The sequence below is a fragment of the Vulpes lagopus genome, chromosome 4 (genome assembly GCF_018345385.1).
Source record: "Vulpes lagopus strain Blue_001 chromosome 4, ASM1834538v1, whole genome shotgun sequence".
NCBI lineage: Eukaryota > Metazoa > Chordata > Mammalia > Carnivora > Canidae > Vulpes > Vulpes lagopus.
The window spans coordinates 151,422,064-151,483,011 of record NC_054827.1 but is presented as its reverse complement, the minus strand read 5'-3'; the positions used below and the strand labels follow the sequence as shown (position 1 = coordinate 151,483,011).

At 45.7% G+C, this 60,948-nt stretch overlaps 1 protein-coding gene across 3 annotated transcripts; it reads left to right on the top strand.

Annotated features, from left to right (window-relative positions):
* The first annotated feature begins 1,293 nt into the window (after window positions 1-1,293).
* LOC121488670 lies at window positions 1,294-31,364 on the top strand. 3 transcript variants are annotated; one of them, XM_041751018.1, is made up of 4 exons: window positions 1,294-2,307; window positions 8,728-8,920; window positions 13,054-13,182; window positions 17,501-17,610. In XM_041751018.1, exons 1-3 carry the CDS (start codon window positions 1,780-1,782, stop codon window positions 13,158-13,160), a joined length of 828 nt encoding a protein of 275 aa, XP_041606952.1. In that variant the 5' UTR covers window positions 1,294-1,779; the 3' UTR covers window positions 13,161-13,182; window positions 17,501-17,610. The 3 variants fall into 3 exon arrangements, with proteins under 3 accessions (XP_041606952.1, XP_041606955.1, XP_041606956.1); XM_041751021.1 differs by lacking the exons at window positions 13,054-13,182; window positions 17,501-17,610 and adding an exon at window positions 29,810-31,364; XM_041751022.1 differs by lacking the exons at window positions 1,294-2,307; window positions 8,728-8,920; window positions 17,501-17,610 and adding an exon at window positions 29,810-31,364 and having other exon boundaries at window positions 12,337-13,182.
* Window positions 31,365-60,948: the final 29,584 nt, after the last annotated feature.

The following is a 60,948-nucleotide window of genomic DNA, read 5'->3' as shown; positions in this document are numbered from 1 at the left end:
CCTTGCTCATCATTACCTCTCAATAGTGAAGATACATTTTCACAAAGAAAGGATGACATTTGAATTTCACAGTCACCTCTTCCAGAATGGTCACAATCGGAGAAGCAAGTGAAATCGCTAGCGAAGGTGCTTTCTGGAATCGTGAGTGGATGGTTTCCGTGACAGGTTCCGCTCATAGTTGCCAGGATGACCAGCCTTTGGCGTTCTCCTGATGGCTTTTACAGCGGCCTACGTTAGTTAGGATGGGCTGGGTTATAGCGCAGTAACAAAAAAAATCTAAAAATTGTAGGGGCTTAAAAGAACAACAACAAAAAAAGGTATTTCCTGCTTCCCTGCCTGGACATGGGGAGCTGTGGGGGAGTGGCAGGGGAGTTTCACTACAGATGGTTCTCACCAAGCAACCAGAAGGCTCCAATCTCTAGAACTTCCCCGCTTGCGTGACCCGTGGATGGCAAACTGGTTCTTCCTGAAAGTTAGACGAGTCAATTCCACTCGCATTTCTTTGACGAAAGCAAATCACATGGGCATGCCACCTTCAAAGGGGCAGGGAAGCGTCATTCTATTTGCCCAGGAGGAACCTAACCCAAATTTACCGGTGAGCTGCACCAGAGAGCATTGCAATCCATTCTTCTAGTCACCAATTTACAGTTCACTCAACTAACACTATAAAATCCCTTCATCCCTTTCACAAATGAGGCAATCTAAACATTTTATTCAGTAATTATGGCATTAATTGCAAAGTTCAGCATCTCTGGGCGATGCTTGGTAGTCCCTGTATTAGACCAGGATAAAACTTCTCTTACTGAAGAGAAAGTACCTCTCCTCCCTGTTTAAACCCACACGCACACTCCACATAGGGCGCTGCCGCAGGGACAGAGCAACCGTGGTGAACATTCCTATTTAGAAAGGGGAAGAATGGGAGATACACATGAATAGTTTTAGCAAATATTTTACCACAGCCAGCATGGATTGCCAACTTTCCAGCCTCTAACAATAGTTTCCTTGCTACCACCCACGGAGTTTCTAAGTCACAGCTACATATTTTAGGTTTTCTGTCATAACTGTACTCCTGGGTACCAGCTTCTACATTAGTCAGAATGGACTGGGTTATGCTTGAGTAATAGTAACCCCAAGTCTCGGAGGCTTATTTTTTTTATTTTTTTTTTAAGATTTTATCCTGAGAGACACAGAGAGAGGCAGAGACCCAGGCAGAGGGAGAAGCAGGCTCCATGCAGGGAGCCCGATGTGGGACTCGATCCCAGGTCTGTAGGATCACACACCCGGGCTGAAGGCGGCGCTAAACCGCTGAGCCCCCCGGGCTGCGCGTCTCAGAGGTTTAATACAAAGATTTCTTTTTTTTTTTTTAATTTCAAGTTTTTATTTAAGTTCAAGTTAGGTAACATACATGGTAAATTTGGTTTCAGGTGTAGAACTTAGTGACTCATCACTTACATACAACACCCAGGGCTCATCTTAACAAAGAGTATTTCTTACTTACACTACATGTTCTCCAAAAGTCAGTATCGGGGAGATGGAGAGAACATCTGTTTATGAGGCCCCACCATCTGGAAGCACCCGATCACTATGACAAGAAAAATAAGATGCTGAATCACAGTCCAGCTCTGAAGGCTTCCGTCAGGAGTGACAAGGTGCAGTGGGTGAAGCGCATCACGCGGCCATGCCTACCTTCAAGGGCGGGAAGGAGCAGCTTTCGGGGCGTCACAAACCACTCGAAACTTCCTAGCTTAGACACCAGCTATTCCTTCAGCTCATAATTCTATGGGATGGCGGTTTGCATCAGGCTCAGCCAGACACTTCTGCTGGCCTGGGCAGGCTCACCCAGGTGCCTGTGATCAGCCGGAGCCACGGAGCCATCAGGCCAGGTGTCCCTCGTCGTCACAGGCTAGCCCGGGCTTGTCCCATGGTCGCATCCGCAGAGTGCGAAGAGCAGCGACAGCCCCACTGTGTACAGGAGCACTTTTTAAGTTTCAGCGAGAGTCACATTTGCTACAGTTCCAATGGCTGAGGCATTGTTGGGCTTGGCCATTGGATGGTAGACACACTGCCAGGGGGAAAGAAATAGTTTGTGGCCACTTTGGCGCATGGGAAAGTGCAATGCCACCCCGTTCCCCCAAGGAACGAGAAATAGAGATATCAATGAACAGAACTAATGAATATAACTGGGGAAGAATTTCTGGGAGAGGGGAAAGAGCATGGCCATATGGGATGAAATACATAAATGGAGCCAACTTCGGAACTCAGCTTGACTTAGAAGAACAAAGAATTTTCCATGGCAAGAACCCCAAGGTATGTTATAATAATCCAATAACTTGATCTTAGCGTAAGCTCAATAAACATAGAGATGGAGTCTAGCTGATTCACTCGTGTATTCTCAGCACCTAGTGCTGTTCGAGGCACTTAATTGGCACTTAATGTTTTTTTTATTGATTTGACAAATATATAGGATATCTATAAAGCCAAGGGTAGGAAAAGGATCATATCCAAGACGTTCCTCTACACCGAAAATCTAGTTAGCCACAAAGGAATTTTCCTCTAACAACAGATCCATGACAAGGAAATGTTAATGTTTTTTGGAAAGATGTTTTTGTTCTGTCATTTCCTACATGTATTATATCATTTATTTATTGCTATGAAACAACCAGTCCATAACTCAGTGGCATAAAAGAGCTGTCACGTGTTACTGTTCAAAAGTCTATGAGTCAGACGGCCGGTTCTGCTGATCTGGATCGGATCTGCTGATCTTGGCTGGGATTGCTGATCCTGGAAGCTGCATGATCTGGGTGGCCTCACTCTGGTCTAGAATTTGGCTCCTTATTTGTTGGGGTGATGGGAATGCGGAGCCAAGTGTCCCATCATTCAGAGGCCAGCTAGAGCTTATTTACATAGTGGCAGCCAGTGAAGCAGCAGACGGTGAGGACTAATGTGCAGCTGCTTTTCAAGACTCTGCGTTGCTTGCTTGCCATTGTTCCATTGGCCAAGGCACATCTCATGCCCAAGGACCAAATCTGAATAAGTGGACACTAACAGATAGCATGGGTATAGAAAGGTGTGAGTAAATTGGGGTCATTACTAATAATTAAACCACCATGAATATCCAAGTTCACTTTTTATCTACCTAAAACTGATAGTTTGTTTGTTGTTGTTTTTACAGAGAGAAGCGCATAGAGGGAAGGGGCAGAGGGCGAGAGAGGATCTTTTTTTTTTTTTTCAAAGCATCTTTCTTTTGCTTTTTAATTTAAATTCAACTTGCCAACCTGTGGTATAACACCCAGTGCTCATCACATCACGTGCCCTCCTTAATGTCGGTCACCCAGTTACTCCATCCCCCAACCCACCTCCCCTCCAGCAATTCTGTTTGTTTTCCAGAGTTAATTGTCTCTCATAGTTTGTCTTCCTCTCTAATTTTTCCCCATTTGAGAGAGAGAGAATCTTTGTTTTTTAAAGATTTATTTATTTATTCATGTTAGACACACACACACACACACACACACACACAGAGGGAGAGAGAGAGAGAGAGAGAGAGAGAGGGGCAGAGACACAGGCAGACTCCAGGCCAGGAGCCCAACATGGGACTCGATCCCGGGTCTCCAGATCACGCCCTGGGCCAAAGGCAAGTGCCAAACTGCTGAGCCACCCAGGGATCCTGAGAGAGAGAGAGAGAGAGAATCTTAAGCAGTCTTCACATTCAGCAGTGCTGAGCCAGATGTGGACCTCAATCTCCTGACCCCATGATCATGACCTGAACCGAAATCAAGAGTTGGTGGCCTACCTAACTGAGCCACCCAGGCCTCCCAGCACGTCAACAGTTTTTATATAGTACCAAGTATTGATATAAACTGCCGGAGGGGCACCTGGGTGCCTCAGTGGTTGAGCGTCTACCTTCGGCTCAGGCCATGACCCCGGGGTCCTGGGATCAAGTCCCACATTGGGCTCCCTGCATGGAGCCTGCTTCTCCCTCTGCCTGTGTCTCTTATGAATAGATAAATAAAATCTGAAAAAAAAAGTATAATCTGCTGGCAAAATTAATAGTTTCTTGACTTATGTGACCATTGGGCAGGCAATTCTTAATCAGGGTACATTTTCATAGAATATGATGTAAACATACAAATAAATTGGAGTAGTTAGAAATATTTATGTTTCCATAGCAGAGAAATATAAGATTTACAGAGGGGTATGACTAGAGTCATGTTGAGATACTAACCAAAAATGAAAGCTGTTCTTTTACTTAGCAGCAAAAAACCCCCAATATACTAGTAGGATTGTAAAATACCTACTCAATTATGGATTATCAACCTGTAAATACAAACATAATATGCATTTTCTAATTTGATAAACTCTAAACACTTTTGTATGAATTCGATATCTATAATTATAAAGCATGAATATTCAATGCCTTAATTATAAAATGTTTCATAATTCTGAAAAGTCTTTTTTTTAGTGAACTTTATTAGCTGCTTTAAAAATATCACAATTTACTATATTTCCTTTAGTTCTGAACTATAATGCAGTGCACTGATCAGAGATCTAAAAATCAAAGACAAATTTGATCAACCAGTTATTTAAGGCATGGAACATAGCCCCTTTCCAGAAAATTTCTAATCAGCCACATAATCATATTATGCTAAATTTTATGCAAGCATCTTAGACTCATCTGAGTTTATGAGCCAAACATTTCTCAGCATTCTTTTTCATATGAGAGTATGGACTCCAAGGACACCATCATCTCAGATATACATGTTGTGCATTTAATTTCAATATTTCAAGTAAATAATTAGAGATATCTAAAAATAGATGAATGATTTTGTCTTCTTGATGCATTTCCAGATGTGATCAACATCTCTTTTGCACATTTATAACTGTCAGGATAACCAATATGAAATTAGAATAAGCACATTTTCTAATTTTTTCAAACAAAGTCATACACCTTTGAGCTTGGCATCTGAATTTAATAGTATTTACCATCTACTTTCTCCTGTATCCAGGCAGATGATAATAGGAGCTATTTATCACTACTCTTTTTGTGTCTACTTGAAACCACTCCCCTAGCCTAACTCATTATTATCACTTTCATTTTCAGCCTTTTAATAATTTCAACGTATTATATGCTTAATATAATGGCAATTTGATCCAATTTAATCCAATTGCATAGTTTAGTATCAAAATCAAATGAAAAATGTCATCCATATCACCTAGACTATTATAGTTTCGAAAGAGTACAGGTCATATAGGTCAATTCCCTATTTTTGCAGATAGGGAAATTGAGGACCAGAAGCAATTTGTGTAGGTCACGCAGTGTATAAGTAGCAATACTCTACCTAAAGATCAGATTTCCTGTGTCCTAATCTTGACTCTTTTTACTATAAGGATAGCCACCATTTTTTGAGCACTTATCTGCATTATTAATTCATTTAACCTTTACAATAACCCTGTGAAATAAGTACTGTTATTATTATTCCCATATCTCAGAGAAGGAATTATAAACAGGCTCAGTGAAGTTAACTTGTCCAATGTCACTTAGCTGGTTAGTGGTGGAACTGCAATTTCCAGCTCTGTCTTTCCAAATTTGACCACTACTTTACATTGGCAAAGCAGAAAAGAAGGTCAATAAAGCTGCCTTGTAAGGAATCAGAAATTGAGAAACATAGGCTTTATCTGATTTTCATGAGGGACTACTATTGATTTGGAGGAAGGTAGTAACAAACACAAAAGTATGGTCCCTCAGTATTTAATATATCATTCAGGCAAACTAGGCTTTCTACGGGCCCCCATCTCACACTTCCATGCTGATCTGCTCTCATGAAGCTTGTTCGATACCTCCAAGCAAAATCATGATAACTCCTTTTTATGTTCTTGAAATATTTTATTTATACTTTTTCCCGTTGGTGTTAGCTCTTTCTTCCATGTATTATAATTACTTGTGGATGCATCTTATTGTTCTACTCTATCACCTTGTAGATTATGATGTCAAGGCCTAGTATTCATCATTTCTGTAAACCTGTTTTCTACATTTAGTTGGTACCAAAGAGACTTCTGTTGACTTGAAATGAAATGGTAACAAATTGGGATTTTTAGAAGAAAAAATGAAAGATACAAGACTTTTTTCACCCCCACACTACCACCATTCTCAAGCTCTACTCATAAATCCAAATTTATTTTTCATCCTTAATGTCAAGGCAGTAACAAAAGGAGATGGCATGATTGCATTTTACAGGGGTTATATTTGGAACCAAGAAGTTAACATTGTTTGGCATTTCTGCATGTTGAAACTCCTGGTACAGAATAAACCATAATGTCTTATATGAATAAATCTCATTACTTTACTTACTGGAATGACATAATGAACAGAAATATGAACAATTTATGAATTTGGAATTGTTTTTCCATGCTGTTGACAATAGATGAGATTTAGTTCTCAGTTTCAACATATAGAATATATTTATTTTGATATGAAAATAGTATAGAATACCAATATTTCATGAAGAGGCTAGGGCAGCCCGGGTGGCTCAGCAGTTTAGTGCCGCCTTCAGCCCAGGGCCTGATCCTGGAGACCCGGGATCGAGTCCCATGTTGGGCTCCCTGCATGGAGCCTGCTTCTCCCTCTGCCTGTGTCTCTGCGTCTCTCTCTCTCTCTCTCATGAATAAGTAAAAATATTAAAAAAAAAAAAAAAGAGGCCATCAGTACACCTCCAAAGTGATTCTAGTAGATTGAGGAAGTTTATTTTTAAATATTATCAGAAAAATATATATTTAAACAGTGAATATGATAGTGGCCCATATTAATATCCACTTAGAGAATAGATGTGAAATAAAGGTAGAAAAGAAAGAAGCAGTTAAATTATACTATGATTTACCTTCATAAAGTAGAGATGGAATTAAAAATGTGTAGTTGGTATAGCTTTAGCACCTTTTAGCTTAGTAAGTATGTCAAAATTATATCATATTTGAAAATTTAAATTATAATATAAAATTTAAATTATAATTAATGATTACTTATGCAACTATGGAAGGTAAAGAATAGTCTAATATTATCCTGTTATAAGCTTTCAAATTGAATAGGCCAAATTGCCTGATCTTATTCTTATACACTAAAGTCATTAAGCTCTACATCAGAAACTTGAAAGAAAAAGAAATCTAAATACAAAACTCAGCAACTATTTTGAGTATCATTAGTTTCCATGATTTCCTTCTCCATTGTTCCCAGGAAATAGATTAACAAGGCAGAAGGTTGAGGTGGGAAATAGGGCTGAAAGCCCGGGATTAGTTGAAAGGTTGTGTGAAGAGCTGTGAGAACTACCTCCTCTAGATTCCCTCGCCTCCAGGTGCAGTCAGGCTTTATTCCAATGCCTGCAAGAAATAGGAAATTTGTTCTTTGGAGAAATTGGACTGGAGAGATTATGGATTTGAGGAGACCAAGTATAGTAGAAGAGGGGTTAAAGTTGCAAACTGAGCACAGATTACTAAGTAAAAGTTTGCTAAATTGCCCCCAACTTGCTCCTACAATACCCATAACCAGACTTGTACTTTTTAACAGGAAACTAAAGATCCTTCTCAAGAGAAATTCAAAAGTATAGGAAAGACTTACAGATGGAACATTTGAAAAATCTCCCCAATGAAAAACTGGCTTCCTGCCTTATCACATTTCAGTAAAGTCCACCAGTCATACGGCCCACCCATGTACACAGAGCATCCAATGAATGATTAAGGGTTTCGTTCATAAATATGCATTGGCTGCCAAGAGCCCTTAGACATTTGAGGAAAATATCCAACTTGAAAGAGACCAAAACAAGCAGATAAGAGTAATTCAGGAAAAACAGAAAATTCAGGGAGTAGAAAAAAACTTTTTTTAAAAAAGATTTACTTATTTATTCATTCAGAGAGAGCTTTTTTTAAAGAGTTATTTATTAGAAAAAAACTTCTAATTAATTAACATCCTCAAAGAGATAAAAGAAGATATTGCATCAGTAAAACAAGAATTACTTTGAAACAAGATGCTATGGAAACAGAGAAATCAAGAAAAATCTCTTGGAAATTAAAAATATGTCAGAGGAAATTAGATGAAATTCAATAGAAGTGTTGAGATAGAATATTTCTTCAATGTCGCATTAAAACAGACAATAAGGAATGCCTGGGTGGCTCGGCTGGTTAGCGTCTGCCTTCGGCCCAGGGCATGATCCTGGGGTCCCTGTGTGGAGCCTGCTTCTCCCTCTGCCTGTGTCTCTGCCTCTCTCTGTGTCTCTCATGAATAAATAAGTAAAATCTTAAAAAAAAAAAATAAAACAGACAATAAGAGATAAGGAAATTTCAAGATCAATCCAGGAAGTTCAAGATCTGACCAACATGAGTTCCAGGAAGAGAGAACAGAGCAAATTGAGGGAAGGGTGTTATCAGAGAAATAATAAAAGAGAAGTTGAGCCTGTATATTGAGAGGTTTTACTCCAAGGCATATAATCATGAAATTTTAGGATCCCAGGAATAATGAGGAAATTAAGAAAACTTCTAGAGAGCAAAAGTAGACCATATACAATGGATAAGAAACAGAATACTGTTGGACTTCTCAATAGATGACAATGAAACCATATCTTTAAAAATGACCTCCAACTTAGAATCCTAAAATCATCAGACTATCAGTCAATTATGGGAATAGATTGGAGATTTTTCAGGTTTGCAAGGTCTCATAGCATTTTCCTCTCATATGCTTCTGTTCAGGATGCTACTTGCATATGCTTCTTCATGACACGGAAACAGGGACTCCAACAGAAGAGACCAGTCAAGGGAATTCCTAAGATGAAGAAGGGCAGTCACAGAGGACAGCTGGCAGCAGAGCCTGAAAGCAAGTCCAGATGGAGGAATCCAAGGAAGAATTTCCTGGGAAAAAAATGGAGCAGAAATCATATAACAGGTTTGATTTATGAAAAATTGGAAACTGGAGCGCTGTTGGAGAGAGCAAAAAGAACTAGTAGTAGGCCCATAGATGACTTAGAAAATAGAAAAGATACTCAATGTCTGTCACTTTGCATTTTTATTTCTGTTTCTCCAATGTCTAAAATAGTGGCTGGCATGGAAGAGGATCTCAGTGAGTGCTTCCTCGGTAGACGGATAGGTGGATGGATGGGTGCTAAGAGTAAACAACTTTGTGCCCTCCTCCATCAGCACCCAACACAGTTGCTTGGACATAGACAAACCTCTATGAGTGTTCACTGAATTTATGAATGCAGTTTGTTTACTCATTTGATAATCCCTTCACAATAGATTACTTTGTTTTGAATTCAGAAATTAAATAGGTTCGATCAAGGAAGGGAATTTATTAAAATTCTAGAAAAATTCAAGATGGTAGCTTTAGTCAGAGAGTGGATCCAGGTACTCAAAAATAATCTGGGGCTGCCCGGGTGGCTCAGCGGATTAGCGCCGCCTTCAGCCCAGAGCCTGATTCTAGAGACCCAGGATCGAGTCCCGCGTCGGGCTCCCTGCATGGAGCCTGCTTCTCCCTCTGCCTGTGTCTCTGCCCCACTCTCTCTCTCTCATCTTTCACGAATAATTAAATAAAATCTTAAAAAATTAAAAAAATAAAAAATAATCTGCTTCTGCCCCTTCCCACTGCTTTCCTCTTGGTTGTCTTCATACTTAGATCAGCTCTCCCCAGATGCTGGCTAAGATGGCCATGAGTAGTTGGAGACTTAATCCACCAGATTACCAGACACCTCTTTTTTAGTAGTTCCCCCAAAATCTAGAGGTGTTTCACAGTTGACCAACTTTTATCAATTTCCTGAGCCAATTATTATGGCCAAAGTAGTAAGATGTTCTGATTGGTTAGGCCTGGGTTACATGATGAATTCCAGCATTATGAGTCAACTTCACCCAAACCACATCCACTCAAAATCAGGGAGAGATGGTTCCTCAAAGGGATACCAGGGCCCTATTACCAGAAAAAGGGAATATAGATATCCAGACTGGCAAAAACAAGTAGCTCCTTTACTGAAAAGAGATTTACCCGCTTTTACCCTGACCTCTATTAGAGAGACAAATATTCCTCAAATAAGCCTTTTGGAACAGAAATAACATTTGAGAATGCTTGTTAAATGTGACTTTATTTTTCCTTCTATCTCATCTGACCATTCTCATTTCTTGGCATGTAAATTGGGGACCAGCTCCGTTCAATAGAGATAGGATGTGAGACACAGTGCAAGCCACACGCACACTTTTAAATTTTCTGGTAGCCACATTTAAAAAGTACAAGTGAAATGAATTTTAAGAGTATATTTTATTTAGTTCATTACATCTAAACAACATCATTTCGACAGATAATTAACATACAAGGCATTAATGAGGTGTTTTATGTTCTTTTTCTGTCCTAAATTTTTGAAAAATCTATATGTATTTCACACTTGCAGGACATTGCCATTCAGATTAGCCACAGTTCATAGTTACATGTGGATAGATGCTACCATACTGGGCAGGACATTTCTGGCCTGTGAAAGCTTTTATATTCTATTAAGTAGAGTCTTTATTCTCTCCCTCCCCCAGCGAATTTCCTCCCTCCTCTTTCCATTCTAGACATTTTTAAATCTAATCAAATAGTACAATGCCTCAAATAGGACAATGTTAATTTATTCACAGTCTTATGATTTGGAAAAGGGAATACAAAGAAGTGTTCACATATTTTCTACTTTTCAAGAAAAAGAGCTGAAATGACACGGCAAATCACACTGGTGCTTTCATTCAGCATGAGTCAAAGCAATATGAAACAGATGATCACGTCTTGATGACAATTATGGTTCTATTTGGCAGGAAGAAGTGCAGGAGGAATTTGGCCTGGTAGCTTTAAACAGCCGCCCTGATAGGTTCTACAAGGAATGGGGAGGGAGAGGAATCAAGCTGCCCACATGCAGCTAATGAAGCAGTTGCGTCACGCTGTTGGGGGAAACTCAGTTGCTAAGACAGGATGCCCCTTAGCACACCTCTGTTCCTCCAAGGGGTCTGTTTGCATTTACTCACTTTCAAGAATAAATCTTCAGATGTGCTCTTTATCCATTTAAAAAGCAGACTCTTCTATTACGAATCTCTTGATCTGTCTGAGGGGTTTCTTCAGGGGCACGTTAAAGCTTATGTAAAACTTAATGCCGAGAAAAAATAAATTTATATATATAAAAAAAAAAAAACTTAATGCCGAAGCAGCATTTTCTTCTAAAGCATTGTCGTAAAGTGCTCTAAGTTAAGATAGATTTAAAAAAATGAAATAAAATTAAAAGCCCTCCAAAATGTCAGCTACTTTAAAATCAAATTTTAATTTGATTTTGTCCAAACAAAACTGCAAGATAGTTGACTCTTGAACAAGGCAGGTGTCAGGGGCGCTGATCTCCTTGCACAGTTGAAGATCCAAGCGTAACTTCTGGCTACCCAAAAACTTAACGAATAGCCTACTATTGACCTTATAGGTAGTAAGTTAAGTTTTGATGAACACGTAGTTTGTATGTCATATATCTCATATACTGTGTTTTTACAATAAAGAAAGCTAGAGAAAAGAATATGTTAGGAAAGCCATAAGGAAGAGAACCTGGGTCTATAATACTGTAGTGTATTTTTTTTGTACTGTATTTTAAAAATTCATGTTTAGGGAGACCCATGCATTCAGACCCATGTTGTTCAAGGGTCAACTGTGTATATAAAAATGTGACAGGGGCACGTGGGAGGCTCAGTCAGTTAAGCATCTGACTCTTGATTTTGGCTCAGGTCATGACCTCAGGGTCATGAGACGGGCCCTGCTTTGGGTCGGAGCTGGGAATAGAGCCTGCTTGGGATTCTCTCCTTCTCCTTCTGTCCATCATCCCCAGCCCTCCTCTGGGGGATTCCACTTTGCTCATTCAGTAGGATTGGAACTTACATGCAGCTACAGAAATACCGCTTATTATTTACAGAAATGTCTTCAACAACTTGCATTTGGATAAACTGGGTGATTTGATTTTAAAATGTCAATATTTGAGATACGCACCTAATCATAAAATATCTTTTAGTCAGAAAGCAATAGCTCACACATAAGAATTCCATAAGCATTTTGGGCACCTAACATTTGTCAAGTGCTACTACACTAGGTGCTGGGTCTTCAGTGATAAGTCCGGGAATCTGCCCCTGTGATTAGGGCATATGCGTATAGTATGTATGTGCCGTATTTGTATACTTCCTTGTTCAAGATTTTATTTTTATTTACTTAATTTGAGAGAGAGAGAGAGGGAGCACAAGCAGAGAAGGAGGGAGGAACAGGCTCCCCACTGAGCCAGGAGCCCTATGCGGGGCTCAATCCTAGGACCTTGGGATCACGACCTGAGCTAAAGGCAGACGCTCAACTGACTGGGCCACCCAGGCGTCCCCATACACTTCCCTTGTAGAGGTTACACCTTGATTTCCCCATGAAGACCGTTCTCCCTCCTATTTTCAGTTTATGTGCTTCCTATGGCGTTGAGTTCATCTCCTATGAACAGGGACCCAGAACTGGCCACTCAGAACATGGTGTTCCCCTGGCACAGTGATTGGCTCAGATACAGGCGCACTACCTGCCCAAGGCCAATGGGACACAATGAGGTTTGGGAAGGCCCTTGCGCTCTGCACTGAATGTGCTACAAGCACCGTGCAGTTCACTATTTTGGATTCAAGAGTGAAGCCAACACCAAGAAACAGAGCTCACCAAAGGAGAGAGGGAAGCCAAGCCCTGTAGTGAGTTCCATCTAAACCAATCGCCTGGGACCATAGGATGAGAAGAAGAGAGTAAACCAAATGGAGGCAATGAGTTGGAGAAGGGTGGGGGGCGTGTTGGAATTGAGAAAAGGAAAGAGGATTTCAGCCAGATAATGTAAGACTAAAAGCAGATAGAGCATGATGAATGGGGAAAATCTCAAACAATTAGTCTGGGGAAAAAATAAAGTGACGACAAGAGAGTTTATCAGAGAAGACACTGGAGAGAGTCAGCCTAGCTCCCCTGTCAAGGAACATCGCACAGGGGTTCAAGGATCATTGACATGGTCGTATTTTTATTTGAGACAGAACACTCTAGAGGCATTGCAGGCTGCATTGGAGGGTACGAGAGGCAAGGAAAACATTTCGAAGACTTTACCACAATCTATTCAGGAGCTAATAAGATTTGGAAATAGACGATGGGGAGAAGGCAAAGAGGTAATGAAATTCTTATTTTTTTATTTTATTCAGTTGGAGTTTAATTTTTTTTTGTCCAAGTAATATATATACATGTGTGTGTGTGATTTCAGGGTAAACTAGTACTGAGTGGTTTTTGCTCTTCCTCAATCCTATTCCTATTCCCCAGAGCAAACTACTTTTAATTTTTAACTGTTAATATTAATATTTATTCTTGTGGTCAGTCAGGGCTGCCATGTTCAGTCGTACCCTGTAGAATTTGCATGACTCTACGTGGCAGCCCTCCATCACCTCTACATCTCTAAGTAATATGTATCCACCACTATTTCTTGATTTCAATTTTAGATACTATCAAACTACCCATTTCCCCCTCCTCCTACCTTTCATTACAGTTACACCACTATTTTAATTTATGTTTTTAAATACATTTGAGGGACGCCTGGGTGGCTCAGCGGTTGAGCATCTCCATTTGGCCGAGGGCATGACCCTGGGGTCCTGGGATCGAGTCCCACATCGGGCTCCCCGCAGGGAGCCTGATTCTCCCTCTGCCTGTGTCTCTGCCTCATTCTGTGTCTCTTGTGAATAAATAAATAAAATCTTTAAAAAAATTGATTATTATGGGCTGAAATATATTCTCTCCAAATTTATATGTTGAAGTCCTAACCCCCCTGTACACAATGTGACTGTATTTGGAGACAGGGTCCTTCAAGAGGTGATTAAGTCGAAATGACCAGCCCTGGTGTGCTTATAAGAGGAGGAAATTTAGGGGCGTCTGGGTGACTCAGTGGGTTAGGCATCTGCCTTTGGCTCAGGTCATGGTCACCGGGTTCTGGGATCCAGCCCGGCATCCAGCCCTGGTTCTCCCTCTCCTGCTCCCCCTGCTTGTGCTGTCTCTCTCTCTTTTTCTCTCCATCAAATAAATAAATAAAATCTTTAAAAAAAGAAGAAGAGGAAATTTGGACACAAAGAGCCGTTGGTAATATGCGCAAAGAGAAAAGACCCTGTGAGGACAGAGTGAGAAGGTGGCCGTGTGCAAGCCGCGGAGACAGGAGTCAGGGTGCCATCGGCTCGGCCCGCCTCTTGATCTGGGGCTGCCAGCTCTGGAGCTAGAAGGCATCTGTCGTTTAGACTACTCAGGCTGTGGTATTTGGCTATGGTAGCCCTAGCAGATTAATACAATGATTAAACTTTAAAATATGTAACGTATAATGTCTGTCCTTCTCCGATTGACTTACTTCACTCAGCATCATACCCTCCAGGTCCCTCCACATGGAAGCGAATGGTGGGTATTTGTCGTTTCTAACGGCTGAGGAATATCCCACTGTAGACACAGACCACAGCTTCTCTATCCATCATCTGTCGATGGACACCGAGGCTCCTTCCGCAGTGTGGTTACTGTGGACATTGCTGCTAGAAACATCGGGGTGCAGGTGTCCCGGCGTTTCACTGCATCTGTATCTTTGGGGTAAATCCCCAACAGTGCAATTGCTGGGTCGTAGGGCAGGTCTATTTTTAACTCTTTGAGGAACCTCCACACAGTTTTCCAGAGTGGCTGCCCCAGTTCACATTCCCACCAACAGTGCAGGAGGGTTCCCCTTTCTCCACATCCTCTCCAATATCTGTGGTTTCCTGCCTTGTTAATGTTCCCCATTCCCACTGGTGTGAGGTGGGATCTCGTGGTGGGTTTGATTTGTATTTCCCTGATGGCAAGTGATGCGGAGCATTTTCTCATGTGCATGTTGGCCGTGTGTATGTCTTCCTCTGTGAAATGTCTGTTCATGTCTTTTGCCCATTTCATGACTGGATTGTTTGTTTCTTTGCTGTTGAGTTTAATAAGTTCTTTATAGATCTTGGATACTAGCCCTTTATCTGATCTGTCATTTGCACGTATCTTCTCCCATCTGTAGGTTGTCTCGTAGTTTTGTTGACTGTTTCTTTGGCTGTGCAGAAGCTTCTTATCTTGATGAAGTCCCAATAATTCATTTTTGCTTTTGTTTCTCTTGCCTTCATGGATGTATCTTGCAAGAAGTTGCTGTGGATATAAAAATTAGTGAAAGGGAATAAAGGGAAAGGAGAGAAAATGAGTGAAATATCAGTAAGGGTGACAAAACATGAGAGACCCCTAACTCTGGGAAATGAACAAGGGGTAGTGGAAGGGGAGGGGGGCAGGGGGTTGGGGTGACTGGGTGACGGGCACTGAGGGGGACACTTGGCGGGATGAGCACTGGGTGTTATGCTATATGTTGGCAAATTGAACTACAATAAAAAAATTAAAAAATAAACTATATAATGTACAGCTATTGCTTGTTTCATCATCATAGACAGTGGGCTCGATTCTCTATTTCTCAATATGAAGCCTCTTCGCTCCCTTCCCTTTGTATTTGCTCTTTCTGTCCCTTTCAGTTTCTACTTTCTTTCATCTGTATTTTTACATCAAGTTTGATGACATTTATAATCTATGTTGTGACCATATTGAAATCTTCTGTGCTTTACAGGTTGATCCTAAAAATCAATAATCAAAGTAAGTTATCTACATGTTATGATGATGTTCACTTAATAGCCCAGAAGTTTATTTTTTGTTTTCCCTAAGTTTACTTACTTCTCTCTTCCTCTCCTTCCCTCCCTGCTTCCACCTGTCTGTCTCTTGAACTGGACAGGCGTGTGGGTTTTCTGGGATGGGGTAGGCTTGGCTAGAGTTGTGGGTCAGGTTCACGTGCACCCGCCTGTCTCACTTGCGGGTCTGGGCCTGCTTGGGGGCCGGCTCATCACGAAGGTAGCAGAAGGGCGTGAGAGCGAGCAGGAAAGCATGTGACTCCTCCCCTATGTCACACTGGCTAACATGCCATCAGTCAAATCAAGTCACACAGTCAAGTCCGAAGTCAACGGGATGGGACGTACAGTCTGCCCCTTATGACCCTCGGCAAAATTGAGGGAGGGAAAGAAGCCTTTGGAGCCCGTCGTACAATCTACCACAGGAGCCATGGCTGTGGCCAAGCGCCAGAGCTTCCCCTGAATCATTGGCTTAATTCCTTCGGAGAGGAACGCTACTGTTCTTGTTTTTCCATGCAAATACCTGGTTTTGTTAAAGATCATATACATTTTTAAAAAAGCTCACATATGTGGAATTATAAAACATCTAATGGTGCCTTACATAAAGCAGCCCCTCAGTGAATCTTTGAATGAATAAATGAATAAGTGAGTGAATAAGAAGGAACTAGTTGTTGTTTTATTCTTTTTTAAAAATTTTTATTTATTTATGGTAGTCACACAGAGAGAGAGAGAGAGAGGCAGAGACCCAGGCAGAGGGAGAAGCAGGCTCCATGCAGGGAGCCCGGTGCAGGACTCGACCCCGGGCCCCAGGATCAGGCCCTGGGCTGCAGGTGGTGCTCAACCGCTGGGCCCCCCGGGCTGCCCTAAAGTCCAATTTCTAAGCATAAAGACGCGGTTCCTGGAAGCTTTCGTGCGCCCCCGCCAGCTCCACGACTGCGGTGTCCGCAGGGCTCCCCGGGGTCCCTTCCCTGCGCGCCCGCCCTAGAGCCCTAGAGCGGCTTCCACCGACCGGGCGGGACACCGAGCATCGCCCACCGGCCCACCCCGCAGCGGGGCCGCTCCTGCTCCGTCGGGGTCTGGGTCTCCGCGGCGCCGCCCCCTGCAGGCCCCCCCGCGCCCCGCGAGGTGCAGACGGGCCGGGGCTCCCTGCCTGCGGCTCCGCTCGGGCTCCCGCCGCGCCCCCCCCCGCTGACCGCGTGCGCCCAGGGAGCTTCGTGGAGGTGCGGTGCGTCCCGGGGGGGGGGGGGGGCTCAGAGCCCGGTGGGCGCCAGGGCGACCGGGGCGCATGTAAACCGGGACCTGAAGGCGAGGCCTGGGCGCTGACGCTGCTTAAGGTGGAATCCGGGGGACCCCGGGGTGGCGCAGCGGTTTTGCACCTGCTCTTGGCCCAGGGCGCGATCCTGGAGACCCGGGATCGAATCCCACATCAGGCTCCTGGTGCGTGGAGCCTGCTTCTCCCTCTGCCTGGGTCTCTGCCTCTCTCTCTCTCTATCATAAATAAATAAAATAATAATAATAATAATAATGTGGAGTCCACTGCAGGGGACGCCAAAGATCCCCAACCTAAAGGTTCCTGGGCTCACTGATTTTTCTAGTTCGTTGTGTCCTTCTCAGTGTAGCCTTTTCATATTGCTTCTCATTTCCTAGGACTTCTAGAATTCATTATTCTGCTGAGGTTCTCGTAGACTTATTGGGAATAAGCTCATAACTACGGCTCAACTTAGCATTAGCGGCTGCTGAAAATTTACAGCAATTGTCACCTCATCACATAAGGACTTCATTTCCTCAGAAACCCGGTGTCCTAGGAGGCCCGATGATTCTCCCAGGACTGGAACCAGTCGCCAAAATCTCTGATGCAAACCTGGAGTTGTATACACTGCGGTATGACCCAGCCATGAAAAAAGAAGGAAGCTTCTCATGGGGGCAACCTGGATGGGCCTTGAGGGCATCATGCAAAGTGAGGTGATCAGCTGGGGAAAGACAAACGCTGCCCCGTCTCATGTGTGGAATCTAAAAACAAATAAACGTCCCATGCTCAGACATACTGAAAACAGACTGGTGGTCGCTAGAGGTGGGGGTGACGGGGGGTGAAGGGACTCTAAAGGTAGAAACTCCCAGTTATAAAATAAGTCATTGGGGTGTAAGGTACAGCATGGTGGCTACAGTTAATAATACTGGATTGCATACTTAACAGTTGCCAAGAAAGTAGATCTTAAAAGTTCTCGTCATGAGAAATAATTCTCCAGCCACGTGTGGTGATGGATGTTAACCAGACTCACCGTGGGGATCAGTCCACAGCGCATGCCCATGTGCGACCATTATGTTGTACACCTGAAACTAATACAATATGTCAGTTATTAGTTTTAAAATTTTTTAAATTAAAAAAAACTTTTTAAAAAAGTTTAAAAAACTTCAATTTTAAAAAACGAGGATTGATTTGTGCTTGATACGTTCACACAAAGTTCCCCATCCCTCAGACTCCAGGGCTGGTTCAGTCATTCCAGGCAGGATATTGGGTACCAATGGAATTTGTGTTTACTGCACCCCCTTCTAGTTTTGTATCATCACGCTCAGTCTAAGATGCAACAAGAAAAATGGACTTTAAAAAAAATAGTATAAAAAAATAGTATAAACTGCCTATAAGCTTTAAATTCAGATGTTTTTTCTGTGCTCTGATACTAGTAGGAAAAAAAATGGATTTGAAGCATTAGCAATTAAATAATAAGGATGAGGGGAGCCCAAGTGGTGCAGTTGATTAAGTGTCCAGCTTTTGGTTTTGGCTCAGGTCATGATCTCAGTGTCCTGTGATCAAGCCCCAGGTGGGCCTCTGTGGTCAGCAGGGGGTCCCTTGAGTTTTTCTCTCCTCCTTCTGCCCCTCCCACTTGTTCTCTCTCTCTCTAAGATAAATAGATCTTAAAAAAAATAAAAAGGAGGGGATCCCTGGGGGGCTCAGCAGTTTGGTGCCTGCCTTTGGTCCAGGAAGCGATCCTGGAGTCCTGGGGTCAAGTCCGACGTCGGGCTCCCTGCAGGGAGCCTGCTTCTCCCTCTGCCTGTGTCTCTGCCTCTCTCTCTCTCCCTCTCTCTCTGTGTCTATCATAAATAAATAAATAAATGAATCTTAAAAAAAAAAGGAATTAAACTTTGGTCAAGTTTATGGCCACAACAGATTTTACGGTGAGACACACATACAGGACTCGAGGCTGGTCCCTATCACCATTTAGACCTCAGTTTCACTTTCCCCAGAGACCTGGGAATCACTGAGTCATCCTGCCATCTCCATCATTCTCCTGTTGCTCTGTTTGCTTTTCTTCATAGCACTTCTCAGTGTTCGAAATTATTACATTATTTATTTGCTTATTGCTTGATGCCATACAGTAAAACTCAAGCTACATGCAGACAGGACCTTGTTTGTCTTCATAGCTGTATCTGCAGCACTTAGAACGTGGCATAGAGTAACTGCTCAATAAATGCTAGAGAATGACCAGAATTCATGAATAAAACACTTCTACTGGCAGGAGCACTAAAAGGGTATTTAACTCAAAGGGGGCCGAATGTTTTCTACATTACATGATGCTTCTGAGAAAATTATTGTATTATATAAGCCACTTACATTTAATCCATTTAAAACATTACTATGTATAATTTCACATAATTATACTGTGAAGGAGAGCATGATTTTCCATTCCTTTCAAGTCCCAGCGATCATTTGTAGATTGTGCATCCATGAAGGCAGAAATTCCTTGTGATATACAGTAGGTATTCCTCGTAGCGTATCACATTTGCACATTGCACATACTAAGAACAGTAATTGTGTTATTAGTAGTAATTGTGATAATTGTTAATATTTATTAAGCGCTTACTACATGAAAGACACTGTTTTAAGTCTTTTTATAGATTATCTTCTGTATATCTCACAAGGACTTTATAAGTTGTTCACAGTTACTCTGTTTAGAGCCAGGATTGGAACCTAGAAAATCTAACTCCTGAATTTATCTTCATAACTTCATTTATACTCTAACTCCAGGAATTTATGCTCAGGAAACAAGTCATTACTATGAAACAATTAAGCCAATTATTTGACATAAAATGAATATTCAGTGACTGTTCTTCAAATCTCAAGTGCGTAAGTTATGCATCTCTGAAAGATTTTCGTTGTTAGAATTTTTTGAGGATTATGATATGCCATTACATGTAAGATGATGACCAAGTCTTGGAAGACAATTCTAGAGTAATTTTCTCAAAAATGTCTTGAACAAGGGAAAAAATGACTAGAATGGGATATAGTTTCTTTTCTTAGGGTTTCTTTATTTGCAAGTAGCAGAAACCCACACAAAAATAGCTTAACATAAGGGGCAATTTATTTGAAATAAGCAAAAATATCTTGAAGAAATCCACATACACAAAGCAGAACCATGTTTTATATACCTAAAAGAGGGATTTGACAAATGATCAAAATTCACTCTTTCTTTTTCCTCCTCTGGAGCCACAAAGTCGATTGTAATTTGCATACCTGCATCATTAATTCTCATTCCTGCTCCCTTTTTATTTTTTCTACTCTTCTGTGCACATGGTGATGGGGAGGAGGGGAAAAGATGGCTGATCAAAACCCAGAGTTCTGCCATCAGTACAGAAGCTCAGTACCTGCAGATAACTGAGGTGTGCTTCTTACTTATCTCAGGTCGTCAGTCACAAATTCTAAACAGGGAGAGCTTAGTAGTCCCCTTGTCTCAGGGCCAAACCCTGGTCTAATTGACTGTGATTGGGTAACAGAGTTGACCCAGTGCAAAGGCCCAATACTTTAGCTGAAATTGTATGGGCTTGGAAGAGGTCCTCAGGGAACAGGAGCAGGAACTGAGCATATGTTTTAGAATTACACAACTTTCAAGGTGACAACTCTGGGGGAGATAGCCACTATGTAAAAGTATAAGGTCTTGAATGCAGACTCTTTATTTTGTAATATTAAAAACAGGAGGGTTTTTATGATGGCATTCCAAATAAGAAAGTTCAACAAGGTAAACAATTAAAAAAATGCAAATTAATCGATGCATTTTCCATATTACCAGGAATAATTATTGAGAAAAAGAAAAGAACTACAATTCACAAAGTTTATGAAAATAAACATAACAGTTATGTTAACAAGAAAGTGTAAGGGGCATCTGGGTGGCTTGGTGGTTAAGCATCTGCCTTCAGCTCAGATCATGATGTCAGGGTCCTGAGTTTGAGCCCTGCATCCATCTGTCTGCTCAGCAGCAAGCCTGTCTTCCCTCTCCCTCTGTGATATCTCTCTCTCAATCTTTTGCAAAAAAAATAATAAAAATAATAAAATCTTTTAAAAGGTATAACATCTAGAGAACTACAAAATTCTGTTGAGAGATGATAAAAGGAAGACATAGAGAGATATACCATATTCATAGATGAGATGGCTGTAGTAGACACGATTCGGTGAGGCACACAGATGAGCGATTAATTAAGCCTGGGCCAAATGTAGTATTTCATTTCCCATGTTAGGGTAGCTGATCCAACAGTTGAGTGCTCACGCCAAACTGGGATGGTCAGAAATCATCTCAGCATTAGAGAAGTTGAGCCTGGGAGAGTTACTCCACTGGTTTTCATGTCTTGAAGCTGAAAGAATAAATTTCAGACTGCTGACAGCCGTGTTTCCCACCACTTGGAGAAAACTCATGTGTAGTAGCAGAGAATGAAGTCCCGAGAGACAAGCAGTGACAACCCTTAAGGTCAGCGATGTCCTGAAGGTGTCAAGTTCCCAGTTCTAGTGGCTGAGCTCTATAGAGCTATTTTACTCCTTATTTTATTGCCATTTTTTTCATACTATGTTACTTCAGTATCCTTGCAGTAAACCCACATCTTTGTTTTTATTTTTTTGTAACATTTATTGAATATCTAGCACATACAGAACAAGTCTCTTTATGCTCATAGACTTACATTCATTCTAATGGGTGGGAACAAGACGATAAATAAATAAATAAGAAAATACTAGGTAGAAATAAGGCTGTGATTAATATTAAAGGAGGTGATGGAATTGGAAGTGTGGAATGTCAGCAGAGGCCTCTCTGATGAGAAAATATTTAAGCCAAGGCCAAAAATGTTAGTTTATATATGTATTAGACACTTTGACCATATATCAGATACTGTTTAATATGATCTACAAATATGAACAACTACTTTGCACTGGATTTCTTTCACCAGCAATGGAGAGAGTTCAGATTAATACAAATGTCAATTTTTCCCAATTCGGTTCCAACCAAATTTCCAGTTTTGTCAAGTTTAATTTTCAAGTTCTGAAAAAATATCTAACTGTAATAAAAATTCCAAAGAGCTTAGTTTTTAAAAATGTTGTGGGAACATAAAATATAAAAACAGCCAAAGTATGGAAAAAATAAAGTACAGGGACACCTGTCAATCACATACTAAATATAAATATAGTTAAAAATTATGGCATGGAGATGCTACAAGAATAGATAAGCTGATCGGTATTAAAGTATAAGTAGACTAGAAACAAAATCTAATTGTATAAAGAAATAGATGCAATATGATGAGGCATAAAGAAACTACGTATCAGTGAGAGGAATTATTAAATAAATTAAGCTTGATGATTAGGAATAGCGGGAAGTAGAATTTGAAGATGACCCTCAAGATTCGTAGCTCCTGGTATGGACACACCTTCTCCCAGGTATTCAGTCAAGTATGAATCTAGGTGCTGCTGTGAAGGGATTTGGCAGATGTAAATAAGTTCCCATATCAACTGGCTTTAAAAATAGGGAAATGATACGGGCGGGCCTGAACTAATCAGACAAGCTCTTTCTGGATAAGGCGTAAGGTCTTTCTGGAAAGAGGTTTGAAGTGTGAGAGGGATTGCACATGAGGGAGGTTCTCCTTTGCTGACTCCATATGTGGGAAGGCTTCTGGAGCTAAGAGTGGCCCCCAGCCGACAGTAATTGGGGATCTCAGTCCCCAGACCAGAATTTGGCCAACGATGTGAAAAAATTTGGAAGCAGGTTGCAGCCAACACCTTGATTTTAGGTCTTTGGGACCCCTAACGAAGAGTTTGTTAGGTTGTGATTAGACTTTGGAACTCAGACCTGTGAGCGAATAGGTGGATGTCGTTTCCGGCGGCTACGCTGTGGTAATGTGTCACGCAGCAATAGAAAACAGATATATTCTTGGAAAAATGAACATAGAGACTCAGCTCTTCGTAATCCCTGAAGATAAGCGCCACAGGTGTTCCTGCTTTCAATGCAAAGAATGTAACCATAGAACTAACCTATCTCATCTCAGAATTTGAAGACATTTTACTTAATTTTTTAAATTATGTACTATTAGGTACAAAAAAAGGATTCATGCATTATCGGTGTACGATTTGATACGTAGCCATAGAATGAACGCTACTGCGCCCACCGCTAAATTTAAGAACTAGGATGTTACCAATGCTGCTGCAACTATCCTTCTTTTAGGATGATTTCCTCCTTATTCTGGGCCTTTCCTTCTCTATCCCAACCAGGTAAATTCTACTGTCAGGCTTATGTCCATCCTCCTTTTGGTATATTAGTGATAAAGCCCATATATGTATATTTGCTTAGATGACATCCTGTTCACTTTTGCTTGTTTATGAGCTTTATAAAATATCATACTCAATGTAGCCTTCTGTGGTCTGCATTTTTCCCACCCAAGGTTGTTTTTAACATTTTATTCCTATTGTACATAGCTGTGATTCATTCTATTTTATGGGTACATAATAATCCAATGTGTCAACATGTTATAATTTATCCAACCTTCTGTTATTGGACATTTTTGTTAGGTCCACTCTTTTTGCTCTCAGAAACAACACTTCCATGAATATTTTTAAACATGTTTCCTGGTTTCTCTAGGATATATACCTCGGAGTTAAATTGTTGGATGGTGGAGATGTGAATGATCAATTTTACAAGAGAATACCAGATTGTTTTCTAAAGTAATTGCACCAAGTCGTAACCTCACTTAGCAGCATTCTTGTCAATGTTTATTATCGTTATCTTTCCTAATTTGTGTTAATCTAGCAGGCATATCATACGCTTCATCGTGGCCTCAGTTCATATTGCTCTGTTATTAGTGCAGTTGAGGGCATTTTCGTGTTTATTGGACTATTAGCTTTCCTTTGTAGGGCAATGATTGTCCCATATATTTTGGAAATTTTTATATTGAGTTGTTTTGGCCTTTTTCTTATTGATTCAGAGAAGTTCTTGATGTATCCTGGTAACTAATCCTTTTGTCAGTTATTTATGTTGCAGTTGTCCTCAATAGTTTGTGGGATTTTTTTTGTCACTTTTTTTTTATGGTGTCTTTTGAGGAAAAGAAGTTCTTCATCCTATTATGGTAGAATTTATAAGTCTTTTCCTTAATAGTTTGCATCCCATTTAAGAAATCATTTGCTATCCCAAGGTCATAAGACATTCTCCTATATTTTCCTTTAAAAGTTTTTAAAGTTTTACCATCACATACGTGTTTTTAACCCATTAGAATTTGGTTTTTATATATGGCATAAGGTATGGATTTGATTTTACATTTATTTTTTTCCATGGGGACTACCAGCTGTCCCAGCATCATTTTTTGAAGATGTATTTATTTTTGAGAAAAAGCAGGGGGAGGAGCAGGAGGGGAGGCAGAGAACCTCCAGCAGACCCCAGTGAGCAAGGAGCCAACGTGGGGCTTGACCTCCCCACCCTGAGATCCTGAGCTGAGCCCAAACCAAGAGTTGGAGGCTTAAATGACCAAACTACCCAGGTGCCCCTGTATCACAGCTTTTGAAAAGCTGTTCTTCTAGTTACCTGTAGAGTTGTCTCTGCCAGATATTGAGATTCTATGCGTGTGTGGCTCTGGTTTTGGCGCTCCAATTCTGTTCCACTGATCACTTTGTTAATCTTTGTGTTCATAAGACACTGTCTTAACTAAAATAACTTCATCATAAATCTTGATATTTGATAGGGCCATTCCCCACACTTGTTTTTCTTCTCCAGATTGCTTGGGCCTTTGGCCATACAAAATTTAGAATCCAGGTGACGGGCACTGTGGAGGGCACTTGATGGGATGAGCCCTGGGTGTTATACTGTTGGCAAATCAAACTTCAATAGAAAAAATTAAAACCCCACAAAATTTGGAATCTGCTTTTTAAGTTCCTAGATTTAAGAAATCTGTTGGGCTTGAGAAAAATTTCTTATTATAAAAATTTCAAGTGTGCATAAAGATAATGTATAATTAATCATTTCTATTGGAGAAGATTATTTTTGTAAGGGGCTGTGGAGTTTAAATCTAGGAAGGTAGTTTGCTAGGGCTACAGAAACAAAGTACCACAAACCTGAGTGGCTTAAACTAATTGTCCAGCGTGGAGTCCAGGTGTCTAAGATCAAGGTGCTGGCAAGGCTGGTTTCTCCCGAAGGCTGTTCTATGCTTCTCTCCTAGCTGCAGGTGCTTTGCCGTCGATCTTGGGCATCCCTTGCGAACGGCGTCCTCCCCAGGTCTTCACAGGGTCTTCCTTCTGGATGTGTGTCTCTTTATGTGAGGTTCTTTCATGAGGACAATAGTCAAATTAGATCGTGGGCTGACCGCGCTCTAGTATTTATCTCATCTTAACTCATTATGTCACAGTGACCCTATTGTCAAGTAAGGTCATGTTATGAGGGATTGAGACCGTAACAGATGAGTCTGGGGGGACGTTTTTCAACCCGTAACGGGTAGTTTGAGACCTTGATGTAAAAGGCCTTGGAAAACATTAGAAAAGATTTTGCGTTATTCTGTGGGAAGCTGTTGAAAGCTTTTTTTTTTAACGGAGAAGTCATATGATTAAAGAGATAATTCAGGGAAGAAAAGGATTTTATAGCAGTGTTTTATCAGAGAGTTGTGGTTGAAAGCTAACTTAAACTCAAAGGTCATTTGTTTTTTTGGTGGTGGGGGGCAGTGCACAGGTGCGAAGTCTGGAGAATCCGACTTGGAAAACACGGGGCCCCTGTACTGCAGCAGTCCAGACAGACGGAGTCCCCGCCCAGAACTGTTACAATGTCTCACCTGAAATCATTAGATATGACCCTATTAGCGCCTTACGCGGCTACTATCTACAGCCCGAGAGGACGCATGTGCCGCTCTGTGTTGGGTCTTGGCGCTGCTACTGGGTTGAAGGTCAGGTCGCCTTGACCAAGAGTCTCCTGATGAAGGAGAAGTGATTACCTGAAGAAAGCCGGGGCGCTGCTGCCAGGGGCACGGGGCCCGCAGAGATGCCGGAGTCTAGAGCCGGGCTCAGAAAGGGGCGGCGGGAATTGGGCGAGGGCAGACCCCGCGGGGAGGGTTTTCCAGCGCCCCAAACAGGTCCGTGATGGGGTGGGCGTACCCCAGGCCACGGGAGGAGCACAGAAGCGACGCGGCCAGGTAGGAAAGCTGGTTTTGTAGGAAGGTGATGGGATCTATGTGACTTGGCTGCGCGGTGCCGAACACTCCTGATGTTTTGGGAGGATCGTGAGACAGGAAGGCAGGGCCCCAGCGCACCTGGGCGCCCAAGGTGAGTGTTGGGGAGCAGGGCCGTCTGTGGGTACGCTCTGCAGGGACCGGCTGCAGGGTAATTGTCACCTGGGGTGGGCGCCTCGGCCGCTCCGGGGAGCTCCGGTTCTTGAGGCCGCAGGGACGGGCCGGTGGATCATTCTGGGGGCAGCGGCGGCCCCGTGGGGGGTGGCTGCTGGGTGGTCCCGCGGGAGGCCGGCCTCCTGGGCGCCTCGTCTCGGGGGGCCGGGCTGTCGCCGCCCCTAGTTCCGAGGCCGGTCTCCAGGCGCCCGCTCCGGAGCCTCCCGGTCCAGCCGTTCTCCACCTGTCGGGCTTTGTTCCCTTTCTGGGGAGACACGCATGATGCCACGCAGAGGCCACCGGAGCCCGCCGTGACCCACCTTTCAGTCATGACCAGAGGAAGCGAGGAGCCAGATGGTCGCACAGATGCCTCGGGTCAGCCGGGTGCTGGGGCTGGGTGCTGGGTGCTAAGTGCTGGGGCTGGGTGCTGGGGATGGGGCTGGGTGCTGGGGTTGGGTGCTGGGGATGGGGCTGGGTGCTGGGGATGGGGCTGGGTGCTGGGGCTGGGTGCTGGGGATGGGGCTGGGTGCTGGGGCAGGGTGCTGGGGATGGGGCTGGGTGCTGGGTGTGAGAGAGGGGTCAGCTGGAGGCAGAGCTGCTGCTCTAAGGGACCAGGCCAAGGCAGGAGTGAAACGGCGGCCGCGGGGCAGAGGCCCATGTCGTTGCGGAATGTGAAGAGGGCGAGGAGGTCGAGGGGTCAGGCGGGGTCGGGGAGGCGGGGGCAGGGCTGCGCGGCCTGGCAGCACCTGCACACTTCGTGCCACTCACGGCGACCTGGGGACCCGAATGCACTGGGCGGCCCCTGGGACAGGTGCCCCCGGCCTGTGCCGCCCACACGTGCTCCGTGGTCGCGGAGATGGCCCAGGCCCACATGAGGCGGCCCGACCGCCCCCGCTGCTCCAGGGTCGCGGCCCACGGGCCCCGAGGCCACACCTGGGCCACGCACTGGCCCCGCCACGGCCGCACCTGGGCCCCATGCTGCCCCCCCCCACGGCCGCACCTGGGCCCGTGCTGCCCCCCCCCCACGGCCGCACCTGGACCCCGTGCTGCCCCCCCCCCCCCACGGCCGCACCTGGACCCGTGCTGCGCCCCCCACGGCCGCACCTGGGCCCCGTGCTGCCCCCCCCACGGCCGCACCTGGGCCCGTGCTGCCCCCCCCCACGGCCGCACCTGGGCCCGTGCTGCCCCCCCCACGGCCGCACCTGGACCCCGTGCTGCCCCCCCCACGGCCGCACCTGGACCCCGTGCTGCCCCCCCCCCACGGCCGCACCTGGACCCCGTGCTGCCCCCCCCCCCCCGGCCACCTGGGCCCGTGCTGCCCCCCCCCCACTGCCGGGTGTTGGAAACCAGCCGTGATTATTTGCCATCTTCGGATTCACATGACTCCTTGTACCAGGAAGTTGATTGAGCTTTTGTAAAACGCAGAAACCTCTCGTCTCACACATGATTTGGTTGTTTTGACTAAAAAAAAAAAGATGTTATGGGCTACTTTCAACAGTTTCCCTAAAATATACCAGAAAATTGATAAAAATTGTTTATGCAATGATTTACACGGGTGTATATTTTTACATCTCTGAAAAATCTCTCTCATCTTTAATAACACATTTAAATTTTAAGCCTCCAAAGGGGGAAAGAAACCCCTCCCTGCCTTGCGGCCTAGCGGGGCCTGGGCCGCGAACCGCCACAGTCTCGGCTCCACCTCTGCTCTCTCGCCTGCGAGTGGGAATCGCACCAGTCCCTGTGTCCTCAGGGCCTGCATGTGGGGTGGCGGTGACAGCAGCCCCTGGTCGGAGTCCAGTTCCTGCCCTGCAGGTGGCCCTGGCCTCAGTGTAGACAGGGAACCACGCCTGCTGGTCCTGGAGCATCGCTGGTTCCCGGCCTTCAAAGCCTGGTGGCTTTGTCCTCCTTGCACCAGCTGCTCCATCTTTGCATGGTGCCCACTTTCATCTTGGAAGGTTTTTTATTTACTTGAGAGAGAGAGAGGGAGAGAGAGAGAGAGAGAAAAGGGAGACTGGCTGCTGGCCGCGATCCCAGGACCCCAGGTCACGACCTGGGCTGAAGGCAGGTGCTCCACCGCCGAGCCCCCCAGGCGACCCCGGGGCTAATACTCTTGATACAACGACTCCAAAACTAAAAGCACCCAGGTCTCCTTTGAGGATTTGGAGCTAACCAAACTTTGGGTAAATTAAAAAAAACCCTCTTCTGTATGCATAAGATCACTGTGGACGTTTTTGAAAGGACGCAATTCATGTCTTTTAACATTTGGTTTCAAAAAGCTTTTAAAAATAGAAAACTCAGATTTTTTAAACAGATTTTATTTATTTATTAATGAGAGAGACACACACACACAGAGAGGCAGAGACACAGGCAGAGGGAGAAGCAGGCTCCATGCAGGGAGCCCGACATGGGACTCGATCCCAGGATTCCAGGATCACGCCCTGGGCCAGAGGCAGGCGCTAAACCGCTGAGCCGCCCAGGGATCCCGAAAACTCAGATTTTTGAATTCTAAAATTCTTTGGGGATTCTTAGTTCCTCCTATGCTTGCAGAACTAGGTCACTGAGTAATGTTCAAGATTTTTGTTGTTGTTGTTCTTAAACTTCAAGAAATTATGTTGACATTGGGATGAGACTTGTATTTTTACGTAAAGAATCTGATAAAGATGGTAAGTCGGTATTCACACAGTCCGAGGCAAGCAGGCCGTTGGAGAGCTCAGAGCTGGACTGTCTCCTACAACTGAGCTGGTTAGTTTTCCCAGAATGTCAGGAACCTGAGCAAATTTTAAAAGATTTTAAGGTTTCTACTTCCTTCTTGAACATCCCTCTCTAGTGGGAATTACTCAGACCATCGAATACAAGTAGGAGAGCCTTCAGGGCTAGTCAAGATTCTAGAGAATTCAAACCAAATATTTCCTAACCTTTACAGCAAAATAGGTTTTCTTTTGTTTCATTTACTGTGCCCATCAACATTTCTCAGAATGTGATCCACAAGACATGATTTCCTCGAAAAAACGATTCTGTGTTCCGATATATTTGGGTGACTCTTGAGTGAAGCAAAACTGAAAAAATAATGTTTCAAACTGTAGCTCTTCTCTGAGTATTTAGGATCAAAAATGTATTATTTATTTATTTATTTATTATCAACAAATATTTGTTAAGAACTTTCCATGGGCCACAGGGCCTCATTCCTGCCCTTCGGGGAGTAAGGGCTGTGAAAATCTCCTGTCAATCTGCAGGCAAACTGCAAATATGCAGTTTCTCTTATTTTTTTTGACTCTAAGAATCTTTTCTTCTTTCGTTCTTTTTTCCTCCCTCCCTCTCTCTTTTCTGCTTTTCTTTCTTCTCTCCCTCCTTTCTTCTTCCTCTCCTTCCTTCAACCCCCCCCTCCCCCCCAGCATCTCTGGGGACCATTTTTCTGATGAACTTGCTCTGGGAAAACATATGACAATTTTTATTAATAGATTCTCTGGATATTACTTTTTTCTGTGTTTACCCTAAGAAGTCCAGATGCTGGAAACAAGGCCAGGATGACCCGATCGATGACCTCACGCACGCGTTCTCTGAGTGCACCTGGCCGTGGGGAGGTCAGCACCAGGACGACGGGGACGAGATGCCACACGAGTACTTTGAAGTAGTGAAGCCTTTCAATGGTTTCCTATCACCAGGGATACTGATGGAAAACATTTGTATTTCAAAGTTTTTAAAATATTGATCATCGATTTGAGTTCTAATCCGAGGGATCCTGTGGGTGCCGCGTCTCCCCCGGGAGGTGGGGAGGTACCACCGGGAGCCTACTTGGAACTCACACGATTAAAGGGCGCTGCGTACTTGTTCTTTGCGGAGAAGAAAGAACTGAGAAGGCAAAGGTTTGAGATGGTGAAGGTGAGGGGGGGGGGGGAGGCTGAGTCAGGAACACGACTGGGGCAGCAGAGCTATTTCCCACCTGAAGCCCAGGGTGCAGACTGACTTCAGTCTGACACGTGTGAGACCTGCTGCCCGGGGCCCTCAACACTGTCAAGTGGGGGACGAGTTTAGGGGGCTCCGATGCCGTCAGAAGAGGACGCAGCCTTTGGTATTGTCGATCTAGAGCTGGTTTGAAACGAAGCCGCTTCACTTGCACTGGGTGCCCATGACTTACGGCTGCTGTCCTCTCAACTCTGTACAAGGCTCTGAAAGTTATGAAGGTGAATCGAACGGGATTTTGTCCTCAAAGAGCTAATGATTTGAATGGGATACAAGCGACGTACTTCTACCCAAGATAGGAAGTGGAAGATGGGGGTGCCTGGCTGGCTTAGTGCAAAGAGCATGCGACTCTGATCACAGGGTCATGCATTCGAGTCCCACATGGGTGTGGCAATCACTTAAATGAATAGAACTTAAAGAAAAAAATAAAGTAGAAAGTGAATAAGGATCATGAGAGTGTCCTGGAGTGCTGTTTAACCCTATACTTTCAGCTTATAATTTCATTCATCTGAAATAATGATGGCTTCTCATGAGCATCTGAAGACCTAGGGCAGCGAATCTAATTTCTTAAGAAAAACTATTTTACTGCCAAACACATCAAAGGCATATACATCTCCACTCTGGATGTATTTCTAGCAAGTTTTACATTTATTTGTTAAAATTAGGCATTAAACAGTTAATGCTATTTCTACTGATAACAACTTGAATAAGTGTATAGCACTTTTTAACTTTCAATCTGATTTTACACCGATTTTCTCATTTGTTTCTTGTAACAATTAGATGCGGCAAGATAGGCAATAGCATTTCTATTTGGCATTTCTATTTGAGAAAACTAAGGCTTAAGGTCATTGGGTGATTCACCCAAGTTCAGCCAATGAGGTGGATTTGAAAATAAAGTCACGGTTTATTGGTTCCTACTTCTGTGCTCTTTTTTTATAGAGTGCGGTTTCCCAGCTCTTGGGCTTCACTGTCTTAGAAGCTACCTACCCCTTGATTGCAAGAGATTAGTGAATCCAAATAGAACACAAATATTAGCTGCATACTAAAGAAATGTATTCTCACACATATATTCGCTATTATTTCTCCAGCAGTTAAGATATTATGGTGACAAATATAATGTAATCTCATTTAAGAATGTAATTCATGGGACGCCCGGGTGGCCCAGTGGTTGAGCATCTGCCTTTGGCTCAGGGCGTGATCCCGGGGTCCTGGGATCGAGTCCCTGTGGGGAGCCTGCTTCTCCCTCTGCCCGTGGCTCTGCCTCTCTCTGGGTCTCTCATGAATGATTAATTGCAATCTTAAAAAAGAAAAAGAAAAAGAAGAAAAAGAACGTGATTCACATCTCTCTGTTTTATGAATTTTCTTCAATTATCATACGGAGTATCTTATTATTAATATTATTATTAACATGGAAAAGGAATACTTGCTGCCCTTTCCTCTAAAAGGAAAATAACCAACTATTTAAATAAAATGCAAATAGACTGAAAACAGTGCAGAGAAACCTTTTTTTTTTTTTCTTCAAACTTCCTGCTGGTCAATGCTTTGGAAGCCTGTGGTTTCTTTGTAGCCCAAAGTGCTTGTTTTTAGTTTGCACCCAAAGGCCTGGAATCCTCGTATCAACACAGATGACCAAATTTTCCTTTTGATCAAGTGGTTGATGAGATAGGATACAGAAGTCTGTTTCTACCTTTATCTTTGCAATTGTTCTCATGAGGTATTATGATACTTGTGACTGGGTGATCCAGAAAACAAAAAAAATGTATCTTATAATTTTACATCAGATTAAACCAAAAAGTGGTTCTGTTACTGTTATATGAAATGATAAAAATCCTTCCATTTAACTCCCCAGTAAAAAGAAGCAGCTTCTGAATTGGGTTTTTAAAAATCTGTGTTATCTCCAAAACAATGGTAGACCGCTGGGAAGGATACCAAATGCGAGAACGGTGAAATAGAAAAGGGGGCACATGGGGGGCTCAGCTGGTTAAGTGTCTGCCTCTTGATTTCGGGTCAGGTCATGACCTCAGGGGCGTGAGACGGGGCCTCCTGGTGGGCTCTGCACAGCAGGGAGTCTGCTTCAGATTCTCTCTTGCTCTCCTGCTGCCCCTTCTCCCCCCAGGAAAGAGAGAGAGTCACATCCACCCCGTTGGTTCCATCTTCTGCTCCACGTGTCTCTCGTTGCCTGGAAAGGAAGGGGTAGTAAGAGCCCTGGTGTACACTGGACAGGCACCCCCAGCGAACTGGCAACCGCGGCCTCTTATTCTCGCAGCCGTCAGGTACGTCTAGAGACAGGTGAAGTAGGTCAGGGGTCCTTTTCCACCGCCTCACACTTGACTTTGACTCCCTGTATCAGCAATGGCACACAGCGTGGTAGTCTGTCCAAAGACTGGAGAGACAACAATATCTTCAAAATGTGTTAGATCGTATTCTCATTAATCTCTGTGTTTAGCCCCCTTATAAATCTTAGTGCTACAGGTAAGTGGTTGAAGCGAGTCTCGTCAAATATGCAAATGAGGGAGAATAATGATAAGAAAAGGTTATTTCTTGATGAATGTGTTCTATTTCTTAAGGGAGTAAAAAACAAATTTAATTAAAATTTTTTTTTGTAAAAATTAACATGAGATAAATTTTCCCAGTTTGTGTTCATTAGATCCATTTCTTTCACTCCATTTTTTGTTCTATCAATTTTATTTGTTTGTGTGTTGCCATTTCTTACCTGTTAATTATTGGCTAATTTATTTAAAAAGATGAAAACGGTTGACTATATTAAATATTAAAAATTAGAGACGTCTCTCCTCATAAAATGGATGATGTACTGAGACTTCCACAGAAATTCTAAAAACATGCAAAACAATAGTTTATAATGATATGTATTTATTTTATTATTTTTAAATAAAGAAGAAATACAATGGGCTTTAAAAGATGATTAATGCGATCACATACATATACTGTAGCATCTTTTTAGGAATTTAAGAAGGCCAGAACTGGTTGATTTTGTTTAGAACATTTTTGATATTGAAAGAAGAGATAAAGCAGCTGGGATAGTTTCAAGAATATAGTTGGAGTTTTTTTTTCAGGCTTTTAGATGACTTAAGTTGTTTTATATTTAAGCAAAACTATGTATATTTTTAAATGTTTGGGCTGTGGTTGAGGGCAAACAACATTCAGTGTACTCTCGTAGTTCATGGTGGTTATTTCTACGAGGTCATGTGAATACTGAAGCTTTGCTCCTAAGGGAAATACAGGATCCTGTGCCTGCGAGCCTCTGGTCACAATATTTTCATCAACTGATCAATACATAACCTTGCTTTTACTGTGTGTTTCCGCTTAAATTCACTTTATTTAATGTATATTCATGGTTTATTAGCATTGAACTCCTAGCCAACAGCCCTGTCCGTCATGCCTGAAGCTCGTCTAACGCCCATATTTTCTCCATAAGGGACATCGCAGCCTTCCTGCGCTCTGGAACACTACATGGCACTGCAGCAAGCACTGCCCCCTAAGAAACGGCACAAAAATGAGAAAAATATGGTACTAAGTAAACCATGAAACAGATGCTTGTTTAGGGCATAAAAGATGAAATAAGAAGGCAGTGTCTGGGGGACGCAGGGTAGCTGAGTCGGATTAGTGTCCGACTTTGGCTCAGGTCTTGATCCCAGTGTCCTGGGATCTAGCCCCATGTCAGGCACCCTTTTTAGTGGGGAGTCTGCTTCTCGCTCTCCCTCTGACCCCCCCCCTTGTGCTCTTGCTCGTGCTCTTGCTCGTGCTCTTGCTCGTGCTGTCTCTCTCAAATGAATAAATAAAAAATTCTTAAAAAAAAAGGGCGGGAGTGTTTTCTCGTTTGCCCTCACTGGAAATATGCATATCAGATGACTCAAAATTTTCCAATCTGTGCCTGCCTGCAAATAACCATGAGCATCGATTTTAGGGTTACAAACAAATTTTAGCAGGCCATCAAATTCGCAAATACAGAACCCAAGAATGATAAGAATGACCTGTATCTAGCTCACCTTTGCTTTGCCGGTAGCTACGATGCTGCCTCTGCCATATGGTAGGAACTCAAGGTGTACGTGTCGAATAAATGGAAGAGTGGCCCTTGGGTTTCCAATGACTCCCAATTGTATTGTCTTGTACTGTGTATGCCCTAAGAAGTTTGTGTTATATTAAGTTCTTACGAGTGAACATTTTAGAATAATAAGAGTCCTTGTTCGTTTAATCTCTTCCTCTTAGAATTTTGAAGATACTGTTCTCTAGAATCTAGAATTAGTGACAATTCTGATGCCAATCTAATTCTCAGCCCTGTGTGGCGAGTCTTTTAATATGATCTGAGCCAAAGGCAGACGCTTGACTGACTGAGCCACCCGGACGCCCTCTTACGTGAATTTTAGAATTGACTTGTCAATTTCTGCAAAGATGGCTGCTGAGGTTTCTATAGGGATTGCGCCGAACGTGTGGATCAATGTGAGGAACATTACAATGGTAATAATGTCAAGACTTCCAAATCCATAGAAACGTGTCTTTCTACTTGGTTAGACTCTGTTTATTTGCTTTGAACAATGTTTCGCAGTTTTCAGTGTGTAAGTCTTGCACTTCTTTTGTTAAACATTTTTTCCCAGGTATTTTATTTGTTTAGATGCTACTATACATGGAGTTATTTCTTTAATTTCATATTTGTATTGTTCAGGGCTAGTATATAGAAATAGAAGTGATTTTCGTAAACTGAGCTTGTGTTCTGCAACCTTGTTGAATGCATTTGTTAGATCTAGTAATGTGCGTGTGTGTGTGTGTGTGAGAGAGAGAGAGAGAGAGAGTTAGGACTTTCTGTATTCATGGCCATGTCATCTGTGAGTCAGATAATTTTACTTCTTTCTTTCCAATATGATACCTTTTATTTGTTTTTCTTGCCTAATGTTCTTGGCTCAAACCTCCAGTACAATGTTGAATCTAAATGATGAGAATGCACATCTTTATCTTATTTCTGATCATAAGGGGAAAGACATTCAGTCTTTTACTATCAAGTATGATATTACTTCTCTTTGGGTTTTTTTTTTTTTTCAGAGTTCCACAGTCAGATTGCGGAGTTCCTCTCTATTCCTAGTTTGTTGAGTGTTTTATCCTAACTGGAGATCCAATTTTGTCAAATGCTTCCTCTACACCTGTCTAGATGACATGACTGACTCCCAGTAAAAACCTTGGATTCCAAAATCTGGATGAGCTTCTCTGATGGGCAATACTCAGTACACGTATTCAGTCCTTGTTGGGAAAGTTAAGCATGGTTCATGCGATCCCACTGGGGAAGACAACTGGAAGCTTGTCTCTCCTGGACTCTGCCCCATGGTTTTTTTTTTTTTTTCCATTCCAGATTTTAATCTGTGTTTCTTTCCATAATAAGATGTAATCATGAGTATATAACAGCTTTTCTGCGTTCTCCGGAGTCCCTCTAGTGAATCATGACTCGGAGAGTGGTCTTGAGGACCCTCCATGTAGCTGCTTTAAAATCTAAGTCTAATGTTCAGATTTGCTCAGAAACAGTTTCTACTAACTCGAGTGTGTGTGTGTGTGTGTGTGTGTGCGTGTGTGTGGCCATACTTTCCTGTTTCTTTTAATGTCACGATTTCTTGTTGACAATTAGACATTTGAAATCATTAATGTCGTAATTCTGGAAACCAGATTTCCCCTTCCCCATGGCTTGTGTTGTTTACGTTTGTTGCGGAAGTTTGTTGTTGTAGGGATTTTTCTGAACCAATTCTGTAAAGTCACTGTTTTGTTGCCGTGTGTGGCCACTGAAGTCTCCGCTCGGTTAGCTCACTGGCCCACTAAAGGTTACACAGGCATTTCCTCGAGCGCTTTGAACCAATAATTCTCCCTGCCTTTGCCAAGGCGTTCTGGGCGCACTTGGCACCGTTTCCACATGCGGGTGGTTGCAGCTCTGCCTCAACCTTCACTTCCTACTTCGCAGAGTCTCAAGCTTAGTCAAAGGTCGGAGGTGAGGGCGTGCTCAGGTCTCTCCCGGCCATGCACGCAGCACCGCGTGTGCACTTTGCCTCTAGGTTTCCAGGAATCTCTGGGAGCTTTCAAAGCCTTCTATGGATGGCTCATCACTTAGTTTCAAAAAATTGTTTTTTTGAAGTTTTTTAGTTAGCTCCATTTTTGCTGCAGCTGTTGGTCCTAACCCAGGAAGCTGTAATAGTAAATAATTGCCACAGATTTTTTTCCCAATAAGTTCCCCTTAGAAAAGGCTGTTTGCATTGGTTGAACTTGAATTGGGTCAAGTAAAGATAAGTCCTATGAGTGAGGGTTTCTAGGTGTTTTAAAATTATACTCGGGATTTAATTCATACAATTAACTGAACGATGATGGGTAGAGGCCGATGCCACCGAAACAAGTTTTTACTTACATTTCTTTTTTTTTTACATTTGTTTTTTTTTTTTTAATTTTTATTTATTTATGATAGTCACAGAGAGAGAGAGAGGCAGAGACACAGGCAGAGGGAGAAGCAGGCTCCATGCACCGGGAGCCCGACGTGGGATTCGATCCCGGGTCTCCAGGATCGCGCCCTGGGCCAAAGGCAGGCGCCAAACCGCTGCGCCACCCAGGGATCCCTACATTTGTTTTTATTTAAGTTCAGTTTGCCAACACGAAACACCCAGTGCTCATCCCGTCACGTGCCCTCCTCAGTGCCCGTCCCCCACTTACATTTCTTGGTAGAAGGGGACCCACCGCAGCGTGCAGAGCCACAGAGGAAACACCGGGTTTGGTCAGGTGGGAGCAGGGACTGGCCCAAGTACTGCAGTTGCAGGCCTGTTGGTTTTCAAGCCTGCTATGGGGCTCGGGAGGGCGGGCGGGCATAGGGGAAGTTAGAGCCCCATGAAGCTAGGTGTTCCCACTGAACACCACGCAACTTTCTTTATTTTTATTTTTTAAAAATATTTTATTTATTTATTCATGAGAGACAAAGAGAGGCAGAGACACAGGCAGAGGGAGAAGCAGCTCCCTGCGGGGAGCCCGACCTGGGACTCGATCCTGGGACCCTGGGGTCATGCCCTGAGCCAAAGGCAGATGCTCAACCCCTGAGTCACCCAGGCGTCCCAAATGTAGATTTTTAAACTCAGTTTTCTTTCTTTCTTTCTTTCTTTCTTTCTTTCTTTCTTTCTTTCTTTCTTTCTTTCTTTCTTCTTCTTTCTTTCTTTCTTTCTTTCTTTCTTTCTTTCTTTCTTCTTTTTTCTTTCTTTCTTTCTTCTTTCTTTCTCTCTTTTTCTTTCTTTCTTTCTTTCTTTCTTTCTTTCTTTCTTTCTTTCTTCTTTCTCTCTTTCTCTTTCTTTCTTTCTTTCTTTCTTTCTTTCTTTCTTTCTTCTTTCTTCTTTTAGAGAGAAAGGGGAAGGTCAGAAGGAAAGGGAGAGAGGGAATCTCAAGCAGACCATGCCCAGCACGGCGCCTGATGTGGGGCTGGCTCTCACAACCCTGAGATCATGACCTGAGCCAAAGTCAAGAGTCAGACACTTAACTGACTGACCACCCAGGTGCCCCTAAACTCAGTTTTCACAAAACATACTTTTTCTAAGACCTGCTAACAATGGGTGAAGCTCTATTTTATGACAGGTTTGGCTTTTTGATTTGTCGGAAAAATTGAATAAAGTAAGTGAGTATATAATCATTTGTTGAGTGCCTACTATATTATTTTTATATATAATATTAATATTTGCTACATACACATGAAACAGAGATAATAATCCCCAACTTGCAGATAAGGAACTCGAGGCCAAGAGGATAAATCATTTGACAAAAGTAGAAAAAATAAGTCAGAGAGTCTAGATTCAAACCCATGTCTTCAAGCTCTAAATCCATTGCTTTCTCCCTAGACTGATTCACTGATGTAGAAACTATCTATTAACTTCCTCTGTGCCAGGCTCGGTTTTATACAGCGGGGACACGGCAGTGAACAAAGCCGAAAAAATCCTTATGTGCTGTTACATTCTAGTGTTGGCAGCACAAGAGACAAAAAAGAACAATAAATTAATAAGAGAAAGTATATGAGATGCCCAATTACATGGTGACTAGTGCCATGGAGAAAATGAAGCAGAGGAGATGGGGGCGCCGGAAGGGGTGTTGATGGTGGTGGAGTTAGCATTTTATTTTATCTATTTATATTTTTATATTTTATCTATTTATATTTATATTTTTTAGAGAGGGGGGAGAGAGAGAATCCCAAGTAGGCTCCACGCCCAGCATGGAGTCTGATGCAAGGCTCAGTCTCACGGCCTTGAGATCATGACCTGAGCTGAAATCAAGAGTTGGATGTGTAGCTGAGGCACTCAGAGGCTCTGAGTTATTGTAAATAATGTGGTTAGGAAAGACTTCACTGAGAAAATGACACCTGATCTTCGATCATCTGGGGAGTATCTTGAGCAGAGGGGACGCAAGTGTAAAGGCTCTGAGGCTACCGTAGATTTAATGTATTTGAGAAAAAGTGAGGATGCCAGTGTCATTGGAGTGGAAGAATCAAGGTGCAGGGTCGTGGATCGAAGTCAGGCAGGTAAAGGAGAGGGAATTCAATAGTCCAGGCTTTGCAGGAGAACTTAAGGACTTGGGCATTTACGAATGAACAGAGGAGCTTTGGGACCAGTTTGAGCAGAAGAATGAGGCACTAAGATTTATATGTTAAGAGGATTCATGTGATTTACGTTTACTGAACCGATGTAGCTTGGAAGACCAAAAATTTAGTTTTTATCCGCCTTACGTTTGAGACGCCTGACATCTCCAGCAGAAATATTGAGCTGGCCCTTAAACAATCCAAGGGAGAGGTCGGAGCTGGAGATATAAATTTGGAAATTGTCAGCATATTGACGGTTTTTAAAGTAATATGTTTGCAGGAGAGCACCTCGGGGTGAGTGAAGATGGGAAAGAGGTCCAAGGATGGAAACCCGGGGCACCAAGAACCAGCAACGGAGACTGAGAAGGAGCATCCCATGAGGCAGGAAGACAACCAGGAGAATGAGGTGTCCTGGAAGCCGAGAGAAGCCAGTGCTGAGCAGAGGAGCAAAATGGTCCAGAACTGGTGTATGTGGAAGGGAGAGGAGAGACAGAAATATCTGCACATGTGTCCCTGTGTTTCAGCTAAAGAGAGTTTTCTTCCTCCCCAAACCTCTGTAAGTCCAGCCGTGTGGTGACGTAAGGTGGTGGGCTGGGTTGGGTGCCATGGTTGACTTGTTTTTGGAATGTGCAATCCCCCTGTCCCTGCTCTGCCCCGATGACTGAAGATCCTGGCGAGGAATATGTCCGTGGGGATCTGTGCGTTTGCTATGTCTGGCTTGTAGACGAGTAAACACAAATGCTGCTTTATCAGTTTACAGTACAATCGCTCTGTGGCCAAAAGCAGAGTTGGAATCTGCCTCTAATTGCCTTCAGGATAGAGGCCGGACTCTTCCGCTCACTGTATCAGTCTCCATCAGAAGGCTTCCTTTGTTGCCATCCTCCCGCTTCTCTACCTGCCCCTATTCCCCCCCCATACCCCCCCCCAATGCCGCAGTCATCCTGGACTTCTTGCTCTTTTCTAGGCACATTCTGCTTTCCCATCGCTCTGCCATCACACACGTGCTGTTCCTTATTCTTGCAATGCCCTTCCCTGCTTTTCTGCTCAGGAAGACATGACTGGTCCTTGGAAGCTCAGCACATTTGGAATTTCTACTGTGAAGTCTTTCTGATCCCCAGGCTGGGATATTTCTTTCTTTCTCTGCTTACTCATCTATGGAATTTTCAAAGTACATTGAATTATTTATATGCCTGACATTTCTCATGGGATTTTATGGTCCCCATAGTCAGGGAACTTACTAAGCTCAGTATTCCCTACTCTATCTGGCACATAGTAGGCGTTTAATGATGAGAATAGGCAACCTAAACACTTTACGTTTGTCTTTGTGCTTAGTGCTTTTGTATTTTTTTTCCATTTTATCCTCAGAACAACTCTCTGAGGTAAGATCTATTATTTTTCCATGCTTTAGGTGAAGAGGCTGAGATTCCCAGTGGTTATGAGATTGCCAAAGGTTACACAGCCTAGATTTCAAATCTACGTGACTGTAAGAACTGAGCACTTAATTTCTGTTCTATACATGTTAACAATGGAGAAAGGAAGGCAGGGTTAGGAATGGAAGTTCTTTTTTTTGGGGGGGGGAGTCCAAGACTCCCATATTTTCATCTTTCTTTAGTTTCTAACCTAATGTACCTTGTATCTGCCATCTTTCTAAACGATTCTGTGGCATCATTTCCCCTTTCACATGTAATATAATAGTTTGTCCATCCAGGACATGTTCAGTAGGAATCTGTGCACTAGGCACGCCTAGACAGGCAACCGCGGCCGGACCTGTGTCCAGGCGAAGCCGCCGTGTCGTCCCGGGGAACCCACCTCATTGTGCTCTCCTGTGAGTGATGCCCTCAGGGCGGATGGTAGGAAGAGCTAGGGCAGTAGATGGTCAGTTGTACGTATGTCAACTTGGCTGGGCTATGATCCCCACTTAGACAATCAGATACTCACCTGGGCGTTGCTGTGAAGATATTTCGTAGATGGTTAACATCTATAACCAGTTGACTCTAAGTAAGACATTATCTTGAAAGATCTGGGTGGGCCTGACCCAACTCCTGAAAGTCCCCACAAGCAGAACTGAGGTTTACCGGAGGAAGAAGAGATTCCATCTGTGGGCTGCAGTGTCAGCTCCCGGAGTGTCCAGCGAGCCCTTGCTCACAGCCCATCCGAAGGGCTTTGGACTTGCCCAGCCAGCCCCACACGGTGTAAGCCAATTCCCCGCAAGAAATCTCTTTCTCTCTCTATCTCTGTATATTCCTTTCTCCTTATATATCCTATTGGTTTTTTTTTCTGGTGGAACCCTGACTAATATAGTGAGCAAATAAGAAGAGTGTCGATAAGAGAAGTTAAATACGAAAAAGAACCAAGTAAAGGGAAGAGAAGAATATGATAATATTCAAATAGATAATATGAAGAAAGGAGAAGGACTGGAATTAGAGGATTAGTTGTCATCCCTTAAGGCTCTGCTTAGGTTCCTCCCTACCCACACTGCCTTCCTTTGCCTCCGAGCCTGGGCAATTATTCTTCTTTTGTCTTGTCTGTCATCATCTATCAGGGCGAAGGTATTGTACTTACATCCTGGTACGTTGTGATCGCCCACCCTGCTTTCCCATGCCCTGGTGTGTAAGTGTTGGAACCTCAGAGTGTAGTTCATGGCCGTGTCCCTGGTACCTAGCTCAGTGCTTGACTCATATTAGGAGCTGAGTAAACATTTGTGGATAAGGGAATGAGAGTACACAGCCTTAGGTGCTTAGAGAGGCCCAGCCCAGGGCAGCCCAGGGACCAAAGAGAGTTTGATGGTTCTCAGAGGGGAAACCCCAGCCAGTTGTCTTGGATCTCTTTCCTTTATCCGTTTACTGATGCCTCCAGGAGCACACAATTGGCTGGGTCCCCTTCTCTGCAAGACGGGCCCACCAACATACTGTTAGCTCCTCCAGGAAAGGCAGTCAGTGCTTCCGACTGGATGCTTCTTCACTGAAAGACCCATTAGCCACTTGGCCTCACAACTGGCACCTGCAGACATTCTGACTTTGGCACTGATTGCACAGACTTGGGTCATGTGAACAACCCTGAACCAATCAGTGACCAGGAGGGGTAGACTATGCTGATGGAGCAGGGCTGGGCCATAAGTTCATGCTTTAGTAACCAGGGGATGTTTTAGGTCAAGCCCATTGGTTTCACGTAGGGTGGGGTGCATATTCCCAAAGGAATCCAATGAGAAGGAGAGGAAATATTTGCTGAGCAGACAAAATAAAAACCTGCTACTTGCATCAATAGGACATAAAGGCTTTCATCTGGAAACTTCTGAAGGCCACGCCTGTCCCTAAAGGTGGCCTTACCTCTTAAAGAACAAAACCTGCCTATTCCTGCCAGTATATTTGAGTATTAATACTTGGTGTTTATTAAATATTTCTTTTCCTCACCTAAAAAAATGGGTATCTAGATATCTTGAGGGGCTTGTGGATATTTCCATCCTTACCAGACATTCTTCCCTGGGCTCCTTTCATCCTTCTCTTTTTTGGCACCAGAGTTTGAACCATCTCTGGGGCACACAGATGTGCTCTGTGGTGTTCTCTCTTTGCAAGGCAAGAGGCAAAGTCTTTTCCCTGCAGGAAGCAGAGTTTCTTCTAGAGGGAAAGCGTCCACTCTAGGGATGCTCTGAGAGGGTCCAGGCAGTGACTGCCTCCCGCAGACAGACTTTCCCCTCTGACAGGCTGAAATTATGACTCACTTCCCGGGAACTACATGGAATGGAGGATGAGAAACCCCTTCTTCCTTCTCTTCCTTGGTGATCTGCGTCTTTTGAACTTACTTTATTGTGTCTGCTTCTTATCTCTTTGTTGGAAGCAAGAGGAAACAGGCACCTCATGCTTCTTTATTGAATAAAGAATACCTGCCCTTTGGCCCAGGACATTTCCAGCTCTTTTCATATAGCAGTGCCACCGCATATCCCATTTCTCATGGGCCTGTACATTTATATGGCACTCAGATATTCATTCCTACCACAAATACTCAGCTTCAGCTGGGAGGCTGGGAGCCGGTGATGCCACTCGGTGTCCTGTGCCAGGCTCTGGCCATATGGGAGCCCCTGACGGGTCAGCTTCCCTGCCAGGCTGCTTGTGGGCTGAAGGCTATTTCTTCACTGCTAGTCCTGAAGCAGTTGTCCAGGGCTCTGCTCTATGGCAAGGGATGAGGATGGGGACAGGATTGCTTCTCATCATTCCTTCCACTGCCCGTGCTGCTTTGGGCTTGCCTGCCAGGGCTGCTGATTGTTGTTAGAAACCATTTCTCTCAATTGCGTGTATGTGTGTCTATGTGTGTTTAAAGATTTTATTTATTTATTTGGGAGAGAGAGAGAGAGAGAGCGAGCACAAGCAGGGAGAGCAGCAGAGGAAGAGGGTGAGGCTCCCGCTGAGCAGGGAGCCTGATGTGGGGCTCAATCCCAGGACGCCGTGATTGTGACCTGAGCTGAAGGCAGATGCTTAACCGACTGAGCCACCCAGGTGCCCCTCTCTCAGTTGTTGAAAGAACTAAAGTTGGTAGTAAAAAATGAAAATATAATGGGAGAAATCTCTGATTCTAGGGCCGGGGCAAGAAATAATACAAGATGAGCCTGGTGCATCTTATTATAGTACCCAAAAGTAAGCAAGAGCCAACCCCCACCCCCAAATACCCACATTGAAAGGTGTATGTCAAGAGGGACAAAGGAGGCCATGGATGGAGAGGCCAGTGACCAAAGCTGGACCACTTTATATCAAACTCATTTAGTTTTAATGATTTTAAGTAGTTTAATTAAAAAATAAAAAGTAGTATTGGATTATAACCCTAAGCATACAGTAATGTCCACGAGTCTACACTGACATAGGTAAATGTCAAATAAATGAATAAGTGAGGAAGAAGAGACAAATGACCAACGCAGAAGACATCCAAATACGTCGTGCAGGAACTCCACCCGAAGGAAGGGAAACATGACTCCTCAGTCTTTAGGTGTGGGCTGCAGACACGGGCTTCCTTGCAAAATACAGATAGCACAGAAAGGTGGGAAAGGAGTAACTTCATGGTGGGTAGAGCTGACAAACTCTATTTCAGGCACTGATCAAGGTTGACATCCACAATAATTAGTCGCGTCGATGGTGAGCACCCTTGATAGGAGGTTGTGAAATCTGTGTAATCTTCCTCCCTCACACCCACAAGCCCAGCCTACACATGAGAAAAACATCAAACAAATGTTTGGGGCATCCTACAATACATCTGGCCAGTACTACTCAAAACTGTCCAGGTCATCTAAAACGAGGAAAGTCTGAGAAGCTGTCACAGCCAAGATGAGGCTCAAGGGACATGACAGGTGCGTGTATTGAGTGCGGTATCCTGGATGGGCTCCTGTAACAGCAGGAGTGCACTAGTAAAAACTGGGGGAATCTTAATGAACTATTATTTAACAATAATAGTTTACCAGTATTGGCTTAGCAATTGGAACACACGAGTGGAAGATGTTAACCATAGGGTCACTGTGGGGTAGGGATGGTCTGTGGGAATACGGGAGTGTCGTACCGTTTGCTCCATTTCTCTCTACATCTGAAATTGTTCCAAAAAAATCTATTAAAAAAACGGAGGAGAAAAAGAAGAAGAAAGTGTAAGGGCCAGCTGTGGTGGGATGGGCGTGTAGTATTAAGTGTGCGTACACACGCACGCACGCACGCACACAGATCGGCGCCTTAGGACAATCTGGTAAAATGAAGGGTAAGAGATTGTAAAATAATTATCATGTGTCACCTGCCTTTTACCTCCCACATCTTCCTAGTGGGTCTTTGGCCACACTGATTCTTGTGGCCATGATCTCGTGGAGAGAGAGGCAGAGGGAGAGAAACAGGAGAGGAGGTGCCGGGTGCTGTGCCTACTTGGAATACTTTCCAGCTTCTTGGAACCCACCTATTGTTTGGGATTCTGTTTATCATGGTTGAGGTAGAATGGAGAGAAGTGCGGGAGGGAGGAAGGAGCTCAGAGGCCAACCTCTTAGGATCTCCTAATCCTCACTCTTCAAATCCATAATTGCCTTAAATGGAAAAGAGAGCCTATGCTTCGTTGAAGAAGAGCATCGTTCCACAGGATACGTGTACCGTGCCCTCTTGATGTACCAGTATGGTCCCGCGATGGTCCCTGGCCCTCAAGAATGTTAAATCGAATTACTGAAAAGAACAAAAGCTTGGCAAATGGTTAAAAAAAAAAAAAAGACTCAGTTCAGGGTCATCTGTGCCTAAAATGAGAGATAAGAGGAACTGAAGGGTTGTTAAAGAATGTGGCAACATCGCTCTGCATCAGGGAAACGCAAATCCGAACCACAGTGAGAGACCACCTGTCATCCATCAGCAGGGCCCAGACTAACGACTCATGAAGCAACAAGTGTTGGCGAGGATGCGACAAAGGGGAGCCCTCTCCCACGGTGGGTGGGGACGTGGGCTGGTGCGGCCGCCTGGAAAACCGTGCGGAGGCTCCTCAGGAAGTTACCGATAGAGCTGCCCTGCGACCGGCAGGTGCACTGCGGTGTATTTATCGAAAGGACACAAAAATACTGATTTTTAAAAAATACTGTATTTATTCGTTCATGAGAGACACAGAGAGAGGCAGAGACACAGGCAGAGGGACAAGCAGGCTCCCTGTGGGGAGCCCGATGTGGGACTGATCCTGAGACCCCGGGATCACGCCCTGAGCTGAAGGCCGACTCTCCACCCCTGAGCCACCCAGGTGTCCCCAAGAATCCTGATTTGAAGGGGCACCTGCACCCCAATGTCCACAGCAGCAGTGTCCACAGTAACTGGTGCAACTGGAGGGTGCTAGGCTCAAGGAGTCAGGCAGGGAAGAGCGCAGGATCTCACTCCTGTGTGCAATTTAAGAAATAAAAGAGATGAGCATGGGGGGAGGGAAGGAAAAAGAAACAAAAGCAGGGAGGCAAAGCAGCAGGGGCTCTTAACTCTGGGGACCAAACTGAGGGCGGCTGGCGGGGAGGTGGGCTGGGGCTGGGGCTGGGTGCGGGGGCGGCAGGCGCACAGCTGGGTGTCCCACGCAGCGGATGAACCGCCAGGTTCCACCCCCGAGACGAGGAATGCACTACAGGTTAGCCGAGTTGAACAAAAAAAAAGAAAAGAAGAAAGAAAAAATACGCAACAGAAAAGAGTGAGTCGTTTGTAGTGACACATTTTCCGACCCAGGTCAGGACCCAGGGCTGGCGGGAGGGACTCCACGGGGCGCAGGGAGCAGCGCGCGGGGTCAGGCTGCCTTGGGAGATCCGGCCGCGCGGTCCGCGGAGAGGCGGAGGCCGCCCCAGGTACGCGGGGACCCGCCCAGGTACGCGGAGGCCACCCAGGTACGCGGAGGCCGCCCCAGGTACGCGGAGACCCAGCCCAGGTACGCGGGGACCCGGCCCAGGTACGCGGAGACCCGCCCAGGTACGCGGAGACCTGACCCAGGTACGCGGAGACCCGGCCCAGGTACGCGGAGGCCGCCCCAGGTACGCGGAGGCTGCCCCAGGTAAGCAGAGGCCGCCCCAGGTATGCGGGGACCCGGCCCAGGTACGCGGGGACCCGCCCAGGTACGCGGAGGCCGCCCCCTGTGCGGGGCGGGGGGTGTCCCCGGGGCCGGGCTCGTCCTCGGGGCGGCGGCTGGGGGCGGCCCGCAGGTGCCCCCGGGGCTCCCCTGGGTGACCTTCCTCCTCTTTTTTTTTCTCTTGAGGTTTTATTTGTTTCCTCGTGAGACGCGCAGAGAAGCGCAGTGGGTGGCGCGGCCTGGGCCCGGGCGCCGCTGCACCTGCCGGGCCCCCCTGCGCCGCCGCCCCCGGGGCCGGTGGGTCCCGAGTGTCCGTTGTGTCCGGCCGCCGCCCCAGGCCCCGCGCCCCGCGGCTGCCTGGAGCCGGGCGCACCGGCACCCGCCGCCTCCTGGGCGCCGCCTCCAGGCTCCAGGCCCCCCATGGGCGCCCCCCCCATGGCCCCCTCATGAGTCCCCCTCATGGGCGCCCCCCCTTCAAGCCCCCCCCATGGGTGCCCCCTCTCCAGGCTCCAGGCCCCAGGCCCCCATCCATGTCCGTGTCCCCCCTCCAGGCTCCAGGCCCCCCTCCTGGCCGCCGCCTCCAGGCTCCAGGCCCCCTCCATGGCTGTGTGCTTCTCCTCCAGGCTCCAGGCCTCCCCATGGGCGCTCCCCCCCTGGCCGCCCCCTCCAGGCTCCAGGCCCCGGTGCCAGGGGGCATGAGCTGGCGCCTGGGCGGGGGAACCTGCTGGTCTCCGCAGCTGATCCTGCTCGTGGGGTCTGCGGGGCCCCGCGAGGTTCTGCTCCGCAAAGGGCCGCCGGTATCTAACGTGATCATCAAAACAACTTGCAAGAACACGCGAACGTGTCACTGGATCCCGTGGTCAGGAGGCCGCCCTTCCGCCCTTCTGCCCTTCGGCCCTTCCCGCCCTTCCCGGACCCTCCATCACGGGCCTCTCTTTGCCTCCAGGATCATCTGCGCCGCTAATGAGCGAGCGGCCGGGGCACTGGTTTGCAGCCGCTTCTAAATTTCGTGCTTTTCAAAGAAGTCAGCAAGGCTGGCCTCCAGGAAGTCTTGGCTTTGATGTGACAATCTGGTTTCCAGGGAGTCTCTGTGTCGTGCCCAACTGGGGGGGGACCGGAGGGCAGGGGGCCTCTAGCGACTTGCCCAGGGTCGTGTCATTGGTTGGTGACCTAACCTGCGTCACCTGTGGTTTCTGTCGGGGCTGAACGTTCCAGCCTGTTCCTTTCTATTCTGTGAGTGTAGGGATAGTGTAGGTGGGGACGGATGGGGACGGACCCCCCCCCCTCAGGCCACAGACAGATAAACGTGAGCCTCCGCAAGACTAATCATTAATTTATTGATTTGCATCTATCTCTTTTTGCTGTTTCCGCTCTCTATTTTGAGAGGAAAAGACATTTCCCTGCATTATCTTCCCTTAACTAGAAATCACTGAGCTGTGATTGCCTGCAAAAACCTCTCTAGGACTAAACGGATTTTTTTTTCCCTTCAAGGGAAGTGGCGGGTTAAACTGAATGGCGAACTCCCTGGATTTGAGGGTGACTGGAAGGCATCATTAACAACCAACCTTTTTCCCTTCTCAATTGTTTTCTCCATTTTTCCCTCCTTTCTCCTCCCCTGGGCTGGAGATAACAGAGCTGTCAACACCTAATAGGCACGATTATATGGAAAGTTCAAGGTTATGATGCTTTTATTATAAAGGAAATTCTTTTTTGTTACTTTACCGGGTCAATAATCAATATGTGATTTTCATACCCTAATACTAATTATGACATAATATATTCAGTCTAATTGGTGCTTTTAGCTTTAAAGCTATTTTCACATTTATGGTTTAATTTAATCGCCTCAGGCTTTTATTATAAAATAATTTGCATATTATGTATGTATGCTCAGGATTGTTTTCCCGTCACCTAAAAGACCACTCGAATTTTTGTACAGCCGAGCAGATCTTAGTATCTTATAAATTAAGGAAATTAACATTCCAAGCTGGCAAACGGGCGTTTAAGTGTCAGTGCTGCTGGCTGCGCGACGCTGGCCGAACGGTCGCACCTTGGAGCTTCGCGTCCTCCCGGGCGTGCCGGGCCCTGACCGCGAGGGGACTGAGGCTCCGCGTGGAGCTGTTCGCTCGGTGCGTGCCTGTGCGCGGCGAAAGGTCAGGAATCAGGCCTCAGTTTCTTTCTTATTGGTCGTGTTTCTTCCACGAAGGACCCCAGCGTCCTGAGCTCGTTTGTCCTGTGCCCGTTCCTGCCTGACTCTCGGAGGTTTAGTGAAAATCAGCCCCATGGTGGGGGGGCGGTGACGGGGTCTTGGAGATCTTAGAAGCCCAAATTACAGAATTCAATGAAATGCTGAGCGAGAGGCTTCTGCATCTGGCTGCACGAGGTCCACTCCTGCAGGTGGTGGCCCCCGAGTTCCCTTAAAGACGGTCCCTCTCTCCTCTCTTCTGCGTTGTCAGGAGTAGATCGTGGAACCCACGCGCCCCTTAGCCAAGGGCTGGGGGGGACCCAAGCCGTTTCAGTCCTGCCCCCGCCCCTGGGATTTGCATCCCCGTGAAATAGCACAAGGGCAGGAAAATAGGTGAAGTGACCCGAGGCCCAGAGGTGACCCCTTCAGCGGGGTCGTGGACCAAGCCGAGGAGCCCAGAGCAGGCTCCGGAGCCTGGGGGCCTGGGTGCAAATGAAAAATTAAGTGGGTTAGACCATGAAGCCGGTGTGAGATGTGAATGTTCCGAGCTGCTCACGGGGGCAGTGCCCCCCCCCCCAGACCTGGCGCCGCCTTAGCTGCTGCCCTTCCCCGGCGCCCGGCCCGGGACACCCGCCCTCTGAAGCTGCGCACCTGGAGCAGCCAGGCTCGGGTCCTGCTGCCGCCACGTGGCCTCCAGCACGAACAGGGCTCGGAGGAACCTACCATGGCCCCCCCTTCTTTCTTTAATAGATTTTTTTAGACATAGATTAGAAACCTCGGAGAAATCCCCTGGCTGAGGCCCCTCAGCACGCAAGCGGCAGTGCTTGGGTCAGTGCCGGACCATCCCGACCACGCTCGTGGACCCTCTTCACTAGATCAGGGTCACGCTTAATTTGTCCTTATTCTTTTCTTTCTTTAAAACAACTCTGGGGCACGTCTGCCTTGGGCTCAGGCTGTGACCCCGGGGTCCCGGGATCAAGTCCCGCATCGGGCTCCCTGCAGGGAGCCTGCTTCTCCCTCTGCCTGGGTCTCGGCCTCTCTCTGCGTCTCTCACGGATAAATAAAATCTTCAGAAAAAAAAAAAAAATAAAACCACTCTACTTCCAGCTCCTTGTAACTGAAACTTGCCTATTCTCTTTAGCACATTATTTTTGCACTCGGTCTTCACTTCTGTCATTTGTTTTTCCTCCCACTGGGGAGACCAAGGCGGTTATAACTTGGGTCCCACTGCCATTCGGGGGCTCCATTAGGACCCTGCTTGTCCTTGCCCCATCCTCCTTTCTGCTAGTCATACTTGTGTATTTTTATTTTGAGAAATATTATTAGCTGATTCGTTCATCGGTTGCTTCCTTCCTTCGTATATTCGTTGAACCGCCGCTCGGCGAGCACGTGTAATGCTCTAGGAGATTCTCCAGATGCTGGGGATGTGGCAGTGAGCAAGGCAATGTCCTTTACTGCAAGGAGCTACATCCCCAGTGGATTTAGAGACAGATAAATACAATTTTAGCAGAATGTTGCTCAGCGTTAAAACTATCAGGGGTGAGGGTTGGGAGGAGGAAGGGCCCTAATGCATTGAGTGTGTGGGGGACACGACATTGCAGCAGAGACTTGCAGGACGCGAGTTTGGCGGCGCTGTGCTTATCTGCGGGAGGGACAGTCACTGAGACGGGCATATGCTTGGGATGTTTGAGGAATAACAAAGAGGCCAGTACGGCTGCAGGACAGTGAACAAGAACAGTGGGATCTGAGGGGCGGCAGGGACAGACCGCGTGGGGCTTTGAAGTCATAGTAAGGATTCTGGACTGTGTGGCGGGAACCACGGAATCCAGGAGCCCGTTTAGAACTGCTGCAGCTCAGACTGTTAATGTCTCCTCCCCACCTGGTGCTCGGTGACTTCACACAGGTCCTTAAGCCTTGCCCAGCTTACCGCTGGGTGAGAGGCAACTCTCGGGGGTCGGGAGGAGGAGGGGGGCACGGTCCCATTTATCTTTCAGAGGAGTCACTGGCTGTTCTGTGGGGAGCATTTGCAGGAGATCAAGACTGGAAGCAGGGGGACCGGCGAGGAGGACCTGCCGCCTTGGTCCTGGGAGCGTGGGCGCTGGGGGGGGGGGGTAGGCTCCGTGTGACAGGTGAGCCGTAGAATACATTTTGGAGACGGAGCGACCGCACACGCCGAAGAGCTCCATGAAGGATGTGAGCAAAAGAAGGAAGTCAAGGGTGTCTCCAGATTCGGGTTCTGAGCAACTGCTTACTGGGGGCACCGATCGCCATCACGGGGAAGACCCGGGAGTCGCAGATCGGGGTCGGAACCCACGGTCAGTAGTTCGGATCTCTGTGTCCCGAGTAGAAAAGCAGACGCAAAGAGGAGTTAATGATTGGGGAAAGTAACCGCTGCTGGAAGGTTCTCCGAAGAGGAGGGCGGAACTGAGAAGTTGTCAGCTGGGAGTGAAGAGCTGGAGCTGACCCCCTGGGGGTAGGTGTCAGCCTGGTGGACGGGCTCCGTCGCTCCTTTCTTCAAGTGTGCACAGGGTTCGACCTCTCGTTAGAACACGCCCCTCGTATAAGGAGCGGAAACAAACCTACAGACACAAATAAGAACATTTGTCACTACCTTTCCAAGCCTCGGCCCGATGGGATAACGCCTGGACCTCATCTTTAGCATCTAACGACGTATGACCTTAAAGCTCTGGTTCCATATTTATTATTACCGACAGTATCAAGACTCTCTCCAAAAATGAAAAGTTCTCATTAGCACCTAGAAGGAGCAGATCAGACAAGTACAGTCCTGGCAGCCAGTTAGAAGAGAGCAGCTTCCAGTCCTAGGCCTTGGGCTCTCTCAGTGGACTTCTGGGAGCCCCAGGTTCTTGCGTCTCGTGTCTGGGTTCTCGAGTCGCTGTAGCGTCTCTTGAATCCTCCCCGGGCTGCCCCACGGGCACGGCGCCGAGGCTCTGCCACGCATCCCATCCGCGGGTGTCATCACTGTTCTGTGGAACGAGGTAGACCAGCTGCCGGCCGCTTGACCCACGGCCCTGTCGTGAGGATTAAGGAGTTAAAGTTTGTAACGTGTCTCCAGCTCCTGGAAGGGGGTAAATAGAAGGCAGAATTGCTGGTATTCTCCCGTCTTTATTTAGACTTGAAAGGCTTTTCTGGTCACCTCTGAGGCTTTGACACAAGCCAGCGGCTGTGGCGCATTTCATTTGCTTCACCCCCCTCTGTCTGACACTTCTCTACCCTCATCCCGTCACTGTGGCTTTAAAGAGGGAACGTCGGCCTTAACCTTTCGTGTCTCCGTCTGTTGAGATTTTGGCTTGTCCCATTGTGATTTTGTACACTTTATTCTCTCATTTACGAGACGTGCCCGCAGACCTGTGCTAGTAGCCGCGGAACGGGGGGGCGTGAGGGGTGCCCGGTGAGGGCATGGGGCGGTTCCGGGATTAGCCAACATTAGTCATAAACGCGGGCTGCCGTGAGCTCCCCGTCTAAAAGCCTCATTACTCACTTAAAATAGGGTTCAAAACAAGTGGTCGTTATTAATCCATTCGGTGCATTAACATACAGGTACTCCCACCCCGGCTTTGACCAGAGGGAGGGTTGACAGGGGAAAAGTCTACGTAGCACTGGTGTGTCCACTGTGATCTCGCCTCTGGGGTACGGAGGTCGACGGCAGCGCTCCCCAGCCTGGCAAGCGTGGTCGCTCGCAGGAGATGCAAACGGGCGGCTCTCGGCTCTACGTCTTCACCTCTTGCCGCCGTAAGGCAGATCTTTCTGCAGATTCATGTTTCTCTTTTAAAACTTGCCTCTGCTGTAAAAGTGACTCACATTAGACCCGCCTGACTCTAATCATAAGTTATTTGGCTTCCCTTTAGCACTCACGGAGGCAGGGTGGCGGTGGAAAAACACCGTTAAAGAGCTAGTTTATGGGCAGCCCGGGTGGCTCAGCGGTTTAAAGCTGCCTTCAGCCCAGGGCGTGACCCCGGGGTCCCGGGATCGAGTCCCGCGTCGGGCTCCCTGCACGGAGTCTGCTTCTGCCTCTCTCTCTCTCTCTCTCTCCTCTCTATGTATTTAAATAAATAATAAAAAATCTTAAAAAAAGAGCTAGTTTATGTAAAGCTTTCTCTATAGTGAGGCTCAAGAGTTACATGTAAAATATGAATCAGACAATTAGGGGTTCAAGTTGGCTCATTCCTGTATCACACAAACACAGTGTTTATTAGGATGCTTGGTGCTTAGGTGCATCTGACCCCTCAACTGAGATTCTTAGAGCAAATCACTTGAGCTTTCAAGCCCCCATTTCCTATCTGTAAAATGGGAATAATACACCTTACCTTGTTATGAGGACCTGTCCTCGTTTTCTTTTGGTTGTAGGTTCCGGGGTCCCCTTATTCCTGTGCCTTTAACCTAGTCATTCGCTAATTCAGGACTAATAGGAATGGAGTCTCGAAGTTAAATTCTTAGAATCTTTTGCTTTTTACCCACTTTGATTCTCGACTTAACCTGTTTTCCTTCACTTACTGAGTTCCTGATCTTACTGTATCATCTACTGTTGTGGTTATAAGTAAAATCCTCAGCCTACGTTTACGTTGTGGCTTCTATGATTTGACACTTGGCTTTTCTCTCTGTTGCCTCTGATGACATTGGTGTCGACAGAGCCTTGGTCAAGCCTTGTCTGGCCCTGACATCGATTTCTGCAGTTGACCTACCGGATTGGTGACTTGATTGGGCCTACTCTGCTCTGACGTGGGGGAAATTTCACAGATATGGTCTCAGCCTCATCGGCAATGGAGCAGCAAGTGTTAGTGTGATCATCAAGTCTTTATTTAGATGGGGTTCAGGGCAAGACCTCGGGTCTAGGGAAAGAACTGGAATCCTATTGAGGACTTGTGGAGGAACCAGCTATATGGATTTCTTCCAAAGTATTAAGAGAATATCATGGTTTGGGGAGCTTCTGAGAGACCAGGGCTTATTACAGCGCACTGAATACTAAACTCACAGACTAATGTACTGTCTCTGTGTTGGTTGTTGGGTCTTAGAGGGCTTGGAACGATGGCAAGTGGCTGTTAGACCACAGGTGGTAGTGTTAGAGCTCACTGCTGAGAGGGACCAGGAAAGGTAACTATTAAGGTTTTGCAAACCCTAGATAATTACACAGATGAGGCTGTCATTATTCTTGACACAATGTGGCACATGGCAGGTACTCAGTTGTATTGGTTGAATAATATCCATTGCTTTTCTTGCTTAGTTTTTACTGGTTTGTCAGTTGTTTTATTAGAAAAGGCGCTTGTGTCTGTTGTACATTCAAACCTTATTTCCAAAAGTGTTGCCTTTTCTCTCCAGAGAGTTCTGACAATGTGCCTGGTACTGATGGTGTAGTACCCCCCCCGCCTTTTTCTTTTCCTTTAAAAAAAATTTTTTTTTTTAGAAAGCATATGTGGTTTTAAGAAACAAATCATAGAGGAAGGGAGGCAAAAATAAAATAAGATGAAATCACAGAGGGAGGTAAACCATAAGAGACTCTTCACTGTGGGTACTGTAGTACCATTAAGGGCCAGTTCACATAAAGCCCCAAACACAGGGAGGCTCAAGAAATCATATGAATGTTTTTTTCTTAATTGAGGTATAAGTCACATGTAAAATTTGAATTAGAAAGTTGGGGTTTCAAGCTTTGGCTCACTCCTATGTCCAATCCAACATTTGCAAAGTGCTTATTAATAGGTGTGGAACGGTCTACCATGCTGCCCAGTACTACCTAGCACCCAGTGAGTCCTTGGTTCATAGCAGTTTATTTAGGTTGTGGTGATTGAGTATAGAAGTGGGAGAAGCTGCGAATTCCTTTTGTCAGTAATCTCTATATGGTGTGTGCAAATAATAGCCTGGCCGTGGGTTAGGCCTTCCTGGGGCGGCGGGGCGGGGGGGGGGGGAGGCGCAGTGATTTAATATATGTTAATTTCTAACTCACAAGCATTTTTTTTTGAGAGTTAGATATTAGAAACATAGCTGTAACTCTGTTTCCTAAGGCTGACTAGCTCCTTTGTTCCTTGACTGGGACATTTGTTTAAAAGTTGAACAATATTAATGAAAATGAGTATCATTAATCATTACTCAGATTTGATTAAGCAAGTATTGTGAATTGCTCAATGCCTTACTCTATTTATGCTTCTAAAATCCTTCGTGATTGCTGTTGGGCAAGTTACCTACCTTCTCTGAATCCCAGGGTCTTTTCCAACACAGGGCAAATGTTCGTGGTTACCCTTCAGGGTTTCAGGGAGAACTGCATGAAACCACGCAGTCTTTGGGTAAGTATTTCCTGGTGCCTCCTGTGTGTCAGGCGTCAAGCCAACTCCTGAGGGTACAGCCATGCAGCAGGTCTCACATGGTCCCTGCCTTCATGGAGATTACAGGCTAGGGAGGGGAACAGACATTAAATAATACAGATCGCTATTGACTTACAGTTGTGATGAGTGCTACAGAGTAAAAAAAACAAAAACAAAAACGGGTTGAGGGCTATAAGGGAGGATGTAGTTCAGGGAACCCGACCCGCAATGTGGAGTCAGGAAAGAAGTTTTCCTTGGGAAGGAGACGTAGAAGCTAAGGCCTGAGAAGCTAAGACGAGAGAGGCAGGGAGGACCGTTGTAGGGAGAGGAAATAACCTTCCGTGAGGGGAGTTGTTGTCCTAACTGAGTGGTGGAATTTCAGTGAGCGAGACTCAGAGGGATGCATGTGAGCCTGGGGGATCACTAGGGACCCGATGATGCGGGGCTTTGTAGGCTAGGGTAAAGGACTTTTACTGACTTCATTTGGCATACTGCCCTCAGGGTTCATCTATGTGATGGCAAATGGCAGGATTTCCTTCCTTTTTGGGGGGCTGAAAAATATTCCATCTTATTATATATACCACATTTTCTTTATTCATCAGTGGGCACTTAGGTTGGACTTCAATAAAACTGGAAAACCAAAAGAACTTTGAGTCTGCCTTAAGGGTTATAGAGACCGTTGAGACATTTTACATAGATTTGAAGGATAGGACATTTTTATTTATTTATTTATTTATTTATTTATTTATTTATTTATTTATTTATTTTTATTTATATTTTTTTGATAGGAGATTTTTAATTGGCTGTGAAAGCAGTGTGGGAGAAAAGTGTAGAAAATGTGCAGAGTGGATGCAGGGAAATAATCAGGAGGCTACAGTAGTTGTCCAGGTGGGAAATGTTGGTGTTTGGGGCTGGGTAGGTGTGGAGTTGGAGGGCAGAGATGCGCTGGATGTGGTAGGCTAGGGAGGGGTTAAGAATAATGCCTAGATTTTCTGGTATGAGCCACTAAGTGAAAAGTGTTTAGTGGCATCTTCATGGAGAGATGAGACCCTGGAGGAGGAAAAGTTCGGGGTAGACTGAGAATACTAAGTTCATGTTCAGGGATGTTCGGTTGGAGATGCCCATGAGACACCCCCATGGGAGCAGCAGGTGCTCAGGTGAGCACACAAAGGCTGGGAGCTCAGAAAAAAAGTCTGGACGGAGAAGAGATTTTGAGGTAGAAGGGATGCGGTTAAAGCCATGGAAGGGATGGGGCCTAGGGAACCGGTGCAGGGTAGGAAGAGGAGAGGAGCTAGGACGAGGCTATGAGGAATACCAATATTTAAAGGTTAAATAGAGTAGGAGGGACAGGCCGAGGAACATAGCAAAGAATGGGTAGGGGGGAAAAACCAAGATGGAAATTAAGCATGTGCTGTCACGAGAGCAGGCAAAGGCGATTTTTAAAGACAAGAAGGCATGAATGGGCGTAAGGGATATTTTCGGAGTGATGGAAATGTTCTAAAATTGGACTACAGTAATGATCGCCTGATTCTGTAAGTCACTAAAAAGAATTGAATTTTACACTTAAAATGGATGAATTTTGTGGGAAGGAAATCGTACCTCACTAAGCTGTGAAGAGAAAAACGAAGGCGTAGTAGCCACCTTGACAGGTGTGGAGGGATTGGGGCGATGAAGACTGAGGAGTTTCTCTTTTGTTTTGTTTGTTTGTTTTTTTCCATCAAAAGGAAGCCTTTGTTAGAAGGGTGAGGTGTGTGGACGGTGTCCCCAGCGTGGCCGGGGGCAGGGGACCAGGCGGGGGCTGCGTCCGGGGACAGCGCGGTGGTGTCCGGGGCAGGGGCAGCCGTGGTGCCCTCGGCCTTGCTGACTTTCGGGGGGCAGGGGGCGCGTCCAGTTCCTGCTGGGTAAGCACTGCCCCGCTTATGGTATCAGGCTTCCGGGAAATGGACTTAGGAAGAGCAGACGCGTTTCTTTAAAATGTTCCTGTGGGGATCCCCGGGTGGCTCAGGGGTTCAGCGCCTGCCTTTGCCCGGGGTGTGATCCTGGGGTCCTGGGATCGAGTCCCACGTCGGGCTCCCAGCATGGAGCCTGCTTCTCCCTCCTCCTATGTCTCTGCCTCTCTCTCCCTTTCTCCCTATGTCTATCATAAATACATAAATCTTTAAAAAGTAAAAAAATAAAATGTTCTGTGCTTAAACTGCATTATCAAAGAGAATGTTAATAATTTAACTACAAAGAAGAAGAAAATATCCCGTCCGTTTCCAGGACAAGTCCTTTGTCAGTCCCATAACGGTATCACACAGGGATTCAACGTGACCCGAAGTTGGCCAAAGCGTTTGAAACAATTTCAGTGACTTGGAATATGAGCCTCATCCAGTATTGTTACTAAATTTTGTCCCATTTTTCTTTCCTTTCCTTTTTTTTTTTTTTTTTAAGATTTTATTTATTTATTCCTGAGAGACACAGAGAGAGAGGCAGAGACACAGGCAGAGGGAGAAGCAGGGTCCATGCGGGGAGCCTGATATGTGGGACTCGATCCCGGGACCCTGGGGTCACGCCCTGGGCTGAAGGCGGCGCTAAACCGCGGAGCCCCCCTGGGATCCCCTTGTCCCATTTTTCTACTGTGAATGTGTTGCCTTTTGCAAACTGTATTTTCCAATTATAAAAATAGCTGCAAATCCATTAAAACCATGTATTGAAACACATCGAACTCAAATGCAACCTTTAAATGGCCACAGTGTCACAGAGTGTGGAGCCAAGGTTTTTAGGAAAACTAAGCATGATCAATACACTGTTTACATCAAAATTCATATGATTATTTTGTTGAGGGCACAGCAATGTAGTGAAGGATGCCGTCGCTTCCCCGGCCTGAGCTCCTGGCCCGGCCCGGGAGGCACAGGTGCACCGTGAAGCCTGCTGTGCTGCCCTGTCCCTGGGTCCCACCCTCGCCTTGCCCTGCTGATCCCCCCGCTCAGGCCCCCCCCCCCCATCCAGCCGGGGACCGAATCCTGAGGTCACTCCTGCTTAGGACACAGCAATGGTGGCCGTTGTAGGCGACAGTTCTCAGGCGCCCGGCCCTGACCAGAGGACTCGGAACTCACGGTGCGTAGAGAAATCTTGAAGATTGTGCGGAGGCACCAGCCCCAGAATCCCACTTTTAGGAATTAACCAAAAGGACATTTTCAGAAGAGCCCGCAAGATGTCGATTTAAAGATGCCGCGTTGCTGGGGTGCCGGGTGCTGCAGTCGGTTAAGCGTCGGACTCTTGTCAGCTCAGGTGCTGATGTCGGTCGTGAGGTCGGGCCCCACATCAGGCTGCACACTCGGCGTGGACTCTGCTGGAGACTCTCTCTCCCTTGCCCTCTACTGCCCCCAATACATAAATAAGTCTTAAAAAAAAGATGCCACATTGCTGATAATCTACAGAAAATGGGAAGTTATTTAAATGCCCCGTAAACAGGGTTAAATCATGGTACTTCTCACAGTAGATGCTACCCAGCCATCGGGAGTAAGTTGTCAGAGAACATTTCAGGAGCAAGGTGTTTTTGATACATAAAACTTAGTGAAAAAGACAAGATAAAAACATATGCTTGGATTCCATTATTAGGAAAAATGAATATGAATAGAAAGAAAAGACTGGAAGGATATGCACGGAAGCATTAGGAGTCATTACCTTTTGGTTGGCACATTGTGGATTTTTAATTTCTTTTCTGTGTTTACTTAGATTCCCTACATTTTCTAGAAGGAACATAGCACATGTGGCTTTTGTAATGAGGACAAATAAGTTATTGAAAAAAAAATTGACCCTCCCCCTTGACTTCCCCATCACTCCCATAGAAAAAGAGTTGAGGTGATTAGGAAGATAGGAGTTTCCGGTGAGACCATTACCGGCTGCAGATGGCCCGTCTCCCTGATGCTCAGGACCCTTCAGCTTCACCCAGGACCTCTTTCCAGAGCGGGAGGAAGGGCAGTGAGCACCTGTCTGTGCCGAGTATCCATCTAGGCTCTTTCTTGGGACACAGCATTAAACAATATGATGCCTGTGACATTGGGAATTTTATATCCTAGTGAGCGAAGACAGTCAATTCATAAATAAACCAAGAAATAAATGATGTGTCAGATGGTAGAAGGTCTATGGAAAAAACATAGCAGGATAAGTAGAGAATGACTAGGGCACGTGTGTGTGTACGCGTACGTGTGTGTACTCGGGGGCTATGTTAGCGGAGACGGAAGGCAGCTCTGGTAAAGTTTGATCTGGGCCGAGACCTTGAAGTCCGGGCTGAGGAAGTCGTCCATGCAAAGGTCCTGAGGCACAAGTGTGCCTGCCAGGTTTGAGCACAGGAGGGAGGTTGGTGGACTGGGGGCCGAGCAAAGGCGAAGAGCCACAGGACTAGGCCAGAGAGGGATGCGGAGGGCAGATCCCCGAGGGTCCTGCAGGTCATAGGCTGGCGGTGTCCGCAGAAGCTGGCGGGGGAGCACTTGGGCAGAGCAGGGACACGGGGTGCTTTACGTCGTAAAAGGATCACCCTAATGACTGTGAGGATAATGGGCTATGGGGTCACCAGGTGGATAGAGAGAGCCCGGTGTGGACCGTAGGGTCCCATCAAGAGGTGGCAGTGAACCACCGTATGGCTCAGCGGTTCCACTTGTGGACGGACACGTGAGGGAAGCAAAGGCAGATCCCAGGTGCTTGTCCACCAGGGTTCACGGCGGCCTCGGCCACGGGAGCCCCAAGGTGAAAACAACCCAAACGTCCGTCAGCAGATGAATGGGAGACTCGACTCTAGGAGACAAACCGAGGGTGTGACCGGGCGACGGGCACGAAGGAGGCCACGCGACGGGGTGCTGGGGGGTGCTGGGTGCTCTACGCAGCTGATGAGTTCTTGAAAACTCCGTCTGGCACTAATGACGTGCTACGTGTTGACCAACTGAATGTAAATAATAAAAAAAAAGATGAATAAAGTGTGGCATAGACACGACGGTCAGACAACAAGAAAGTGGAATCTGATACCTGCTGCGACACGGATGGAGCTTTGAAGCATTTTGCGGGGGAAAGAAGCCCGACGCCCAAGGACACGCGGCGAGATTCCACTAGCGCAGCCCCTAGGAAAATCGGGTTCCCGGGGAAAGAGGAGCAGAGGTTGCCGGGGCCTGGGTGGGGTGAGGCACGCAAGCCACCGTCTAATGGGTGCAGAATTTCCGTTTGCGACAACGAAAAGGTTCTGGAAATGGATAATAGTGGTAGTTGCCCAACACTGTGGAGGCACCTACGTCTGCCCAAATACCCACTTAAAACTCGTGACCATGGCAAATTTTGTGAATATTTTACTTCAATTGGATGAAAGAAAAAAAAAAAGATGCTGGTGGCTTGAACCAAGAGGCAGAGGAGGAGGTGGTGGGCAGTGTTGGGCTTTGCACGTATCACGACTGTGAGCCGGGGGATTTTCTGAGGGTTTGGGTGTACAGGTGGGGGCAGGAAGGGAGTCGGCGGTGCCGCCGCGGCGGTGGGCGGACAAGCTGGGGGCTCGAGCTGCCCCGAGCCAGTCGGCGGCCGGGCCGGCAGGTCTTCCCTTTGGAGATCTGTAGGGTCTCGGCACAAAATTGCAGGGTGGGCTGCGTTGCTTCAAATGCTTCAGTCACCTGGGCTGTGCGTCACGTTGTATTTGACCATATATGACACAGGGACATAAACAAATACATGAATGAAATAAAGCGAGCCAGCTTCCAGGCGATGGAGAAGGAGACGTGGCGGCGGGGACGAGCCTCGAGGGGGCCTGCGGCCGCGTCGTCCGGGGCCGATCGCACCTGGAAATCAGGGCATTTTGTTCCTTTGCTTCGATCGTGAGCTGGCCCTCGTTCATTTGCTGCTTCAGAGAAGGTTTAATGGGAGAGTCTCAGTCACCCTGATCCTCTTTACCTGACGAATTAGGGGAATACAGAACTCCAACCTGACCCAAGCTCCAAGTTGTTAAATACTTTAATTTTCATCTGTGTTTTGTGTCGGAAAATAATTTTAATATTAAAGGACAGCTGTAGACTGCTAATGACTTGAATACAGTTTGACTGTTTTCA

Coding starts and splice junctions, on each gene's coding strand:
- LOC121488670 (XM_041751018.1), top strand. CDS start 1,780: ATGGGATGGCGGTTTGCATCAGGCTCAGCCAGACACTTCTGCTGGCCT. Junction 2,308..8,727: donor TCCATGGCAAGAACCCCAAG/GTATGTTATAAT, acceptor GCTTCTGTTCAG/GATGCTACTTGCATATGCTT. Junction 8,921..13,053: donor GAGCAGAAATCATATAACAG/GTTTGATTTATG, acceptor TATTTGAGACAG/AACACTCTAGAGGCATTGCA.